Source organism: Grammomys surdaster, unplaced genomic scaffold, assembly GCF_004785775.1.
Source record: "Grammomys surdaster isolate TR1022 unplaced genomic scaffold, NIH_TR_1.0 126118, whole genome shotgun sequence".
Taxonomy (NCBI): Eukaryota; Metazoa; Chordata; class Mammalia; order Rodentia; family Muridae; genus Grammomys; species Grammomys surdaster.
The window spans coordinates 309,861-381,949 of NW_021620926.1; the positions used below are offsets into that span (position 1 = coordinate 309,861).

The 72,089-nt window shown below is 38.7% G+C and overlaps 1 protein-coding gene across 1 annotated transcript; it reads right to left on the reverse strand.

Annotated features, from left to right (window-relative positions):
• Positions 1–12,624: 12,624 nt before the first annotated feature.
• Adamts5 (ADAM metallopeptidase with thrombospondin type 1 motif 5) lies at positions 12,625–53,538 on the reverse strand. Its single transcript, XM_028756345.1, has 8 exons — positions 52,391–53,538; positions 41,505–41,637; positions 31,751–31,918; positions 23,809–24,092; positions 22,384–22,567; positions 21,875–22,050; positions 19,902–20,077; positions 12,625–16,389 (listed from the first exon to the last, which is right to left on the reverse strand). Exons 1-8 carry the CDS (start codon positions 53,495–53,497, stop codon positions 15,822–15,824), a joined length of 2,796 nt encoding a protein of 931 aa, XP_028612178.1. The 5' UTR covers positions 53,498–53,538; the 3' UTR covers positions 12,625–15,821.
• Between the last annotated feature and the right edge of the window lie 18,551 nt (positions 53,539–72,089).

Sequence of the window (72,089 nt, forward strand, 5' to 3'; positions counted from 1 at the left end):
TTGAGGGGTGAGTGTGAATGAGGATAACCCTTTGTGCAGGACATAGGCAGAGAAGGATGTGGCATAAGATAGCTACTTGTTCACAGTCTGAGATGTCACGACTCAGTCCTCATTGTAACTATTTCATTCCTGGGAACAGTGACAGTTGTAGTAGAGTTCCATCAATGGAGACTGAAGAGACAGGAGCAATGAAGAAAGATAAGACATGAGGATATTCATCTGAGATAGGCATTAAGTAGTTATGTTACCTTAATCTTCATTCTTCATGCATGCAGATTGAAGAACTATGGTTCAGTGATGGTGAAAATATACACAAATCTATATACTAAGTAGATGTACATTTTTAAAAAATTGATTGTTTTATTTATTTACATTTTAAATGCTGCCTCCTTCTAGGTCTACCCTCCACAAACAACCACTCCCATCCTCCCTCCCTTCTGCCTCTAAGAGGGTACTCTGCCACCCATGCACCTACTCCTGCTTCACCCCTTTAGCATCCCCCTTCCATGGAGCAACTTGCCTACACATGATCAAGTGCCTTCCCTCCTATTGATTCCAGATAAGGCCATCCTCTGCTATATATGTAGTGGGAGCCAAGGACCCACTCATGTATAGTCTCTGGTTGGTGATTTAGTCCCTGGAAGTTCTGAGAGGTTACGTTAGTTGATATTGTTGCTCTTTCTATGGAGTTGCCATCACTTTCAGCCCCTTCAGCACTTCCCTATCTCTTCCACTGGGATCCTTGGGCTCAGTTCAATGGTTGGTTGTGAATATCTGCATCTGTTTTAGTCAGGTGCTTCCAGAGCTTCTCGGGGGATAGTCACACCAGGCTCCTGTTTGCAAACAATTCTTGACATCAGTTTGATCTCTGTGGATGTGATGGATCCCAGGGTGTGTCATCCTCTGGATGGCTTTCCTCCAGTCATTGCTCCATTTTTGTCCCTGCATTTCCTTCAGACAGGAACAATAGCTCCTTCTCTTAACTGGGGGTCCATGTCTATTTACTGAAGGTGAACTCTTCAGGTTCTATCTCCCCTTTATTGGGTATTTTGACTAATGTCATCTCCATTGGGTCCTTGGAGCCTCTTGCATTCCTGGCATCTGGGACTATCTAGTGATTCTCCTTGTTCCCCACCCCAACTGCTACATTGAGTGAAGAGAGTCTGAGCTTTGAGATGAACATGATGCAGGAGTTGCTTTATGATGGGAGGGTTAGCCTAAGGTACATTTTAGAAAGCACAGCAGAGGAACTCATAAGAGATCCTACATTGCATTCTTACGGTCCTAACAAACTGCCTGCAATGTTCCAGAGCGTAGGATGAGCACCACCATCCAGGTTTTATTAATCTTTTGAGGCAAAGAATAAAAAAATACATCATATTCCTTAGTTATCATACCAGGTATGTGTAGTAATAATAGGAGATAGAGATCGGCCAGGCAGTGCAGTACAGGGACCTTCACAGATTCTCATCCCCAGCTAGAAACTAGACATGTCTTTCAGTCCTGGCCTGTCATGAGGCCAGGAATGCCAGAAAGGGGATCTGAACTTTGCTTTACCAGCTTCTTGTTATCTTTATATTGTATTCACATTATGTGGATGAACACAACTGCCACAAAACCATAAGGGAAGATGTGCATAAAACTGAGAGGAGAACCATGATCACCTTCTGGTTGAACCATCTGAACTGACCAGCTCATCCCAGTCCTTGTGCCTCAGCTAGTTTCTGGCATAAGCTCTGTAAAACCCCTCAGATTAGCATGAGTGGCCTCCTTTTCCAGGGACTCACACAAGCAATATAGGGGCTCTTGCCTCTGAATGTGTCGAAAAGTCACTTCCAAGTCATCCTTCCATTGTCTGTGAATTTTAATCTTCACATTGATAAGAGGAAACCTAGAGGCCACTGACTCAGAAGTTTGCGTGACTATCAGCTGCTGGTACCCTAACTCTTTAGTCAAAGCCCACTTAAAAGTAGAGATCAAACTCCAGCATACCTCACCCTTCCTGTATGAGTAATATTTTCTAGAAACTTCATATAAAACACAGGCAGGACATCATTCTAAGTTTGTCTCTGGTGTAACATTCAAAAGAAAGGTTTTGGGTTGCAAACTAGGTTTCAGTTTCCGAGTACAGAAAAGAGAGCAGGTACCAGCACAAGTGGGAGGCATGCAGGACTCCTCCTCCTAGTGGTGGATACCAAGTTCAGAAAGCTGCTCATCTCTGAAAATGGGCCTCTGCCCTTAACTGTGCAAGTAAAAAGAGATGATTTAATCAGAATCTAGATCTTCCACCCAGTCTATCCACAGGTACCACTTCCTGTCTTGGTATTCAGTGAACAGCATCCAGCATAAGCAACAAATAAAAAGGCAAGAGACCGAGAAGCCAATAGAGATATACATGTTCAGTGTGGAATAGTGATTATCAGAAAAGGAGCTATGGATAGAAGAGGACTGAGCTGAGTCTAGCACTTGCAGAACATGGACATATTTTATTCTTAGATAAATAATAAAAGTGTTTAAGTTCAAAAGGAGGCCTAAAAGAAGGTAGAGTGATTTCCCATACCTACTTACTTACTCATGGCCTCTGATCTTCAACATCCACCTCCCAAGTGAGATGCCTACGAGAATGAATGAACATCTACACATCTCCTGAAAGGAGCAGACTACATTAAGTTCAGTCTTGGTGGAATGTATTCCTTGTATAACCCACAACCCAGCATTCAATTCCCTGCAGATAACCACTGCCCTAACCTAACCATCTGTGCTGCATGTAACTTTTCATTTTCTAGGATATCATATAGCTGTACTCACACAGTAGGTAGCAATTGGGCTATTTCACTTACTAATATTTCTTAATAGTGTACTTATGTTTCATTTGTGTCTTTTCATTGCTTCTATTTGTAGGGATGAATAATATTCTATTGTTCATCTTGACAAAGATTCTTTCCTTAATTGTTAAAATTTATCAAGATAAGCAATACACTAATATTACATTTCTTCAAAAATCAGAATTACTGATAATAAAATATTCATATGAATGAATAAAAGCAGACTGTGTTTAGAAGCTATCTATTTGGTCTGCTAAGTTGATGTCTACTATGTTTGTTCACTATATATAATGCAGTTTCAATTGTATCAATCATTTATACAACAGACTTGTAATTTGTATGTATAGAGTTTGAACTGTATCCGTAGTCCACAAGGATGGTGAGATACAATATGTGCAGAGACATAGGAGAATAAAGCAGGCTTGTGCAAGAAATGTTCAGATATAAGAAAATATGAGAATTTTATACTACAGGTAACCAGCCCACAGCTACTTGGAAACCGGAATCACTCAGTTACTTGAAATGGAGAAATACTGTTTTCCACTCATTATATTCTTTTTGTTGAAAGCTAACACTCTGAGCTTGGATATTTCAAGATAAGAAGCAATAGTCACAGAAATTAAATTGGGAAATACAGAAGGGAGGGAGAAAGACTGAAGAAAAGAAGGAGGGAAAGAAGAAATGAAAGAAATGGAAACAAGAGAGAGCTGGAGAGATGGAAGGAGGGAGGGACAGAGGAAGGGAGGGTGAAAGGGAGGGAGAGAGAGTGCGTGCATGATAAGTAAAGCAAAGAATATATTTGAGACCTTGGACTTTTAGGGAGTGGGGATATCTAGATCTCTGCTCATTTTGATTAGGAGTGTGCTTTCACACTTGTGTATAAATGTGTAGTCATAGCAGCATATGTGAAAAGTAAAGCTTTTCTTATGACAGACTGTTGAAAGGCACCTAGTCTGAAGGTTGACTTGGCACAGGATGAGATTTGGGCACATTAAGAAGATTAGGAGAAAAGGAATCCTTGTGGCAGAGTTTTAAGTGCTGTTAGGTTCAACTGTTGGACATGGGGCTGAGAAAGTTGGTAGATGGTACATGTTATGAGCATACTTTAACTGCTGGATTCAACCCAGCCACTCTTGGGTAAAGGATTGAGCTGGAAACATTCTTAAGTGTGAAATCTTGCTCTGCATCTAAATGAAATGGTGTTCAGAGGTTTGTAACTGACCTAGTAAAATTAGCCAAAGAATTTCAGTAAGTATGCAGAAAAACAAGCTGCCTCCAGTTTTCTCTGAACTGACAAAAGAAATTATTCACTTGTCCTCAGTATCACATAAACAGTGAATCAGAATCAAGGGAATATATTTTTAGGCATGGTCCTTGATTCGATGTACTCACCGTTGTGTATCAGATGTTGAGTTTGGTCTATATTGACTGTGATGATTGAGAATCATTCTCACTGGATGAAAACAGAGTGCATCAAAGTGCAGTCATTTTTCAAACTGCACACTGGCTTGTAGAGATGTAGGATTTCTGGCATCGACTTGAAAGTCATGGTGCTGGATCTTTTAGGAGGTGGAAGGTAATGACTTTAGACAGTAGAAATAAACGAGAACCTCAGGAATCCTTCTGGTTTGGCAGAATGGAGTCCAGTGGCAAGTATACTGAATATATCTAATAACAAACAACTTCATGAAAATATAAGCAGAATTCCATAGTCTCCCCTCCCCTGAGCATACCTGCTCCTAGCTGCAATGCTGTGTAGCACACATGTTCATGCTCTCTGTCCCTGGTATATGCTACTTTGGGCTTTCCAGGACTTCTCTCTCTTGCTTTCCTAACTGTTCTTCCTTCCTCTCCGTGTCTCTCCTCATTGTTAGTCTGAAAAATCTTGTTTATCATACTTCTTTTTTCTGGGGTTGGCAAAAATTTTCAGCTAGCATATTATTGATAACATCTTTTTAAATTTAGAATAGTTTGGTTTATAGAAGGAATGAGAAATCACCTCATCTACGTCTTCTCTAGTTAACCAGAGCGTCATTACATTTCTGCGTAAGTTTAAGAATGAAAATCTGTTTGTCAACAATGTGAGCCTTTCACCTTTTCCATAGCTCCTATTCTTTAGCACATGTTCAGGAAGTTTTAACCAAAAGATTCCTAAGTTACAGGATAATTATCCTTTGAAATTTAGAACCTGAATTGTTGGCAATACTGACTTTTCAGGCTTTCTAGATTTGTCCAGAAAGTAGAGTCCCCTTATTTAAGGCAGTTACTATTTTAAAAACACATGCCATTTACATGAAAGTCAGTTATTGTTTTAAAATGTTCTTGAAGAAACAAAACTTCTATTCTTCTTAAGCCTTCGTTTGACTCCACAGGAAACATTCTACTTAGCTCATTCAGAAACTGTAGAGACCTGGCTTAGGGCATAACACTCATTTTATAAAATGATTGGGCCAGGGAGGTTTCCACAGACTTCCTGTAATCAGTTGTAAAAATCAGACTAATAGTGATTTACAATAATTGCCTGTCTTATGTTTATGCCATAGTCACCTGCATAATCCATCAATTGCCCCAACAATGCCAAGTTCATAACCCACCTAGATTCAGCCTTCAGGAAACACCTACCTGAAGTCAATGTTCCAAGAATGAAGAGTTGGCTTTCAGATTATGCTGCTCCATGCTCTCTAGGAGGAAAGAGAAAGGAGTCCTAGCCATGATGGCTGGCATTCCATTAGAAGGTGAAGAGTACTATTCTGAGAAAGTTTATTAACCTGAGGAGGCTGGAAGGAATGATTGATCAACGCTAAAGTCCTCACTTCAGTTCCATTGACAGTCTGACTGGATCCTTCCTTGCTATGGGATGTTGTTTCATGCATCACAGCAGCCCCAGTTTCTCCTCACTAGACCCCAGTAGCAAATCTTCCACCACAGTAGTATCTCTAAATAGCTCCAAACCTTGGCAAATATTTAGCAGGAGGCCAAATTTCTTTGATTAAGATGAACAATGTAAGATCTATGGTATGAACATGGCCATGTTCCTTAGGACTTATTGGGCTAAAGAAGAGTAACATGTACCTGGGTAGGAATTCTAGATGTAGTTCATATTTGATGCATTAAAGTCTAGTTTGGGGGATAACAAGGATGGAACAGTGAGCCAGGGGGCAGGAAATCAGAGTAGATATCAAAGAGGATGGTGGGATATGATCCTGTGGGACCTCAAAGAACATGAGAAGATACTGTTTCTGAGTTTATGTAGGACAGAAAAATGTTAGAGAATTTTCAGCAAAGAAGTGAAAGGATTTGACTGAAATGTTTTCCCAGGAACGGACTTGCTGTTGACGAAATCAGGAAGCCCCACTAGGAGGTATTTACTGTTGTTTAGATAGAGTGTTTAGATGGGGGTTTGGACCAACTTGCAGTAATGAAGGAATGAGATTGGCTCTGATGTAAACTTGAAGGAAGAGACAGCTATTGCATATTCTGATAGATTTTGAATAGTATACTCACACCTGGGAATTTCTTAGGAACTCTGCCTGTAATGGCTGTTATGTACTTTTTCTTTCCCCCGATTTTTCTTTACACTAAGGTTTGGAATCCCATCTTTTGACTGTCTAAAACAACATAAAATGAAAACATAGGAGCAAGACATTAATCTTGCAAAGCTGGAGGACAGGAAAAAAGAGCATAGAGTTAAGAAACTCTTTAGTAAGTTATTTGTAACATCTAGGAGATGTATTTGGAAGATAAATATGATAACACCTCTCAACATGTCATTTATTTTTTGTTTTTACTTCAAAGTTACACTATAACTTCAGTCTAATTACACTTAAATTACTCTTTTATAGATAAGATTTAATTATTTAAAATTGATACTTTTTTATTTTGTGTTTATGAATATTTTGCCTACACATATGTATGTGCACCACATGGTCATAAGAGGGCACTGGATCTGAGAATGGAATTATGAGTGACTGTGAGCTGCCATGTGGGGGCTGGCAACTAAATCCAGGACCATCTGCAAGAGCAACAAGTGCTTTTAACCACTGAATCATCTTTCCAGTCCAGGTTTAGATTTTTTTTTAAAATCATAGCCCAAGTAGCAAAAAGTGGGTTGTAATTCTAATGTAGGTAAACTCCTAATGAAAGATAAAGTCAGATAAAAAATGCACTGTTGACATGTAAAAAAAAAAAGGTCTATATGATGATCTACATGTTATAATGGTCTTGGGACTGCTTGTATTTCTCCTTCCACAGGAACATCCCCAGATAGGTGATCACTCTGTGATTTCCTTCTATTTATCTATGTGATAAACATCACAAGGAACTAATAAAAGCAAGCCTTATTGTTGTATCCCTTAATCTACTAACAAAAGGCCTATCCTGTTAGCTACATTAGTTTTATATTACTATATATAGAAATCAGAACCTATGGAATCTCTGGATCTACATCATACTTAATAATTAACCTCTCATGTGTGTGAAAAATATTTATTTTAATGGTACAGATATTGCAGTAAAATATTCAGAAAGACGCAACAATTTCTAAGCCTTTAAGATAATTTGGGTGTCCCAAGTATCTGCACTTTCATTTCTAAATATTTCCCTTGTTTGTTATAATAGAAAAACTGCCCTTCAGACCATTTTTATGTTTTTTGACCTTTTCTGGCTCAGCTCACTCTGGGTCACACAGGAGATTGCAAGGTTAAGTACTGAATGTTTTTCGAATGTCTAGCTTGCATGCATTAGTTTTCCAAGTCAAAGTCTTTCTTCTCATTCCTGAAAAAGCAATTCTTTGTGCTACATGTGGCTTATGAGTCCATCCTTATAACCTGAAGGGACTTTCATAGCTGTATCTTTGGAACATTGTCCCTGCTCCCGATCTACCCAGAAAGCCCACACAGTAAGGATATCTTTAGAGACGGTAAGAATATCTTCAGTTTCAAAGAGCTCTCTGTTCATACTAAGGTCACTCCCTCTATGTTAGGAGCTCCTGCCTTTAAAGATGCTGGCAACAGATGATGATTATCTTGGGAATGCTCAGTAGTACATGCTACTTGGGATGTAGTTATCGTGTTGCCATGGTAACGTCAATACTGGAATCTTCTGACTACCTTATCAGGTCACAGAGATAAAGCACATTAGAAAGTTCAGAAAGTATTTGGTACAGGGCCTCAGCCAACAAAATGTTGAAGACATTCCAACCATATTATAATGGTTAAGTTTATGCCACCTTTAAAATTAATAGGTGTGGGGTTTTGTTGTTGTTGTTGTTTGTTTGTTTTTGTTTTTGTGGGGTGGTAACTTCTTCAGAAGAAATTGCTAATGATAAGATTTAAGAATATTAATACTTTTCTTTTTAAAGTATTTTTCTATTAGCAAAATAATAGCATTATGTTCTTCCTTAATGACTTATTGATAACTACAAATGAGAGCATTTCTCAACTGTGTTCAGAGAAGCTTCTCTTTGAAGTAGATGCAGCTAATATAGAGCCGTCTGGATAGTCAAAGTGTAAAAGTAAATGACTGTGGATTGCTCAGATTTAAATGGGGGCATTCTTATCACAGTCCTTTCCTGAATAACTCAGTAATTTTCAGAGAAGAGGGTGCAGAAAAGTTGCAAGAGCCAGAGGTGGTTGGCGACATCAAGAAAAGAGTGTTTCCCAGATACAATGGATCCCATGCACAGATGAACTCACACTCCTCACAGCATGCACAGGACATTCCCAGGCTCAATACTAACAAAATCCCAGCACGAAGCAGGAAAGGTAGTTATAAAATCACTACTCACTGGAGAGCTATTAGCATTTGATAGCTGCTGGGAAAGGAAAAATCTGTTTTCTTTAATGATGGGACACCAAGTAGTTTGACCACACTCTAGGACAAGCCTCCCTCCTAAGACTACCTAGACAACACAAACTGGACTCAATAGGGAAAGAGGGAAAAAAGGAGAGAAGACAAAAATCTCAAAATAGTGTAGAAGGAATGGGAAAGGGCCGAGAGAGTATTAATTGGAAGAATTGAGGGAAATGGGATTCAAATGCATTATATGAAATTTACAAAGAATTAATAAAACTTTGAAGGACATTTTTAGTATCATAATTCTAAAATACTGCTTGATATCAGAGGGAAATTCAGTGTTTGTAATGCTCACTTAGCATTGATGACTGTAATTTTAAAAAGAATCAATGTGCACTAGAAAGCTAATTTATAAACTCTCATCAAATATGTAGAGCTTCTAGTAAATTTCTCTTAAGAAATGTACTTGCTTATAATTTTAACTCCTTACAGTTCTACATGTAGTAAGTTTATGTATAACTATAGCCCAGTTATGATGCTGGCTTATGTTTTAATACTTGGCAGACTTTAGGAATTCCTACACTGACCAGAAGAAGTTACATGCCAAAGGAGTACTGTATTAGCTAAGACCCAATCTTGTCTGTTCTCAATCAAATGATGAATATCAGACATGACAGAGACCAGGCTGTGTGATGCAAGTGTTGTGAGGTATTTAAAATAAGAAGACAATAGTTTTCAACTCCAAGCATACACAGTACATGCTTTGACCTGATTTACAATTTCTATTTATTATGTCCGCTGAAATAGCTTTTAGGTGTAGTTTCATTTCATACAGAAAAAGGTTTTGCTTTACAAAATAGTATTCCTCAATGAAAAATAACTACAGTGTAGGCCCAAAACAGCTCAATTCAAGTGTCTTTCTGAAGAAAGGAATTTGGTATGGTCTATAGACTGAGATATAGCAATGCTCTAAGTAGGCAATTCCAATCTGAAGTTTGTCAAAGCTAAGAAGACATTTTAATCAAAACCTGTCTCATCTTCCCAAGAGTTTTTGGCCATTAAACTGAATCACATGCCATCATTTTCATGAAGTGGAGACATGTGAAGCATCATTATTTAGTGTTATCAGGGAAATATGTTTTAAGACTTCAAACATCTGAGTTTTAGCTACTAAGATTTATTACTTGGCTTACTCATGGATACTAATAGAAGTTCAGTGTTGGTGCCACTGTTTATGTCAGATGGGTTGTATTTCTGCCATTGAGTTAGCTACTTGCAATATCTACTCTGTATGTTTCCAATCAATCAATCAATCAATCAATCGCCACGATATAACCAGGGTTTGCTAGTTCTTGACTATAGCAGGATGAACCAGGAATGTCCATGCCACATGAGAATGTACATTTCAGTACTGCCGTGAAAAGACCATATATTTCTCAATCAGAAGTCTAGCTTACAATTTTGCACATTGGTGAGGACCCCTATTCTAATTACACTCTCTGTATAGGCACAGATACTTTCAACGTAAATATTAGAAAGCAGTTGACATCTAGACACTAAATGTTGACTATGGTATGAAGTATTAAAATGTTTAAAAAGAAAATCCAGACACAGAATTTTCCACGAACTGTTGACAACTTAGAAATTCAGAGACACCAAGACCAAACTCTCACCTGTCTCACTTCAAATTTTGGTGACATCTTAAGTGTCCTCATATATATCTTGGATTAGAATAGCCATTGGATATGCTGACTTCTCAAATTCTGAGGAATAAATTGTGTCTGGACTTGATAAAAAGGGTAGAGATCTCTTTAGCAAATTGTAGAATTGTGTTGAAACTAAAAACTAAGTCAGAAATGCTACATTTGACAGTCATTACTAAAGATATTGTTAGCACCTCTGTTACAATTACTGGTTTTCACTGGATGAGGCAAAGAAAAATGGAGTTGCAAACAGTGTATTCTGAGTATTCTGAGTACAGGTGTTCTTGGAGTTCTGAGTCACTGGGAGTATTGCCTGACAGGGTGATGGGTCAGATGGGACAGTGTTTATGTTTTCTTTTAAACCTATGTGATCTACACATGCTGGTCAATAGAGCCATAAGGTAGGGACTAGTAGCTCTTTTCTCTCTTGGTGACACAAATATAGGCCATACAAAACCAAATTAAAAGCAGGTAAATGCAGATTGTTTTAGGTGCTTCTCCCAGGTAGGTTCACTAGTTTCACCCATGCCAAAGAACAGGGCCAGGGAAGTTGGGTACCTGGGCTAAGGTAAGGGGGTTTTATATATCTTTGGTAAGAGATGGTCACATGTAAGCCAGGAGATGGGATTGTACCATATATGGTCAAAGATGAGCCATTGTGCAGGCACTCTTGGATGGGTTGCCAAAACTGAGAAGGCCAAGGATGATGACTTGTGAGCTAGGAGTTTTCTCCTTGTGGGTTGGGTTGATGGAAGAAGAGAAAACAGGATTCATTTAGCAGTACGTGGCTAGCAGGGGTTCCAACCTAACAGGGACTAGAGAGCAAACATATTGAAAAGTTGCTGATATATTAATAAATCACAATTAAATGGGTGAGCTAATGTTATGTCAAAGTCCTATTCTCTCTGCACATAGATAAATAAATGATATATTATATCCCCCATAACACCTGAACCAGAATTATATTCCATACGAAGAATTTGTTAGATGTATATATCCTTTTTTACTGATTTTTATTCCTGTGTATTAACTTAATAATGAATGGACCTTATTGCAATATGTCCTCATTGTTTGAATAATTGAATTTTTGGCTTGATTATAGATTGATATGGTTTGTAGTGATTTAATTCAATGAATCAAACCTATATTTCACATTAATAAGGGTTTATTAACACATTTTTACCAAACTACTCAGTTAGGTTGACTTACGTGTTTGATTCTGTAGAACTGTAGATTGTTGGTCAATGAGAAAAATAATATATTAACTATACAAGTGCATTTTCTGTGTGTTTCAATGATAAAACTCCTTTAATATGATTTTGCAATGGCTTTGAGTTACCTGTTTTGTTTTCATAGCTATTTCTTTTATTTTGTAGTCCTGAAATAATAAAAAAAATGTAATGCATTTGTAGGACCCCATGTTTCACCATAAGTTTATGAGTGGTACTAACACATTATGGCTGTGCTGTTCTGCAGGGTTCTCAACTCAGAGTAGAATTAAGAATTTTATTCATCATATTTCTAACAATGAGCTGCAGTCATGGTGAACACCCTGGGCTTCTGAATCTGCCTATGGTCCTTGCTGGTTATACTGACTGACCTTGTTAATTTGCTAACAAGGAAGTTATGTTAATGGAGGAACATTGGAGCCAGGGTTTGACCCAGTGAATTATACAGTGGGGCCAAGAGTGCTTGACTTTATTTCTAGAATTAGACTGCATGGTCCCAGTCACAAATGAGCTGTTGTTTCCAGAGTCATGCTAGCCCTATGTCCTATCGCTCTGGTCAATTTGATAGTAGTAATAAAAAGTCACATTCTGTTACGTACATCTACACCCATAGACAACGTTGGGACTTGTATCAGAAATACTCGAATCCCCCTTTGTTTGAGATCATCTGTAGAATCTCTATAGATGGCAGAGGCTGAGACACTGTATTTGTGGGTAGGTGTCTCTAAAGCTGTGAGACTTTGTGTTTAGCATCCTTTAGTCACTTAAAAGTTATGTGTCCGTAACATTCATATAATACATTAACATCTCCTTGTATATATTTATTAGTGATGTGACTGAAACGGGTTCTCTCTTTTCTCCCAAAGTAGGGATCTGCTATGTATCCTAGACTGCTCTTAAGTTCAGGATCCACCTCCCTCAGCCTCCTGTGTGCTGGAATTGCAGGCTATGCCTGTTTCAGCCACTATTCTCCATTGTATCTTAGCTTCTGTGTGGGTGCTTCTAAGGTACATATGTCCTCTAGTTAACAACTTACAACTTACTTGATTAAATATTCAGTTTTAAAACTCACAATGTGAGGAAGCCAATGTTACTGGTATTTAATTGACCTATTAACATAGTGATTAGTAAGAAACACTGCTAGCAATAGAAGTTTAAAATGTGAGAGTGGCAGACTGAAAATACATGCAGAATATACACACATACACCTGTTCCACACAGAAATCCTTCTGTAAAAAAAATACAAATCCACCAGTGCTGTATATTATATAAACTCACAAAGTGCATTTTATACACAAACAAGAAGCATAAATTAAAAAAAAATAGGACAACAGCAACACATTTTAAATATAGAAGACTTTGCACATAATTTTTGTTAAATAAGAATAAATAATTTCATCACAGAAATTCACATGGCAGTTGCAAAAACAATAAATTACTTAGGTTTCAGTGCTGCAACTTCTTATTTTGTTTGTGATCCATCCCTCATTTGTTAGTTTAGAGCTGTTTCCACAGGAAGGCAATAGGTGTTGAGCCCATCAAATACATTGTAACAATGCTCTTATACTTTCAAACAATAAGGAGGGTTTAAGGTGACATTTACTGTTCTAAAAGGACAAGATACTGTTTCATTGTGAGCTTTTTTGCACTTACTGACACTCCCACTGGAATGATTTTTTTATGCAAGTGAGGTTAGAGATTCTGTAACCTGAGCATTGCCTTTTTGTATTTCCCCACCTTTATCCACCATCTTAAATCCAAGGTCTTTAAGGATTCAAGATACACAACGGGAAGATGGCAGACACAGCACAAAATCTAACTGGACTGAATTGGAATTTAAAATAGTTTTCCCCACACACTGTCATTACTCTTTCCCTCTGTGACACTTCGTCTTTCTGAATCTCAGTTTGCTGTGTCTCTTTCCTTAGGAGTTTTATATACATTCCCCTGCCCATGGAGGGTAGTCATTTTAAAATGTAATGAAAATCCCTTTAGACATAGATTAGTGGTTTATCTGTTTATCCCCTTTCGGATGATTTCACTGTGAAGTGCAAAACTTCATTATTATAGGGAAAAGTAAACCAATGAAAATCTTAATAAAATCTATGATGACCACAGAGGGAAGTAGAATGGGAGATAATCACATTTACTCGTCATTTATTTTCTTTTAATATAAACACACACAAAAATGGGAATTTTGTCAAATTAGAACTACTTGGTTTATACTGTTTTCAAAATTGGAGAAAGTCACATTACACTATTTATTCTCTCTGTACAGAGATTTAATCTTTTATTTTATGACCAATTTGACTAGATTAATTCCTGTGCTCTATATTTGGAAACCTGCACCCAACACAGGCTATGAGTATTATATAATCTGAATTTCTTAATGTAAAAGACCAGACTGGGAGAATCTAATGGCTAATCACTGGTTTGGAAGGGCATTGGTCTGTTTCACAAAATAATTTCTTACAACAAAAAAACAAGCAAAGGAACCTAAGTAAGGTTTCATTTTTTTTTCTGGTCTACTGAAGTAAATGTGCTATCGAATCATCAAGTACATAATCATTTATATTAAGATATTCTATAATAAAAATAAACTCTCATACAATTAGTGGAATTCCAGAGAGGATTTCTCAAAACCTTGTATGCAGATCCTTAACAGTAGGCACATTTGGTATGATCAGTATAAAATTTGCATAAAACAATTTACTTTGCAGATTTTTACAAAGAAAAAAGAAATGCCAGTGGAATAAGAAGATCTCATATTATTTGAATTATCGGAGGAGGTTGTGAAGTGTGTAGCTTAAAGGAGATTTTCTGTTTATGATTATTACTTAAGCATGTGCAACCTTCTTGTGCAGGTAAAAGACTTCCTGAAAACCCTTACATTTCATCACCTACATACTCACTCATACATTATAAATAAATGCTTTCTGATTGGGAAAATTCTCTAATACAGCAGGTATATGCTTATATTTGGTAAATTATGAGATAATTGACTATGGTGTGGAAACAGTCTTTTAAGTGCTAAGTAGTTTGGTTTCTTGAATTAGTTGAATTGATCCAATTGCTTGTTCAAGATGAGGCTAAATATGAAATGATTTCAATACTACTGTTAGACTCAATCAATGCAGAACATGCGTCTTCCAATCCTTGGGAAAAGCAAAGAAGCAAACACAAACACTGGCTGAGCAGAGGTAAGCCATTACTGAAGGTGCTGGGTGTGACAGGCAGCTTTCTGCTGTGTGTTCTCTATGATGACTACACATTGTAAGATATGAGCCAGGAGCCACAGAAAAGGAAGCAGTTGTGAAAATATACATTGAAAACACAGTGACATATTTGTTATTTTTTAAATTCCAATACAGGCAAGCTAATTTTTAGACCTTCGGATATTGATCACATATACACAGGAAAACACAGTTTTTACACCCCAAATGATACAATAACTTGGCTGGATGCCTGAAAAAAATACAGACAGTCAAAATTTAGAGTACACAGAACTGAGTATGTGTTTAAGTGATTCCCCCCCACACACAGATCCTTTCCCTTTTTAGAACTTCACAGAAGGTGCTTGCTGTCAAAATGGTTTCTTTTCTTTTAAACTAAGCTCTTATCTCCTGTAGACTGACAATATACAAAGTCTAATTTAACAGCAGCAAGTCCTTAACTTCCAGTAAATCTTCCGCAGCCCTTTCTGGAAACTAGTAGTTGAAATAGCTGCAGACCTACTTTGGTCAAATATTTTGTTATATATATATATATGTGCGTGTGTGTACATACATATATACAAACATATGTATATATGCATGTACACATACATACACATATGTGTATATATTAATAGGACCAACTTTATAAAGTGACATACCAAGGGAGGATGCATTTACAAACAGTAAAAATAAGATGTGTGTCATGGCTGAACATGATCACGATGTCTTTGAAGACATTCTATAAGAGGTAGGTGACAAGACTTCTCTGCCATCTTCAAATGTCCCCGATTCTACATTCATCATTGTGTGTCTCCTTTGTCTAGGCCCAGGGATGTTCCATAACTCCCACGTTTTTTCTCTATTCCAAGGTCACCATCATTACACCAAGTAGAGTAAATCTTTTGGTCACAGAGAGCAGATTCTGCCCATAACTCGACTCGTGGTGACAATGACATGAAGGCATGTCTTTGTGTGCTTTGGGTAGGCCTTGTCTTCACCACAACTGTATCTGCGATGACCCTCCTGCTATTTTTGTGCGTTAGAATAAACCACAGGCTAACATTTCTTCAGCAAACATTGCTTAAACGCAGAAGGCCTCTGAGAGAGAATGCATCCCTTAGCTAATTTCCGGTTTCCATCCTGGCACTGCACGGTCCTGGTGTGCCAGCCTGTGTCACAGGTCCTAGAACAGGCCAGCCATGGGCCTGTCACCCACTGCAGCTGTGGAGTGTGTGGTCCCACTTTGTTGCCGCCATGGCTAATGACAGAGTTCACTTTTTGAGTCGACTTCTTGGGGACAAAAAAGCTGTAACGGACGTCTAACGCTTTAGTTGGGTCTGTTGCAAGGATCTGCACGATCAGAATTTCTTTTGTGGCTGAATAGCCCATCCCGTGTAAAAAGTCATCTCTGTGGCTCCACCCACTGTAGTTCATCACAGTACCATTGATGTCGATGATGGTCTCTGAAGTGGAGATCATGTACTTGCCGTTGATAAGGTACTCGCCAGTTTTCTTCTTTAGGGCTAAGTAAGCAGTGAATCTAGTCTGGTCTTTGGCTTTGAACTGTCGGACTTTTATGTGGGTTGCTCCTTCAGGGATCCTCACAACGTCAGTATAACCCTTGCTGTAGGCAGGGATATCCACATCAGCGGTTGGGAAAAGAAGGGGGCAGTGAGATAGAATTAGTATATGGCTATACGTGGATAAACAAATAGAATTTTTCTAAAAGTTTTTCCTCATCTTAATACAAATCTTTAATGTATTTAAGAGCTTATGTTTAAATTGGCTTTAAACTTTTCCATAGGACAAACTAAAATTGCTGTAGAACATTACATTTTATAAGTTGCTTTTGAGATACTAAAAATTAGAACGATGCTAGCAAACCGTTCATATTTTTAAAAATGGGTTTAGAGATTTATATGATCATTTTATCTTTATTTGTACCACATTTGTACATGTGTAGCACATCTATAAAGGTATTTATGTTTTTCCAGCACAAGCATAAGGCCACTATGCTATATGTGAGTGTAAACGGCCAAGTCTGTCTCAGTTCCTCTCGTGGAAATACTTAGTGTTTTTAAATTCAGATATTGGACTCACTAGCAAATATTTTAGTAAGCCCTAATCCTGTGTTCCGGGTCTGGCAAATCTTTGTCTTTCAAGGTGGGCTACAGGGGCTGTTCTTTATAGTGCTCCAATGTGCAGACTTACTGATGAGGACAGGCTTAGTTGCTTATTGAACTGGCATTAGAGCAAACTGAGTCTCTGCCTCTAGAAGCCTTATTAGATTTTCTGGGGTGAGAAATTAAATGAAAGACAAAACTTGTCACTAGACCATGGGTACTTACTATTATTCTAAGAAAATCTGATTTTAACGTTTCATGATGTTTGAATGTTTCATCTTCACCTGACAATATGATAAATTGGTTGAGGAGATTTATTGGGAAAAACAATAAGCTGATCTTGAAAGTTACATCATCTGTGCAGGAGGAACAAATGTCTCTAATGTCCACAAACCTTGTTGAACTATAGCATCAATGCTAATTAAGTACTGGGACACTATGCCAAGTAGAAGGCTTCATCTTTTGCCAAAATATTTGCTTTTACAATAGGCCATACTAAAGGTTAAAGGTATATTATTTGTTAATATGCCCTCAAATGTTTCTCAGTAATTTGAATAGATGTAGCATTGCATGTGCAGATTGACTATTGTGAGATTAAATTGTGTAATTTCTAACTCTTCCTAGGTTCAAGATTATATGTTAAAAATCTAAGTTTACATCCCTTGACTTGAACAAAGGAAGTCCTGTGTCTGAAGTCTAGTGTCTGCCTCACATATGGCAGAACCTCTGCACCATAGAGAGAGCAGTGTTGCCTGAGGTACTGATGTTTCTGTCTATCTGGATTCATTATGTTTATTGTTTTAATATTACTTAAGATAAGACATTGTTCCTCAATTTTGTGGTAGTTTCTAAAACTGTTACATGACATACAATCCTACAAGGGCTTCAAGGTCGGAAGGACTGTTGGAGATGATGTCACATTTTACACACAAAAAAATAGAAAGTGAGAACACAGTAAAAATCTTTGAATGAGTAAATCACAGAGCTTGGTATTGTCAGTGCTGGGTTTAAAAGCCAGGCCCATGGTCTAAACATAATTGTTATAAAATATGATAAATTCAGAAAGGGATTTCCTGCATGTCAGTTGTTCATCATGAATTTCTTCCTCAATGCATGTGACTTCAAGAGCACACGTAGTTACAAATTCAGAAAACGTAAGCATTGCATTTAGCACTTTGTAAAGAAGCTTTCAACTTCATGTAGAGGAGCATACAGAGTAGGATTGGTGAGGTATTACCTTAAACATTATATTCCTCTTTCTAAACCATATTCTTTCTCTCTGTATCATCTTCCTTCGGTATCACTTTTCTGGTCTCTTTCTAATGTCCTTCCTCTTACTCTCCCCTCATTCTTTTCTGCCTTTCCCTCCTTTTCTGTCTGCGCTCTTTCCACTTCTCTCTTCCTATCTTTTCTTACATTACAAAATGTACCCCACACCCACGACCTCAGGTACAGCCTCCACTCTGTTTTGGCATTCACCCACTATGGTGAATTATGTAAGTCTTAAACATTCAAGTTTTAGCTTCCTCATTTGTAAAACAAAAGTATGAGGTTCTAGTCTGTAAGCTGTCTTGCATATCTTAGATATGGAAAGATATAAAATATAACTGGCTCTTCAGGCTTGGTATGATGGTACATTATGTTCAAATGGTCCTGATGTCAATATTTAGGAAGATTAATAATATGTATCTATCATCAGATTAATTCTTCAGCTTTTAAAATTATAAGAAACAGAATTTTAAGGTTTTCAAATTAGTATAGTACTTAGTCCTTTTAATGAACCTGCTAATGTGGTCAGCAGATTGCTGACAATTTGGAGAAAACAAAGTAGCCATGCATGTCAGCATGCAGGTATACTCCACCTAGACACTCAACATGGGAGAGGTCTGTCAGATGCTTCAGTAATACCAGGTATCCTTCTGACAATAGTGTATTTGATTCCAGAAACTGTGATTTAAGATCTCATGAGTTTAAAGCAAAAGTATGGAAACAGGAGACATTTCTGTGTGTCTGTCCTTATGGAGTGGACAGAAACCAGATCACCTCATTGCCACAGTGGCTCAATTAACTTAAATTTTGCAGGGAGAAATGTTTTCTAAAGGAAAACACACTGTTTGCTAGAAAAATAGTGAAGAGAGCCAAGAGTGGCATCTTACACACCGAATCCCAGCATAGAGGCAATGTGATGACCAGACATTCAAGGGTTCAAGGTTTCCCTGGTCTGCATGCCAAGACCATGTCTTCAAAAAAACCCTCACAAAACAAACAAAAAACAAAACAAAACAAATAGACAAACCAAAAAAATCCAAATGGCAGCAATGGAAGATAGATGAAGAGAGGAAACATCACGTCATGGAGTGGAAGCAGGAGGACTGAGTGTATGACCAAAATACATTGTATAAATGCATGAAATATTCCTAGAATAGATTAAAAATAGCATGAAAGGAGCTGAAGAAGGATGGCTCAGTGGTTAGAAGTACTGTGTATGCTCTTCCAGAGGACTTGGATTCAGTTCCCAGCACCCACATGGTGGCTCACAACTTTCTATACCTTCAGTTCCTAGGAGATCAGATGCCCTCTTCTGGCCTTTTTCAGCTGCAGGCAAACAATTGGTGTATAGATGTACAGACAGACAAACCCCACACACACATAAAATAAAACTTTAAAATATCATGAACTCAAGATAAGGCCAATCATGCGAGGCATTAGGAAATGCAACTTTGCCGATCCCACTTTAAAGAACAGTGCCCACTTTTTCTTTTGGCTCTTTAATCCTAAATTATCCCTCCATGGTTGGTGTTCCAGTTTATCTGCTTCTAGAGACAAAAGTTTTTGTCAGCCGCAGAACCCTATTCCACTCTTCTCCTCCCCTGCTCCTATGTGGAATGCATTGCTAAACCAACATTAAACCTTCTCTTCAAGGAGAAGATGAGTTAACGTGTCTCCAGTATCAGCTTTGCAGGAGTCTAAGACCTTGTTTAATTCACACAAGTGCAGGGTACTGTCATGTTACCTTTTTTTATTGAAGGTTCCGATAATCTTTGTACAACTGGAGTTATCTCCTCCGCATACTCCACACTTGTCATACTGTAGCTTTGAGCCAATGATGCCATCACATCCAGTTCTCACACACCTTCCTCGGACACACACGGAGTTGCTGTATGGCCTACATTCGGTCCCATCAGTAACCTGCATATGAGAACATTATCAGCAATAGGGCTATCTAGGCTCAAGGATTTGGTTCCTTTACGTAAGGAGAAAATTGTAATTTGTGAACTTTTATTGTAATAAATTATACTCTGAGAAATAAGGCAGTGATGGCTCATTGTTTAAGAACATAGACTGCCTTGTAGAAGACCCAACTTCAGTTGCTAGGACTCACAAAAGGTGATTCACTGCAACCTGTAACTCTAACTCGAGGAAGGATCCAATGCTATTGGCCTTCCCTGGTGTCTGCTCTCATGTGCACATAACAACATACATGCACACACATGCATATATAATTAAAAGATAAAATAAATTTTAAAAACTAATCTATCAAAAAGCAATCAACCATTTAGTTTCTAGAAGATTATAGAATATGCATAATACATTTTTATTGGGAAGGTCTGGTTATACACTTTCTCTCTTAAACTTCTTGCTGAATATATCTGTTGATTCAAATTACTATTTTCCATTTTTGTATTCATAACACAGTCCCACTGTATCGTCTTGTATTTTTACACTGGTGAAAAGAATCTTTTAATTTCATGGAAGGCTATTCCTCCTGTAGAGATTTGAACATTAGAAAGCTTAAGAATACAAAGATTCTTTGTTCAGTAACTGTTAGTTTAGCAGTAAATTCAAAAATCTAGACTTATTTAAAACCTGTCATAGTTATTGTGTGTTGAAGTTTCAAGCATCGAAGTAAAGTCACATTCATGCAGAAAACAGATCCTGGCAAGGTGTGTTTCTGAAAAGGTATGGAATAGAATGAATACTTGGTTCTGAATTAAGGAAAAAGGATATGTTGTTGTTTCAAAGCCATTTAAAACATAGCTGTGATGTGCTTGTGTGCATGCATATTCATATATATGTAAAATGCATTTTACATTTGTGTACATATGACTCAGACATGTGGGTTTGTGATTTTGTGTGTTTCTTTGTAAACTGAAATAGACTATCCCTCAAAATGTTAATAGTTATCTTCTTAGTTACAGTTTTAGTTCTTTGTTTTTACTTCTATTTAATACTTTTAGGGAAATGTATTACTTAATATCTAAATAGATATGATATATTAAAAGACACATGAATTGGACACTGGTTCATTTTTCAGTGGTATATGATGTAAAGATATAAGTATACAGATACAGATGAAGGCTGATTTCAGGGGTGTTTTTAAACACATCATATGTTTAAAAATTAGATAAGTAGTGTTTTTAAATTGCTGCATAATACAGAAAATAATGAAAAATCCCTTTAGTATTTTAGAAAATGTTTATCTGTGAAAGATATGGAATAACCATATACATATCTTAGAATGCAAGTGACTGGAAGGATTTTGATTCGTGGTGAGGGTCTAATACTTACTCTAAATCTAGAGTCAGAGACAATGACCTTGAAACCTATCGTTAAGATTGAATACATAAATTCTTAAATAGCTGGATAATAGAAATCTTTCTTCCCTAATAGTCCTCTCACAAAATTTGTCTGGAAAGATGCACATTCTTTTCTAGGTTATTTTGAAGTTGATATGATAATCTATTTTCCCACACAGTGAACTATATTTTTTAAAAACTCATTTTTAAAACATGTGCTGGTTCTGTTAAAATGTTTTTAGACCACTGTGTAAAGTTTGAAATGCAGAAATGTATAGAGATCAAAACAAAACCTTCCCAAATCTGTCCTGACAATAATGACTGCGTACATTCAGCATTTACAGAATTTTTTTTATGAAGTCATTTCTGCCCAGAATGCCCACTGTTCCAGACACAGAGAGGTAGTTACCTTGGGAGAAAAGACCACATAGTAGCCAGTGCCCTTAGCTCTGCAGGTAAGCTTGCACACATCTGCTGGAAGGACACCTGCATATTTGGGGACCCATTCTACAAATGTTTTGACTCCTTTTGCATCAGACTGATAGCCATTTTTGGCTTCACACTGCTCATGGCGAAAAGATTTACCTAGAAAACAAAACGTTTGACATTCACACCTTTTTAAGTTTAACATAAAATCTTAATAATTTCTGTTCATAAGAGCTCCTTATGCACTACCTGTTAAGAAAGTACCTTCATACAAACAGAATTGAAAACAGAAGTGTTGTCTCTCCATCTCTTGGAAACACTGTTGTCTGTGACAAATTAAAAACCACCCCCCCATATTTGTTAGTAACTCACATATGTGTGCCTCTGTCCAGTATGAAATTAATGCTACTTCTCCAGCCTTCCCTGTTTATTTCTATGAAAATAGGGATAATGCATGACATATGTGCTTACTGACACCTGAGGGCAGCATACCATTAGGGGGGCAGGGTGTGACACTGCAGGAACGGTATATGGCTCTCTTTCCTGTGCAGTAGCGGCCACTGTTCCGAGGTGCAGGGTTATTGCAATGGCGATAGGCAAACTGTACTCCTCCCCCGCAGGAGCGAGAACACTGACCCCAGGGTCCCCAGGACCCCCAATTACCATGGCTTGATGTCTGAAACAGAAAGCAGAAGATGTTTTAACTCTCTTTGGAAAAATATCCCACATGTATATTGCAGTCCCTTGAGTATATCATCCCAATGGGTGCTTATGTGCCAATTAAGGGTTTGCAGCCCATTTCCAATGCTAAGCAAGTCATCTTTATTCAGAACTTCATTTTTAGCAGCACAGGATCTAAAGCGTCACCCTATGTAACGAGCACATGTCAAAGATTGCATCCTGTTTTCTCCAGACATTGTATTTCCCTACTTCTGATACTGTAGAACTCTAGCTTATAACCACAGATAACTGTTAACATTCTTTGTACTTAACTCTTGGACCAATAATGAAAAATACATCATGCTGAAACCTTTGTATGATGTTGGGCATTTACATTTTTTCTTTCTATTTAGTCCTTAAGTTCTGAGGTCTGTTTGTTGACATCACACATTCTGTCTATGATAGACTACTTCATTCTTGAATGCATTTGAGCTGGGCTCTGGTAAATTCCCAATTAGATGTGACAGACAATGCAAGGCACCTTCAGTCTGTGTGCTCAGACATTGTGCTTTCCATATGGAAAGACAACCCTAGATATCAAACCCTTGTTTTTTTTTCCTATGGAGACACGGTAGGAGGAAGCCGAGAAACTATATTAGGTGTAATAATATGAGTTATTTTGACTAGGAGATATAAGTTTCTGGTCACCTGTGTCAGGATATCTGACAAGACACAGGCGATATGAACTGTCTTCTGCATTGTTAGCATATTCTTGGGGACGGCCTCTAGGGCACCATAGCTCCTAATATTATATACATTTTCTATTGGGAAAAAGTGACCATGTGGGACCTTACAAGACATGAGCAAGGACCATAACATCTGCTCCACCACTGTTTCCTTACTGTTCAGCAGACATGTTCTGATAACTTTAAGAAGAGGATTTCAAAAGCAAGTCTCCAAAAAAGCACACAGAGGCTCCATGTTGAGTGCTCATCTCAGTTGATTTGTGAAATTTGTCAATCTGGATTTACTTGTGAGATGCTGGAATTTGCCAAGAAACCCCTGCTAGTTGCGCGTTTTCCTTTGTTTGGTTACAGGAAGGGCTGTCATAGATGGGAAATAAAACTTTATAGATTATTGAAGGACACCATCTTTTAACTGGGAAATAAAGCCCTCTGATCACAACGACCATGCATGCTTGGAAAAGCACTTCCTGTGTTGGGTCTCTAGGTTTTAGTTGACAAGAAAACCACTTACCGAGTAATATTTTTTCTTAGTTTTGTCCACACATTTGCCTTGCAGGCAGATTCTTCCCTTCCCACAGGGAGTGCCCTCCACAGCAGGCAGCTTCTTGGTCAGACACACCATTTGGCCTTGGCGCACCACAGCACACCACAGCCGGGCACAGACATCCATGCCAGGGCACACAGAGTATTCAGGCCCAAACGTTAAGTTGCACTGCTGAGAGGCATCATAGGTCTGTCCTGGGAGTTCCTCAGGACCAAGAATCTGCTTCCGTGGTAGGTCTAGCAAACAGTTACCTAAGAGAATAATCAAGAGTTAGCAGCAGCCTTGGTTTAGGTTTCAAACTGCTATTATCAGGGACCTCGAAATGTAAATTTCCAGGAGGAATGAAAACATGATGAACCTACAAGTCTGTAGAGTGGTCCCCTTGGGGATGCAGTGGGCAGGGCTCCTAACTTACTGGATTCTAGAATTCTCTTAGAGCAGGGCACTCTTGGACTGTCTGTAATGGTGGATGTCAGGCTGCCAGTGCTACTGTTCTGTATGACTATTTTGTAATAGTTGTAATACATCACTGAGGGAATGAGGATGGGCCTGGAGGAACTCTTATGGGGAGCTGTATAGTAACTGTCATTTACAGCTTTGAGCAATAGCTCATTGATGACACCCCACTCACCGGTGATAACTCACCTCTTCCTCATGTGACCAGAGCCTGTCTCCTAGTCACTAAGACTTAATGATATCCACGGTCATTATTTGTTCTTGCACTCATTGAATAAATACTTACTGAATGCCTAGAATGCTCCAGTCACATACATGTCGTCAAGAATAAAAAAAAAAAAAATGGAGTGTATCCTGTTCTTCTCTGTAATATCCCACTAAACTGAAAGACAGACTAAGTATTTTTCACAAGTTGGTAACTTTGAAATAAAAGTCTTTCAAGATCTCTAGAATAAAGTAGTGATAAAAAGCAAGACTCTTTGGTAACTTGGACCAGAGACGTTCTAATGTATTATTTACCTTTGTATTTCTATTAAACCAATTGATAGTGGACTTGTTGGGTATTTAGAATGGCAGCCAAAAGCAGCTGGAATCTTACTGTGGGATGCTATAGAGAATTCACAAAAGTTGGAACTTCTCCTTTTCACTCAAAATGTTTACTTAAGAAGCCAGGCACTGTGAGCTGAAATCATTTTCTTTGCTGTATACTCTCTCACAGAAGCCCACTGGCTTCGGTGCTTTTAATTATTTTTTTTTACTTGATTATACAATTATTCCACTTTATAATAGCAATAATAACTAATACTTGTTACACATTCAGAGACCTTTACAATATATTACATATGTTTAATTCACATGAAAATCCCAGGAGGTTGACTTCTTTTTATTCATATTAAAGAAAAGCCAAGAAATATAAATTTTCAGTGTCTTAACTAATGTTACATTGTTATTTGGGCTTTGTGTTCTGGGGCTGCCACCATCCTGGCATACCATATTGCCTCTGTCAGACCTATAGAAAGATGTTTTTGGTTCTCAGGGGCTGACACATGTGCAGATCCTTAAATGACAGATACAGTGCTTAAGGCAAGAACCAGCTGGCCTAAGATCTAATCTAATGAAATACCACATGCTTGTATACTCTTAGCTGAGTTAGTTAACCTCTCCCTAATTCATTTATGGGATCTGCGAGATGCTTATTCTTTTCCCTATGTATTGTAAAGATAGAATTGGCTTTGAAAAATTTAAAGACAGGACAGAAATAGATGAAAGAATGGTAGTTACTTCTATGTTCAACTGAGCTGAACAACCATTTAGGTATACCTTTTGTCAACAAAAATTCTTCCACATTTAAATCCTTACATTGAGAAAATAACTATTCAGCATGTTAGGAGTATACTGCAAACATTTTTACAACTGTATAATCAAGTTGCTACAAAGAGAACACACACACCTATCTGTCCATCTGTGATAGAGGCATTATATGAAAATGAATAAATAGCAAATTTCCATTTAACTGAGCCAGAGCGTTTGAAGAGGTAAAGCTTCTTAAGGCCAGCCAGAAAAAGCATTAAAAATGAGAATCTCGCCAAAGAGAACTTAGGGAGAAAAACACCAAGTTAAAAGAAGAACATTAACATCAAGTCAATAGGAAAGAATGATAGTAAAATCTCACTAAGCATTCTTTATGGGACAGAGGAAGAGCAGGCACTTTGGAACTCTTGGAAAAAAATGTTATCTTCGTTGCTTCATGAACCAGCTGCTGTGGAAACCAGAGCAGCCTTAGCAGATTGATGATGTTAGTAAGTTGTCAACAAATCCCTTTAGCAACAAATTTCAGAGTCAGGGAGAATGCTTTCCAGGTCATCAAAACTGCTGTTACAATGTTTTGTTTTGTTTTGTTTTGTTTTCCTTTGCTTTGCTTTCCTTAAAAAGTATAGACCATAGACTTCCTAACAAGGTATTATCTGGGAAGACTCCCACTGATACCCATCCTACTTTACAGGAGGCAAGGATTGCCAAGGAATGTAAAATGCAGGCAGTTTGGAACCAGTCTCTGATAAGGATACGTCAAGATGAAGTGCATCTTTACAAAACTTAACTCAGTACAATTAAAATAACATTTTCTATAGAAGTCACATGGAAGTGAAATTTTTTGTTGAAACTAAAACATTTTTTCCTTGAGTAATTGACATTAACTTACTGATATTTTTTATAAAGATTTGTCTCTGCACTCATTTCTGCCTATTATGTAGAATGTGCTTTAGTGACTTTGTTTTTATATGTAATGGTTTCCTTTTGGAACAAAATAGTACAGATATCTCCACCACATGGAAACCTTATGCTGGGAAATGACAAAAATCATTGCAATGCCTGGCTTTGAAATTGACAGTACATAGTATTTAAAAATGATGTAATAATGGATTAACCGATCTATGTCTTCCACTTTGAAAAGCGCATATGGTTTGGAGGAAGACTGAAACTAGAAAATGACTACTCCTTCAGCATTTAAATTTCTTTGCCTTTATTGGAATCCAACCAACTGTTGACGTTTTCTTTATCTGATCTATTCCTTCTTTTAGTTATTTCATATTTAAAACATTTCTACTAGCTGGAAATTCTACCTGGTCTTTGTTCTATTCTAGACTGCCACATGGGGCCTTCTTCCCTTCCTCCCTCTGTCCCCCTTTCCCCTTCCTTTCTTCTTCCTTTGTCACATTTGGTGCACATAAGATGGATAACTTACAAGTGAAAGTCGGTAGACACGTATACACATGATATACCTGTTTTTCCATGCATACAAGGTTAAAACTCTGAAATAAGGCCAACAACTAAAACCCCAAAAGAGTCATTTGGAATGGGTGAATGGAAGACTATGGTTGTTTTTCATAAGTCTCTGCAGCCCACCAATAAATGATGGAAGTTACAGCTTGCCTCCAGGAAACAAAACTTAAAAAGCTCAGGTTTCTCAGGCTGTTCTTTTTCTTAATGATAAGTAGGGATTATAGGACTATTTTTTTTAATGATTTTATCTGATTCTATTTTTAGCACCATACATAATTCTTTCTTTCTTTTTTTCTCTTTCAGCACTCAGGAATAAGATTGATCATCGACCCAAATGTCAATAGCTTGGAAAAACCTAATGAATAATCCAGAAGAAGCATCTTTACCTTATAAAACATTTTGCTGTTCCCATTTTGTTTCTAGCTTCATATTTATGGCTTTCTTTGGGGCTCTTGGATGCATGTCTATCATTAATAGTGAGATGTACGCTTTCCCATTCTTTGAGAAGCTGTTTTGGGTCTAGTGATAAAGGAACAAGAACATTGCCAAAGGAATAGAAGATGCTGACAGAAGATGCTGATTAAAGTCCTTCTAGGAGTGTGCAGCCTGAGGGAGCATTATATACTCATCATCATATAAAACAGTAAGGGAGTGAGGTTAAGCTTTAAATCATAGCTCATCATGGCCTTAGAGTATGTGTTATTTGCTCATATTTTCAAAAATCATACTTATAATGGAAAAATCAAGATATGACTATAAAAGACTTCAATTTCTTAATATTACCTTAAAATCTGGCTTTATGTCTGCACCTACCATTGGAAATCATCAAAGAACCCAGATATATAGCTTCTGCTAGTATTTTCAGTCCAAAGTTCTGTGCCTGATGAGTAGCTCTACCCTTGTTTCTTTAAATAAGCAGTAAGATAATTTCGATATGTTTCCCTTATCAGCTCAGGTTGCTGGTGTTCTTGAGTTGTACCTACTTAGTCCTTCTCATCATCTGGTAGAGGACTTCCAGATACAGCAAATAAAGCTATCTTCCTGGGCCTCACTGAAGGTTAAGGAAACCTTTGGTAAAGGAAATTCAATAACCTGCCTCCTTTGCACAATTTCTCTGCCTATGCTTACCCTGATTTCGGAGGCTTGCCTTCCCAGTCAGCTAACTTGTACAAACACTGCAACATTTCTGCAAAGCCCTTGGCCAGGGGTGGGAGAGTCCCAAGAGGCACGAGTATTCCTGTTCTGAATCACAAGTCTCCAGATACAGTTACTTAAGAGTGTGCACTTTGGCTTCCCAGTCATATCCGAACCACTGCACATTTCTTCTTGGACCTAAATCAGGAAACACTCAGTACTAATGAATTCAAACCTGGCAGTAGTGGAGTGCTACAAATGTCCAGCTACTTATGGCTAATAATTTAAAAAATAAATCAAATGCTTTGAGTTTAATTCGACTATAACTTCTCTTTGCTTTAACACTGCTGGAGGTGCAAGTAGGAAGGAGGTGATGTCACACCAAATGTGTTTTCAGCTCATGTGCTCTTTAGGCATCATTGAAACACTAGACACGTTTTGTTACAATACTTACTTGAATTGAACATGGCACGCTTTCCTGCTTTTATCTGAGTGTCTCAATATATCTTTGCTAAGTAAATTTCCTGAAAGCCCCTCTTCTCTATATATAAATCATTGTATCTGGCCAGTGTCTACACAGGTAGATATCACATTGTTGATATTTAGGAAAATGGTACCAAGTTACTATACAATTTTATTTGTTTGTTTGTATGTTTTGTTGTTGTTTCAGTTTTGGTTTGGGTTTTGGTTTTAGGTGGGCAGTTTCCTGATTTTGTTACTTCCTTATTGTCAGATCAACTCAGGTGTTGCAAGTGGTCACATGTTTGGCTTCATATAAAAAAAGTTTATAAAAAAAACTGTTAAACTATGATGTGATGAAATCTGTTAGTTTTGAACGAATGTGTGACTGTGTGCTTGTTTTTATATCATGGTAGGCTTGGGTTTTTTTCTTGATTCTCTATGCCTATAGTTCAAATGTTAGCACCCCAATCATCAAAAAGAAAAAAAAAAGGGACTTGCCAGTTCCTGCTACCATACTGTCACTAAACTGTCTTGTAGATGTTTTTAAATAAAAATTACCAGGCTATTAATTTTTTGAACTCTCATTTAAATAACAAAGCTAGAGTGCCAGGTCTGGATATTTCTGCGTGATCTCTTGACAGGATCCACGGCAAGCTTGGCTCCTGCTGTACACCACCTTTTCCTATGCTGAAGCTACCTTCATCATTTGATGTGATTGGAACCATACTATTTTTCTTTCTCAGTTAAAATGAAAGGCCACCTAACAGAAGTCAACATATTCAAAAGTGCAAGTATCTAGATTTGATTATATAAGAAAATATATATTTTTCTTGTTCAAAGAATTCTGGCAATTCTTTTGCTCATTTAATCAACCTCTGGGAGACTCTGACAATCTTTATTAGTGAAAATGAATATATCTGTTTCTACTATGACTGTGTTCTTAGATGTTCTCAGAAGCACCTTTGAACAGAAACTGATGCAAAAGTTGGGAAGTATGATGAAAACTAAAAGCTAATCAGAGTACAAGCCTTTTAAAATATAGAAATACTGTTAAAAGCTGAAATAATGCTGGAATCATAGTAGTTGTCCTGAAACTAAGATCTTGTTCCACAAACATGAAATAAAGGCACCATTCTCAAATAACAGTCAAAGGAACACAACTCCACACAGCAGTGCAGCTGAGCTAATGCGTACACAGGGTGAAAAGCTGACCTACTTTTGCCATACGAATTTGCTGCCTTAGCAACTTGATCCATTCACTTAGAGATTCAGGGTTGAACTAAGCCTTTTGGAATGTGCAATATATAATTTTAAAATAAAATATTCATGCTATTCCTTAAAAACTAAAACAGTAACGGTACACTCAGGAGTAGGTAGTTAAGATGCTACTAGAGAGAGACACTCTATGTGTTCAGCATTGAGACAAGGATGACTAGGAGATCTTTTACTTCAGGATGTGGCTATAACCAAACTAAAGAGAACTGTCATTTTCACTTAGTTGAAGGGAAAGGCCTATGCATGTTAGTAGTGTTTCTAAGTATTTTAGGTATGGGAGTGTCTTTTCTCCTATATTTTTATTGATAAAATATTTACGTATCTAATTGTTTGCTTATCTATCTGTCTATCTATCTATCTATCTATCTATCTATCTATCTATCCATCCATCTATCCATCCATTTTTGAGGCATAGCTTTGCTCTGCATCCAAGGCTGTTGTGGACTTCACAATCTTGGCTTCAGCCTGCAGAATGCTGGGTGTACAAGTTTTATTACCATGCTGCTGATATTGGGAAAACTTCCAAAGAAGGCTCAACTAGATTGCTTTTAGGATTATAAAATGCAAATTCTAGTATCCACAAGGGCTTTACCAATTTACAGTAATTTAGGGAATCATGAAGTAACGAATACATCTTGGCTACATAGTATAAAAATCCACGTTGTAGCAAACATCCCCGTGTTTTAAATTAATTTAATTTGTTGATTGCTTTGGCACTGTTTAGTTGAAGTCCAAAATGCCTAACACATTAAGAAATTAGGTGTTTATAGACCAAAACTTTTCAAAACTCAGGGTAAAGATGGTTATCACTGATTGCCTTGACTCTACTTTGAGCAATGACTCATTACATTATTTTATGGAAAGTATTATCTACAAAATCCAAAACTTAGCCACCTATTTTAGAAAAAGATCCATTTTAAAAGAGCAGAAAGAAGACAGAACAGCTTCTTTTCTGAGAGATGAGAAAGTAGAAGTATATGCTTTCAAGGATTCTATCCAACTGTGAATGTCCAGCTTGCCGTATTTCTGTGATGTTAAAACAGTAAAGGGCGAGAGGAAATTTGCAACAGCTTGTTTCGAAGACTACTTAGGGAGTAGGATTTATTATTTCTAGAAATTGTGACTTCCTCTGTATTTTCTTATAACTTACAGCACTAATCCTACTCTTATGGAGTTTAATAAAGTATGCTATGCTCTTGAACTGTCTGAAAAGGATAAAGCCAGCAATTTTCCTTTGAAGTTCTTGAAGTCTTTTCCCACCATGGGTTGGGCTATTTTTGTTCTGTAGTTTTTATTCCATTTCCAGGAGAATCTGCTGTCTGGATGAAATTAGATTTTTCTAGTCAATGAATATCTAGAGAGCTGCAAAGGGTATCCAGTAGAATTACATCCTATACCTTAACCAAAACTTTACATAGATAAGCAACAAGTAATTCTGAGAGTCTTATTAGTATCATGCAAACCAAAATGTCTGCCAATGTTCTCACAGGAACTTAGTGGTGTAAGAGGAAATAAAAGCCAGACTCTCAGGGCTCTCATTGCTAAACATTCTGTGTGGTCTCCCACCCTCTTTCCCTTTTGAACTTCTTATGTCAACAGCAAAAATACCATAACTGTAATGCCACCAAGAATGCTGGCATTGTATGCCAAGAGCGAATCAATTTGCTTGCTTCTTTTCTGACACTCTCCCAATAACCATTGTCTCACAGGGTAAGCTGAGCATCATGAGGTCATCATGTGTAAAGCTCCTGAGAATCTGAACTTGTTTTTCTGATCCTATGTTGTCTAGAAAGCTACATACCATGACCATCATCCAGGAACTCTGTGATGGTAGCTGAGGTGCATTTAGACCAGGGCTTGGATGCATCAATGCTGGTAAGGATTGAAGACATTAAACGCTTGTCTTCTGTGGAACCAAAGTTCTCTTCACAGAATTTGGAATCATCATGAGAGAGGCCAAGTAGATGTCCTAGAGGAGAAAAGAGAGAGTGCAAATGACAGAAAGAAGAAGAGGATTTCCAATTACAGAATATTCTCAGTTTCTACTTCCACCTAAAAAGTTCTCTAGCACTTTTTTGCACCTAATCAAAGGTGAACTTAACAGTCTAATGTATCCAGACTGATCCCCTTGCCTATGAAAGCTCTATGCTGCTATGAAATAGCTGCTTTGGGTGAACATTTGGATGAAAATTAGAAAAATAAATGAAGAAATCGATAATGCTAGAGTCCATGTGGTTCACATATGCTCACTGGCATGTAAAACCTTATTTAGAATCATGAATTTGAGAGGCTTCTGTGGGATTATGTCATAGTCTCACCACAAATTATTTTTATTGTTAGGATACAAACCCCAGCAGATCAAAGTGCATTTCTAGCATCTACTGCTAGAACCTTTGTATCTGACTCAATAGTGTGTAAAATGCAAACAGTAGATGCTTTTTGAAAGTCAGTGACTTCTGTTTTCTTTTTCAAGTATATAAGTAGTTCTTGGACATGACCCGAAAAACAAAAACAAATAGAAGTAACATGTAGTGGATTTCTTGCTGCATAAAATATCAGTCCTTTTCATGTTTCTGTTTATTATATTTAGTGAAACATATAACTACTAGTCTCATAAAAACATATTTTGAAAATATGCTCATTTCTACTGTATTGTGGATAAAAAAATCAACATAATTGTTAAGAAGTACTATAGATAAGTGAAGTCCTGGATTCCATGAAGATGAGTAATGAACGGTTCTAAGTCACATGTCCAGAATGTGTGTGCACATAACCCTCCCATACTTGCTGCTAGACCATTTCCACCTCATCTGTTCAGATATCAATTCTCAGAGTGTCAGTATCCTCAGATCCTTATAATCTGAGTAAATTTTGTTATGATATATCAATTTTTCCATACTCTAAGAGTACATTGATTTTCTTCTATAAATCTAAAAGCTTAAAAACTTCAAGTAGCCAGTTATTTCACCAAAGTTTTCAGAGTCATATAACACCACCAATATCTTGTATAAGACAACAGAACAGACTGCTCACTTTTCCCCGAGATTCTCTATACAGAAAATGCAGGAATGTTGACCATGTGATCAGGATTCCAGTCAGTGCAGAGCGGCACAGCCCAACAGAGATGAAATCTTTCACACCACATTCCAGCTACTTTGGGCCAACTTGTTAAATCACTGACACCTCATAACAAAACTATTCACTGCACAGCTGACTGCTCTTGTGCTTGAAATGAAGCGAGTACGATTCGGTGGCCTTCCAATTCTCCATTTGTACTATTTATTTGGTTGTTGACTTCAACAGCATTTATAGAATTGTGTGGGCAAGTAAGATTTCTCTGAAAAGCCTCTCCATTGCAATTCATGACAGGATTGATCAGTAGCATGAATATCCATCACAGTTTGTGAGATGGGTCCCCAATGACATGAGAAGCAAGATTGGCAAGGGCCTCTCTAATTTTTGAGTGGTATGTAAAATTTTTTTAAAGAGTGTCACAGTGCAGAGAAAACATATTTATTAAGATTACTCAAGATTACTTAATCTATCCAGCACTTACTGAGAATTTACCATCCAGTCCCTAGACTTCACCAAGGTAGAAGCTTTAATGGCCAGCACAGTGGAGCATGCCTGGAGGCTTCATACTGTGGTTTTGAATTATGTCATTAGAAGAAAAAGAGGGAAGAGTGTCCAATGAGATCTCTGTAACAGGATATTTAGTCAACTCCATGTTTTAAATGCAACAATATGTGCTTTTTGTACTATACTTTCTGAGATATTCACCCATGTTTAATGGAGCCAGAATCTTTTCCTTCCAAACTGATATAAATAGCACTTTCCAAAGGCATTTTTATTATTGCCTCAAGGGATTTTCACTTCATTGAGAGAGCATAGTTTTAATTTATGGTTTAAAATATAGCTTGTATGGCAAACATCAAATTCACTTTGAGGGTCTGAACAAAGTGTCCTGCTTTTGTTTCTGTCACATGCAGTGGTAACACCTATAAACTTAAAATTTTAAATTATGACAACTAGGCGGCTTATTTTTTTGGCACAATTTGATAAATCATTTAGTATATTATTTCATATCACACTGTGATTTTTAAGATCCCTAAATTTAGCTATAAAACTTAATTGCTACCAAAGACAAATATAATCAAGTTCAATCAGAAAAGGCTGATAATCTGCACATGAGCAAATCTCAGCTCCTGCTCTGTTACAGCTTAAAGGAAATGTGTATTTTGTAAGACTCCTCAAATCATAAGAAACACTGCTCGAAGACTATCTTTTAAAGGCAAATGTTCCATCCTACCTGGAGAAAATCAGTTAGCTGCCTGGATGGGGAAAACAAGTTCTCTCACAGGTGGCAAAAGTCATGGTTCTAGAAGAACATACAAGTACATCACGAACTGTGGACCAGTTGCAGAGTAGATAGAACCATGTGAGTCTCATGTGAGACCCATGTGACTTTCCCTCCAGAGATAGGCAGAGCTTGAAAAGGAAGATCAATGTGAGAAGTGTCAGATGTTCTTCAGGGATGAAGTGACACACACACACACACACACTGAAGGTCACGAACAGCAAACACTTAAAGCCTGTGTCACCAATCAGCTATGTTAAGATGTTTAATGCCAGTTTAAAATTTGTCAGCACTACTGAGAACTGGAATGATAAGTTCCATATAGATGTACAAGGCACATGGCAGATGACGGAGCACGGCATTGCATATACAGAGTCTAGGAAATTTTAAACTTAAATATCACAAATGACAATCCTGGATTTCAAAGAGCTGTGAAGGGGACACAAAACGCATGCAGATCTGGTTGACAAGGATAGATTTTAATTCTTCAGACAACCGCTTCTTCAGAGGAAGTTAGCTTGGAAATCACTAAAAAGATGTTTACAATGACCATCGGATGGCATTTGGATATTCACCCAAGAAGAATCTGCTGAAGGGACATGGTCAGTGTTCACAGGACTGACAGTAGGTGTTCTTGTCACAGTGTTTTCTGGGGAGCTTTTGAAGCAACAAGACAGTGAACTTAGTAGAGGAATGAGGTGTTAGAAGTCAAAGGGCATTCGATCTCCAGTCCCCGTGGAGAGAGGCCATCGTTTCTCCTGCAGCTGTGAAGATTTTCTCCTTGGAGTCAGACTATTGGAATGGAAAAATGGGGTGGATTCAAGGCAATCTGAGGGGAAAAAGTAATTTTGAGAGAGCTCCCTTATTCAAATAGGGTACCCAAACTAATGCACAAGAGCTGGAGACAGACTAAGAGGTGGCCATTCACTCTTAAAGGTCACATTAAAAACCCAAATCTTGCATAAGGGAAGCATTTGCCTTTGTATTTAATCAGTAGAGTACAAAGATGAAAAAGAAAACTGTCAATAGCCTTCTTTATAAGTCTGCAACCGTGTCAAATTGTTAAATGATTTTTCACATTTGATATTCCAAATACAGATTTAATGATGAGCTCACCTTCTTGTCCAGTAAATCTGGAATTAGAAAAATGTGCACCCAGGAAAAGACTATGTTTTTAAAGATGAGTTTTATTTATCCTAGGCTGCTATTACTCTTGATTCATAGCTAAGGGTGACCTTGAACTTCCGATATTCCTGCCACTTGAATGCTGGTTCAGAAATGTGTCTCTCACTCTTGCTTTATTCAGCACTGGTGATGGAACTCAGGACATCATGCATGCAAGAAAAGCTACCCCAGCACTGCCACACCCTCAGCCAAGACACATTTTCTACAGCGGAACCAACCTCTGGGTTAGCTCCTCCTTCTACTCAGGTATTACAGGGCAGCATTAGCCTCAGGAAGGAAATTGAATGTTTTGCTAAACATTGGTCTGCAAATTAAACAGAATTTCGAGTTCTTGTCTCCTGATCCCAAACTATCCAATGGTCAAGGGGACACAGCACCACATTCTACAAAAATGTCCCAAGAAACACTGTAATGTGTTTACTCGGGAAAGTGCAGCCCAGAAGAGGCATCTGTTTCTCAATGAGGTCATGGTTTTCATTTACCTAATTTTCCAGCTGGGATTATGAAGGTGCAAGAAGGTCTGGCCAGGGGTTGAAAAGTGAGTCAACAGTTCAGAGGGGATCAGAATCTAGATCCACCGAAGAGAAGACTCATGACCTCCAATAATTGGGTGGGACACACTCTTCTTAACACTAACCTTTATGTAGAGGTGATAACATGTGGAAATGTTTCTTTCAGAAACATTAAGGAAAAATGTTTAATGTGATATTGAGTATGTAATTTAAAAACAGAAAAAAAAACCTCTTTCTTATTATGATGGCCTATCCTTTTAGATCAATTTCATACCAAGTAGTCTATAAAATCCCACTATATAGTACTACTAAAGTCTTGGGCTCTGGAATCAGATAGGTTGCATTGGAATGTGATCCTTGGGATAATTAAGTTAGTTATGGATCATAGACAAATCTTGAAATGTTTTTGTAGGTTAGCTTACTCTTTTGGGGGTTCCCCATGATAGTATTTACTTCATGGTGCGCCCAAGTGCATGTTTGTGTGTTGTATGTACACACGTATATGCAAGTGTATGTGTGCTTGGGTGCATATAGGCACTTGCCTGTGAAGAATTGGAGGAGAATCTCAGCTGTTGTCCCTTCTGCACAAGCTACAGTCTACAATCTTATTATTTTCATATTTGAACTGTGACTGGCCTGGAATAGTCTAAGTGCACTAGGTTAATTGGCTACTAAGTGCCAGGGATAACTGGTTCATATGCACTGATTGCAAGTGTGGAAAACTATGTCTGGTTTTGGATTTGTATTTTGTTCTAATGTGGATTATGGGGACTGAACTCATGTCTTTTTGTTTGCAAGTAAGCCCTTTACCAACAAATTCTCTCTAGCTGTTAGCATTTGTAATACATTTTAGTATCACTGAATACCTAGAATTAAGAAAGAATGAACAGTTTTCTAATTTGAAAAGGGAAACAAACCACCTATTACAACTTCAATCTTCTTTTTAATGTCATTCCAACTAGCTGGTGTCAACCTGTGTGGCAAAAAAATCAATAGATCTACCCTAGAGAAACATGGATTGGGATTAAATTTAGTTTTAAAGTCATAATAAACACTAAATCTCACAGTGCTATGGGACATGTAACCCATACCTATGACTGCCTTTCATCCCCGGTCCAAGAAAGACATGGGCGGTACTGGTTCAAGTTTGACAGGAAATATGCCTAGTTTGCGTTGATTAAAATGACAGATCTGAAGATAAATAACAAGCTGGATCCCAGTTCCCTTCTCATTTTATATCTTACTTGCCTTGCCAGTAAGAACATCCGAATCCATGGACTTGCCTTTGGTCTACCAAGTTTTCTTTTTTGGCGGGAGGGGCACTTCTGCAGTTTTTCCAAACACAGGCTTGTTTAATCTAATCATCTATGGGGCAGAGTCACATACTGATCTCCACAACCAGACAGGCCTCTAACCACAGCAAAGCACAGGCAGCCCCCTGCTGTGTCTCAACCACTTCCTAAGTCTGACTGAGGAATCGGTCCCACTCTTTAAAGTTGCCTGGCTTTAACGTAGGAAACACATTGCAGTCTTTCTTGGTGGAGAAATTCACTTAGCACATTTTATAATTAAATACTATAACACAAACCTTTTGAGTGCTGGGAAATTATGGATTTCATTAATCTGAATAAAATCCTATTGTTCCCCTTGGTATATTAGAAGCTGGCTCAACATCAATAAAATGGTTGCTTTTAATGAGCATGTGTGCAGCAGGTGAAATATTTATTATTACAAGTCTATAATAAAAGTTTGACAAGTTAAAAAAATATAAACTTAGAATGTAAACTTACATCAACTTGAAAACTTTCTGCTGTTCTCCTTTGGGGTTGTAAAATAGCTGTAAACACATTCCTGCCTCCACCCAAAGCACATGGATGGTTTGAAGCAACACTTTAAAATGTTCTAGCAATTGAGTCAGTGTTCACTGTGCATAGTCTAGAAAGCAGAAGGCAATTTATAACTGCCTATGAGTCTAGTACATATTGATGCACATTGCTCTTGCAGGAGCTTGTAGTAACATCACGTGACCATCTACCTTCAGCATCTCACACTTCAATTGCCATTTGATTTTGAGTTAGAATGGGTTATCAGGATGACAGAAGAATTCGAGTTAATACACGGGACGCACAAGAGGAACTGTTCAAAACTGGTAATCTAATCCATGCCACTCCATAACCCACAATAGAACTTCATAGAACTTCTATCCTCTCTCTCTCTCTCTCCTCCTCACCCTCTCTCTCTTTCTCTCTCCCTCTTCCCCTTACCCTCTCTCTCTCCCTCCCTCCTTCCCTCTCTCTCTTTCTTGCTCCACCCCTCCTTCCCTTCTATTTTTTTTCCCTCTCACTCTCTCTCCCTCATAATCCCCCTCCCTTCTTCTCTCCCTCTTCTTTCTTTTTTGTTCATTCTTTCTTCCTTCCTTTCTCCCTTCCTTCCTTCCTTCCTCCCTCCCTCCCTCCCTCCCTCTCCCTCTCCCTCTCTCTTTCTCTCTTTCTTTCTTTCTTTCTTTCTTTCTTTCTTTCTTTCTTTCTTTCTTTCTCTTTCTTTCTTCCTTTCTTCCTTTCTTCCTTTCTTTCTTTCTTTCTTTCTTTCTTTCTTTCTTTCTTTCTTTCTTTCTTTCTTTCTTTTGTCCTTCCTCTCCCCCCTTCCCCCCTTTCTTTCTTACAGACAGAGTCTCACTATGTAGCACAGGCTAGCTTTGATCTTTCTGTACCAGCCTATCCAGTCCTGGCAGTTTTGGTGTACCATCATCCCTGTCTTTGCTTTAGTTTATCACATGCGCTAATTTTCAACATAAGAGTTTTTTTTCAACTGGACAATAAGGGCATGAGGGAGGATGCTTTGTTTTCTTTGGGCATAATATAAACTTTACGCTGTATTTGAAACCAATATATGTAGCAAAAGGAAGCTTTTGATAGTGCATGAAATATTAACAGAAGCCATCTTTAATCAAACATACTCATTTACATCTTATAAAAATAAAGAAAAATAGGCAATCTATGACCAAATCTTGGATAATTCCTCCCAGATTGTGTTTTGAGTGCAGCAACAACTTGACAGTATTTGTTTGGAATAAATGAAATTGCACATTTTTGAATAAGACTCAACCAGATTCTAAATACTCGAAAGCCAAAGTTTCAGAATATTCTTTTTTTATAACTATATAGATTATACATATAATTTACAAATCTAAAAATGTAGCAAAAATATAATAAAAGAAAAAGAAAGAAATCCAATAAGAATGAGATAGAATTATAATCCAACTCATGGTTGGCTTAGATTGAGCTGACAGTTTATGTAACACGTAAAAAATACAAACTTTGAATAATCCAGTGAGTTAAGGTCGAGACGCTTGAGAGACAAGACTCTCATCATGAGACTGTTCATCCAGAGAAAATCTTAGGTATGATTATATTTGCTAAAAATTTAGAGCTCACATTTTATATCATATAGTCATAATATTTAGGCAAAATTAATATAAAATAAGAAAGCACTCAAAGTGAAGTTAGTAAAAATTTTTTATGAAAAAGGAAACAAATCCATATTCTTTTATCTTTGGCCTTTAAGTATCTCTTTAGGCCATTTGCAATACAGAGAAGAAAATTAAGCACACAATATCTGACTGGAAAATAAATCATAGAAGCTTATAATGAAGTAAAGAGAGATAACTTAATCAAGAAACTCAAGGAGACACCAGGACGTAATCATATGCAGAGGCACCGGTTTGACTCTGGATATAAGAGCTTACTATTCTCCCATGTTGTTCTTCTGTCTAATTATGTCTAATTGCCTTGTCTTACATATCATTGTCTGGCTCTATATTTCTCACTGTCTCATCAGCCTGTGCAATGCAACATGGAGTTCTTGTTGAAAATGGAGGAGGATTAGGAAAGTCATCTTGCTAGACTTAAACACTCTGATCCAAGTGGTGAGACATGAAAGTCAAGCTATGAAGAGTCTGTGTACAGAGCTCAGTTTTTCTCTTGTAGGAAAACCTGCCAATGCTGTCACTGTATGTAAAGATCACCGTAGGAGAAGATATCAGGAGGAAGCAGTAGTCAGAATGTGTATTTACAGCAGATGTTATGTTGTCTACTCTATAGAGACAGCACAGATGATCAAAGTGTCTAGGTGGCCTGGGTAAAATTCCACAGGGAACTGACAGGGACTCAGCACCTTGGCTTAAGTCAAAGATGCTCAAACTGTTCCAGATTGAATTAGCATCAATGATGCTGTTGAATGGTTACTTACACAATGTTTTTTTGTTTGATTCAAAGACAAGTGTCAGTATAATAATGTCCTGATGAATACTTGAAATATAATAGGTGAAATGCAGCTACCTAATTCTATTCATTACTATCATATTTAGATTTACAAAATTGTCCCTTTCACCAGAAGTTATTCTGCTCCTTAAAGAAATTGACACCGTGTGAAAATATACATTACTAGAAATGTGAGGTAGACATTTTAATTTATACTTAATAGTTAAAGTTGTAGCTTTAACAAGTTAAATCTTTTAAATAAAAATATAAAAAAATCTAAATGTAATAATGATTGAATGGTCTTGTGTCAGAAATCAAGATGAAAAGAGGTTATGCATAAATTAAGACAATGAATGAGATATTTAAATAGGAAAATATGTGGGTGTTAATATAAGTGATCTCTACTATGTACACTCCACTCAGTCTGGCTTCAAAAACAACTCCATGTAAAAGATAGTGTTATCCCTATAGTTCTGAAAAGAAGATAGGGTCTCACAATGCTTCCTAATAGAATGATTTCACAAGGGGAAATGATTCCAGTAAGATGTGTTGTGTCCTAAGTACTAAATCCGTTTCCCATTGATCAGTCTTCTAGGTCAGTGATTAGGAGGACCCTTTTCTTTATCCAAGAGACACAGTTTAACTGTTTACCTCTGCCCCCAACTCATAGTTGTATGATTTAGGGGTCTCTGGTTAATTCAATATGTGACATTATAAAGTAAACTCTATGGAGAGTCAGCTTGATTCCATCTGCCTCACTACTGGGAAGGAGGCTGGGCTATTTACCAGGAGCTACTGATTCTCTGTGACAGGAACCTACTATTATCACTCACGATGGGGCAAAACATGTTAAATTCCTGTGCAAACTGATTATCCCCGGATGAGTCAACACTGTCATGAAGAACTTCCAAAGGGGACGCCTCTGCATCCCATAGGCGACTGTGACAAATTCTGTCTAGAAGCCATTTAGGGATGCTTAAAAAGAGAGAAAAAAGAGACAGTAGCAAATTTCCCCTTAACTTTTAAATAATGCCACCAAAAAGGAAACATTTACTTCGATGCTGACTTTGCCTTCCTTTTCCTTCGTCAGTTAACCCTGTGAGTTCAAATATAAACAAATGCAATCCCCAGTGGTACATCTGAACCAGAAGAAATCTGGAATTAATTGCCAAGTATTTTGGGTACTGTTGCAGCTGTTTCAAGTGTTTGATTTGGCAAGGGAAGAGAAAAGGCGTTGCATACCAATTTCATGAGCCACAGTGAAGGCTGCGTGGAGGCCATCATCTTCAATCACAGCACAGCTGCGCTCCGGAGAACATATGGTCCCAACGTCTGCCATTCCCAGGGTGTCACATGAATGATGCCCACATAAATCCTGCCCGGGAGAAAGAAAGAAATCATTAAAATCAATTTACATCCAGAGGGAGCCACCATGGACAACCACTTGCTCACCCCAAATGGCAAGACTGAGATATGTTTATGGTGTCACCTGCTCAGTGCTGGAAGCCTTCCAAAGACAAATTCAAAGCAGGAACTCTTCTGAGCTACTTTGTAACCCAGAAGCACAGAAGGATAAAGACATTCAATGACATTTTCAAAGAAGCCACAATTACAGCCCGTTCATTACAATCTAAGCTCTACAGCCTGAATAAAGCCAACGTGTCTACACAAATGTCAAGGGTTACATGTGCTCAATATAACAAACGCCTAATATTCTGAGCTACATTTGGGCTGAACTTCTTGGAAGAGAGGCCTAACAATTTGTTTTCTGTTAGAGTCAAACTACGATCATACTTTGTGATAGAACATACATTACTAAGACTTTTGCATTTATGCATATATTGTGTATATACATATATTCAGTCATTTATACAAGAAACAGACTACACTTGAATCTATGTGTAAAATTAGATAGAAAAATAAAAATTTTATATGTTTAATATTGCTTAAAAATCATTTTTGAACTTCCCGATTGAATTGTAGTTTCATACACCATGTCTTCAAAAATGTATGTAGGGTCACCCATAGCTTTTTAATCATTTCACATTTACTCATTGAGTTATAGAGGACGACTTGTGGAAGTCAGGTTTCCCCTCCCAGGATATCAGTCCTGGGAATTACACTCAGTTTGTCAAGACAACTGACACTTACTGGACAATTGTCTTTTACCCATTGGACAATTTTTCTCATAGCTTTTAGCGAAGTTCATCTCAAGATGATCACACATGAGAAAATATTTGTGATATAAGTATGTTTTATGGGTAGATATCAGTGTGTTCATTTTATTCTTGAGAAGTTCCAGAGCTCTTATGAGACTCTCAAAAGTAAAAATGATCACTTAAAGAATATAAACAGGACATTAAAGGAACGAAGCTTTAAAAAGGATAATGAAGTTACAATTTTGACTTGTTCAACTTGTGCTAATAACATCCTCTTCAAATGTTAATCTAGGTATCACTAAATATAAAAATTTCTTGTGCTTTCTTATGAATTTATGATTATAAAAGTCCAACAAAGGTGAGCAAGACTTAAAATCTATCCCCAATTTTCTTCTCTTTAGTGCTTTCAGGACCTTCTTGTGATGTTTATATTATGATTTCCAACTGTGAATCAAGGCTCCAGCTGTGAGCCTTGGTGAATCAAGACCTCATGCCAAAAATAACCTTTTCAAGCTTCCCTGGGTATCCTTCCATGTCCCATGAGATCCCAAACTACTACTGCTACAAACAAATTAGCAGCTTTAAAAAATGAATCTTGAGAAGACTTTTGCATAATAATTATTGTTTTTGATAATGATATAGTATAATACATTTTCATCCTCCCTTTCATCAATTTTAGCAATTTTAGGATGAGATCCCAGGTCATAGTTGAATCCTTATACACAGTAGGTTATCCAAGAATTGACTTCCACTCCTTGTGTCACTAATCAGCTTGGAGCCACTGCAAAAGGAAATGGGCTTCCTGTTCCCAGTGGCGTTGAAACCGGAATCTTACTATCTCTGTTTACTGCTAATCAATTGCTCATTAGCGGCCATCAACCCTCCTAGTTTTCTTTGAATTGCATTAAATGCATTTGGCCTTTTGCCATGAAAATTGTGCATGTGACTAAATTATGAAGAGAAGCACTTGTTATTTTTTAACTATACTGATTAAGCCCCTTGACTACATAGCCACATCATTATACTTCCACAGCCATCATTATAAACTGGCATATTTTCCATTTCTCTCACACAATTTCAAACCTTTTTAGTGTGGTTGTGGTTTCATGCTCAAGACATACAATGAACATGTTAACATAGTAAGCCAATGTTCTTCTTCAGGAATAAAAAAATAGATAACAAATTATTAATATATAACATATTGCATTTCTATATTATCTATTGGCCCTTCACCACAGTAAGTTAGTCTTCAAGTTTACAGGAATTTTAAAATTTAGAGAAGGGGTAGGAATAGTGCAGGGATGATCACATATTACTATATTATAGCACACATATACATAAACTAGCATCGGAGGTAGCAGACACTAAAGAAGGTAGCGCAATGTCTACGAAAGTGGTAAAAGAATTAAGAGTGCTACCAAATGGTTTTCTACTTGTTCCATGTCAGTTAGAAGGCAAGTTATATATATATATACATGAGTGTGTGTGAGTGTGTGTGTACGTGAAAGAGAGAGAGAGAGAGAGAGAGACAGAGAGAGACAGAGAGACAGAGAGAGACAGAGAGAGAGACAGAGAGAGACAGAGACAGAGACAGAGAGACAGAGAGACAGAGAGAGACAGAGAGAGGAAGAGAGAGAGACAGAGAGAGACAGAGACAGAGAGAGACACACACACACACACATACACTCAGACAGACAGACAGACAGAGAAACAGTGTGTGTGTGTGTGTGTGTGTGTGTGTGTGTGTGTGTGTGTGTGATTCTACACAAGTAGTAGTTACCTGTGTAGAATCAGTCCCTTGTTATCATTGGGTACTGAGTGATACAGTGGAAGACTAAGAAAAAAAAGTATCTGAAAAATGTGAGGAGAGTTAACTGTGGTCCCATGGTATAGTGTTAGCCAGGGTACAGAACAGAGACAGTGGATTTAATTCCAAGATAGATCTGAGGTAGTTTTCAGAACCAAAAACTTTCCACAAGGTGGCCACTAGCCCTGTTACTGTCACAGGGACTATATGTATATGAGAAAGTTATGACTTATCATGCCATTCAGAAGTATACCTTAGGCATATTTGTGGGAATTGAGAAGGGGCTGGAAGCCAGCAAAGCATACTGCCTAGAACATTGGTGCTTGGAAAGTGCCAGTGATCAGTACCAGATGGGAAAGGAGCCACACACCAAGTGGGTAGTGATACCCAAGCAAAGAATTGGAGAATTCCCAGTCTTCATTGAGAGACTGTTCTCAAATGCAGCAAAAATATGCTGAGATAAGGAACTGGAAAAAACATAAATTCTGATAAGGACAGATACTATTCCAAGGGTATCAGTAGCAGCCCCTCTGAGTAAAGAAGAACACTTCATATGGTATTAGTTCCTAATGAGGACAATTGTAGTGTGCAAGACAAGGGTGAAACACCACAGCATTTGGAATGCCCACTCTTCTTTCCACACAATCCCATAGGAAAGAGATTGATGATGGAGGAATTAATGCTAGGACATAGAGTTTAATCACAAGTATTATACACATGAATGCATACTCACAGCTATACGTACAGATTTGTCTTGTGGATTTTTAAACTCCCTGATTGGCATGTACTGACTGTATGTATTAACGAATTCTGTGTGACAACCTTACACATGTGTAGAAAAGGCAAATATCAACCAAATTTCCCTTATCTATCATCATGTCATAACGTGAATCTGATTCTTGATGCATCTTTTTCCTTTCTTGCTAATTACACAACAATCTCTAATAAAATTGTCTTGTTTATATTTAAACAGAGATTATATTAATTTGGAATGTTAAGCTAGTCATTACAGTGACCTGTATTACACAGCCTCTAAGCAGGCATCTATACAACAAGATGATTCTGAACATAACAGAGTCCAGTGGGATTACGGGTAAAGAACCCAAGTTTATTCATTTCTATAAAAAACAACTGTGTGCCTACAACCAACCAGTTCTCATGCAAATTACTGCCACTGCAGTGCGAGGATCTAATACTGGTTCTTAAGAAACATAATAACTTTTAGTGAATGAGAAAGACATAAGTTTGGAGATGAAGCACACTGTGGGGAGCAGCTTGTTGTGAATACAGAGAGGGGTGGGTGGACCTTCCTTCAAGGAATCACTAAAGGTTTTCCCAGGATTAGAAACACCCAAACTGGTATGATGTTCTTAGAGAAAAGGCATCCTAATGAGGCAGGCCTCAGAAATATGAGCTCTGAATCAGGAAGGACACGACATGGCATTTTCTGTGACTAGAGTGCTAAGAGTTTGGAGTGGACTAACAGGGCATCTGGACCAACAATCTGGACCCACAACTATAAGAACAGAAAGTGACTCTGATAAATTTTAGGTAAAAAGTGGGGACATGGGGGAATAAAAGACAGAACAAATTATGGAGTGAGAGGAACAGATACTTGGACCAGTCCTTCTTGAGGATGGGACCTATGCTACAAAAGCTGGTGAATGTAAGAGGGATTGTTTCTGAGATTTCAATTCTTGTTGTAAGACATGTTTTGAAAACAACAAACATTGAAACAAAGGCTCTTCCTCATTTAAATAAGGACACTGTCCAGATACACCTGTACTGGTATTGACATGAAGCTTTCTGATAGATAGATGTCTTCATATTAACTCTCCAGCTAATGTCAGAAATTAACTCTCAAAGTCTCAAGCTTCGGAACAAGGAAGCTAAATTTTAATGATAGATAAACTTTGCCTTCCAGTATTCCACAGCATGACATGGTTGAATCACGATCCAATTCTTGATGCCAATATTATCTTTTGCATTCCCAATATGTACTCAATTAAATGAACTTCTTTTCTTATAGCTAATAAAAAGCAGCCATGGTGGTCTTCATGTGTGGTATGATGATGAAGCTAAACAATTAGATGCATAGAAAAGAAACAAAATGCACCATGGTAGATGTTCTAGAAAACAAGAAAACAGATGCAAGAGAGATGAGAAAAATTCTGAAATAGTTAGCTTTGCCCCACAACTCACAGGCACATACATGTGTGCACCCCCTACACACATACATACCATATGAGCAACATTTAACTCTTTAGGTTATGATCACTACACTCTTTCTCTTGCTTACATTATCTCTCCCTACCTTGAAATCTCACAGGAGATTTTCAAATGATCTTTTTGCCATCTGAAATTTCCATAACTACATGCTGTGATCAGTTAGTTTCTTAGAGTATGAGTCATACAAGGGATCTTTATTTCTTTATATTGATCACAGTTTGGCATTTAAAACTCAGTACAATGTAGCCCAACCTTCTTCATATCCCAGTGAGCCTTCTCACCTCATCCTGCCAACCATTTCCTGCATAGAACATTTGTATGTGGTTCCCCAAAAAATAAGCTGAAGTAGTCCATCTACGAGAAAAGATTAACTTTACCCATATTTGTCTATTTTTTCAAACCATTCTTGACCCATGCCTTTTAATTCCTAATGCCACTGTACCCACAGGAGACATCTAGCCATTTAGGACACACACACAAGGCTCATTTTTGAACAGACTTCTTATCTGTAAACTTCCCTAATATTCTTTCTATTGGTTCCCACTGTCATTAGTTCCCACCATAAAATGCTGAAGCATGATGCTGTGTCCTGAACTGTATTCTCCTTACATTGCTCAAGCTAATCCCCAGTAGTCCAGTGTGACTGTATTTGGAGACAGGATCTATGAGAAATTATACAACTTTAAAAGAGTGAACTTCAGCTCAGATACAATGAGGCGTTTTAGAATCTCTTTTCTCCTTATGTTTTTTATACATTTCTGTCTGTTTCCTCTACTTCACCTGCCCTATACCCCTCTCTTGGACAGATATGCAGAGTGAGAAAAGAACACATAAACACACAGTAAGAAAACAGACTCCTATTAACCAGGAAAAAAAATCTCCTCAGAAGATACATAAGGTGGATATTTGATCTTAAACTTCCCAGTCTCCAGAACTGAGTGAGAATTTTTTTTTATGTTTTAAATATGCTCCTCCAACACTAATGCATTGTTGTAGCACTGTCAAACCAACGCACACACCAGATGATATATTTTTAAGTAATCTAGTTGTTACTTCTTTCTATATTTAATCAAAAATCATTCAGCCTTCTTACTCTGTCTTCTTATAGTACATACCTACACCACACAGACTGTCCACACTGCCTCTGGCATAGTAGATGGTTTTTGAGTGTGTCTCCTATATGTCCTCCATATGGATCTGGCTAGCATTGTCTTCTACAGAACTGGAGTCTACAACTTTAGCTCTGCCCAGGACAACAACGATATAGCCATTCAATATCTATGTTGTGGATTTTCTGGAATAGATTTTTTTAAAGGAGAGTTTTTAACACCCCCCTCCTCTGGATCTAAATATAATTGTTGAGTGTTTGAATAAATTAATCACAGCATTTTTGGAGGACAATGGGCAGGGCTATGTCCTCAGATTATGTGTTTTTTCTTCAAATATATGTTTCTACCTGCAAAACAAAACAACATGATGGTGGCTGATTCCTCAGTTACTTAAGGATAAAACAATTCTCACTATGGATACTACTTAAGATATGTTCAAAAATAGTTAGTTGAATCCAAATGAGATCAACCCATTCTTTAGGAAACAGTGCAATTATACATTTGCAATGAGACCTGATAAAGCCACCTGGGAAGAATCTGTGGGTTTCTTCTGTACCTGGTCAGACTTTGTTTATCCTTGCTGAGAGCCTTATCAGTTTTCTTAATGTGAGAGTGATCAATTCATGCATTGCTTCCTCCTGCTGGTGATAAGCCTACTGATGGCAACCAAGTATTTCCCCTTAACTGCCTTCTGTCTTACTGGCTTCATCTACCTCTTCACAGCAGGTATGCACATACAAGGTGCCTACTCTGAGTCAATCCATCCATTGTCTTGTATATTGTTATTTTATGGATCAAGGTTTTTCAGAATATTTCTCATACATTTTCTGTACACGATCATCTAGAGTTGTCTAGTCTGTGTCCACTCTTCCCATTTCTGGACTAGCCTCTTTTAAGGTTGATCTGTAGTGATTCTTCAACAATGGTTACTGCAGGGTTGAAGTAGATTTGAATTCAAATATGTGACTGAATTAGTTGGTTCAGTCAGCAAGCCAAGGACAAAGAGTGCAACCCTCTCCCTCTTCTAAGGATTTTTGTCTTCTAGTGTCCATTTCATACCAAACCTAAAAGGGAATTAAAGAGTAGAGGAGAAGTGTCTGTGTCCAGAACTAAAGAGTAGAGATGTGTCTGTGTTCGGGATCACACTTCCAAAGACAGATATGGAAGAAGAGAGAGAGTCTAGGCACAATGGCTCATTAAAGCACACTTTAGTAATCAATGAAAATTAGTGGACCTTTTATTCAATAGCCTTTTAGCTGGCTCACAGTCATCCCTATGTTTTCAGTCTATGCACTAGTAAAGAGTTCATTGTTGTTGGTTGGATGGAGGGGGAAGGATGGGAAAGAATTTCTGATTTTGACATCAACAGAGAAGTTTTTTTTTTTTTCTAAAGAGGAGTAAATGTTTTTGGAAAATAAGCTTAGGACTGTCTTTTAAAATATATTTTATGATAAGGGAGAGAGTCAGAATGAGGAGATAACTCTGGGAAACAATGTATAAGCGCCTAGGGCCTAGATTTCTAATGTCTGATGGCAGACGTAGTATGAATGTCAGCAGCAATGTCATTCACAATAGAAACGGCTTTGTGTCCGAAAACTGATAGGTGCTATTTCTATAATGAAAACAATATTGAGGGCTACTGCATAGCACTGACTGCTAAATATGCTGGCTTGATAGCTGAAATATTAACATTCTTCTGCTGACTCCTAGACACCACAATCAAGGTGTTACTGGCTCGTAAACAGGAGTGGAAAGCACTTCCTCATACATTTGCTTCACGCCTGAAAAACAAGCAATTTAGCAGAAGACATCTGGACACAAAACTTGAACAGAACTCAGAGCCCATCAAAACATGGATTGGATGGTTGAGAGTCTGGCTGCTAAGCAACACACATCTTACATCCACAACAGAGTTGTAAAAATGAACTGCTTGTGCCAACTCTGGGTATTTCTCATTGAAAAGAAATAACTATGAAAGTTATTTCTTTCAAATGGCCAGCCTGAAAATACCTGACATGCATGGACAGAGGAATCCCAGTCTCTCCTCTTCTAGACTTCTTGGTTTCTTTTTTTTGAAACATTAGGTAGAGATTAAACTGCACATGCAGAAAACTTTCAGATGAGCATTGTTCTGTATTGAAATACTTAAACAAGCTACCTAATAGTCCTCTTTTAAATTAGAATAATGTATTCATATTGTAAGTGTTCTTCAAAAATTTAATTTTTTTGAAGTTAGATGAACTTATTAGAGATCAACCACAATCCAAATGGTATTTGCTTTATATAAGTATGCTTCTGCTTCGCAAGGAGCACAAGGAAGATTAAAGTAAAATATTCCCCATGTGTAAACCAGATTGGAAATTCTGTGGCAATTCTTAGTAAAGTTAAGTTAGGGTTGGCAAGGTGGCTGTCTCAGGGGGTAAAGTCACTTACCACTGAGCTTGACAACCTAAGCTTTATTCCTGGGACCCACATAGAGGGAAAGAATCAATTCCCATAGGTTTTCCTTTTTGACCCCTTCTTGCATGCTATGATACATGCCCTCTCCCATTAATAGAATGTAATTAAGATTTTTTTTAAATTAAAACTAAGTAGAAGATTGAACTTACTTCTATCTTCCTTTTGTCTAGCTAAAATGTAATGATGTGTTTTCCAGACTGGGAAACAATTACTCAAATACAAAACCTTACCAGCAACAGCAATAGACATCATTTAGAATCACTGATTGGTTTCCTTTTAGCTGGGAAATAATTGGGGAAAGTATGTAAAAAAGAACAAATGGTGAGAGGTCCTCTAGTTATTTTAGAATTATGCACTACAATTTTGTATTAAACTGAAAGAAAATTATTATGACAACTGGCAGTGTACTACTGCCTTTTGGTGTGGTCTGTCTACAAAAGTATTTTTTTCCTCTTTCTTTAGGGAACCTCCTTCTACAAACTCTCCCAAGCCTCCTTCTTGGCAGGCAGTCATTATATAGCTACACAAGGAAATCCAGACGTGGAAAGTTGCTTATGAAAAAAAAAAAAGGACTTGGAAATCAAGTGAGAACAGGCTAGTTTTACAGACAAACTTCATAGGGCAGCCTTGAAAATGACTGTTGCACCATTTCAAAAACTAGTGCTACTGGGCAGAGGAATTAAAGGAGGGTTTCTAGATCATCTCTTAAGGAGACGAAAGCTTCTTCATGGCACACAAGGCTGTCATACCTATTTCTCCCTGGATTCTTCTTTTGGTATCTTTGCTGGTTTGTGGGTTACAATTATGTCTACCTCACGAACAGCAAATGTTTCTCTCCTCTGACTTTATCAACACCTTTTCCTTTATACCATGGGTAACTTAGTAAAAATAGAAACATTAGGTAGAGAAGCTTTAAGTATCCTGAAACCTGTATAGTGTGTCATTGAATTATCTATCCTTCTTCTTTGGTGACTGTGCACAGTAAAGGAGTTTGTTGTTATGTAAGTTAGACTGGATGGATTTCGCACACCGACAACGATCCTGAAGCATCAGTCCTTCACAGGCATGCAAAAGACACAAGTTAGGCAGAGAAATCGAATTTGGCAATAAGCCAAGCTTAAATCACAACTGGAACACATCACAATGCTAAGAATAAGATGGGGAGCTGAGTCCTCAACCTGGATGGGGGATGTATACCAAGGGAAATTGAGGAAAGGAGTGGGAGACAAGACCACGACAGCCAGGCATGCTGTGTTCTAGGTATGCCTTACATAGCCACGGGAATCAAGCAGAGAGTGAAGCTGTGATCACCTGTGGAACACACACAGAGACGCACACAGTAGAAGGGGGCTAGTTGGGAAGACAATATTCAACAGGGATGGGAGAGGGAGAGATAAGGAGTAGTAATGGGGGCAGCTTTTGGACACTCGGGCTCACAACTACCAGCAGTACTTTTCGTCTGAAATGTCACGCTAACATGGTGGTCTGGTAACTGTGTAAATAGATTTGTTGCTCCCGGAATGTCTGGGCTTATAATGATCCATCTCTTTCCCTTCTCTGTAACCATCATCCTTAACGTGGGGAAGTCCTTGGAAAACATCCTTCCCCACATCCTGAAGCTCTGCCCAGACCTTCAGAAACACATTCATCCAAACCCCAAACCTTCCAACTGGATTTGACCCTTGTTTGGCAGTGGGGCAGGAGGGTGGTGCTTCTGATGTGCTCGGAGAGGGCCTGGGTGTGGGGGAAGGGGTTGTCCTCACCGCTGATTGGGCTTCCGCATCCACTTGGCCCTCCCACATTCCTTCCTTCTCAGAAACTCAGATTCCAAGGTGGATATGTCAGAAGCCCATTTGGAAGCCACATTAGAATAGGAGTCCTTTGGAAAAGGCCAGTGTTGCAGAAGAGTTCGTTTAAGGACATTTACAAGGGAGGCCATCAATCAGATAAAAGCAACTGCCAACTTTCAAGTCCTTCCCATTAAGTCGTCTTCACTGGGAAGTAGAAAACACCCAATTTCAGAAGGCAGTCTTGCTTTTTCCCTTTTGTCATGTAATTGTACACCTTCCCCCAAGCGCGAACTATCTCCTTATCACAATCACAGACCACACTGTCCTGTCTGACTGACATCTAGCCTTAGTGAACATTGATCTCCTAAACAAGTCCCCTTACTTAAAGTAGGGATTACTGCAGAGGCTAATCGGAACTCCTGAGTGAAGGTAGAGGCTGGGTGTCTTGGAAGATGCACTTAAGCAGATCTCTACTTAGTGGCAAGTCGTTTATGAGAGAAGCAGAGCCACCAGCAAACCGCCCTTCGACCTGTCTCCTTAATCCCAGAGCTGGGCACCCACCTGCTGCACCTACCTCTCGGGTGAACAAGATGGCAGCATCGTAGTGCTCCTCATGGTCGTCACCTAGCTGGTTATGTTGGTGCTGCCATTTGCAAAAGTTCTTGAGGGTCGTGGCCGCATTCTTGCTCACCTCCAGACTCTTCTCCTTGTCTGTCAGCACCACCACCTTCACCACCGCCAGGCGGATGTGGTTCTCGATGCTCGCATGACTATACAGCCGGTTGGCGATGGAGGCCAGGGTCAGCAGGTAATGTTGCAGGCCCCGCCCATACATCCTGGCCATGGACGAGTCAGCCACCAAGAGGAGCTCCACCTGGCGGGCCCTAGAGATGGAACGGCGCCTCCGCCTCCACCACGTCTGAGGTCCCGCGTTCCCAGCTGGCGAGAAAGCTGAGTGGTCCAGCAGCTGCGGGGACGGTTCTGAGCGTCGCCTAGAACGACTGTGCACCGAGGGGCTCTCTTGGGGCCCAGAAGGGGACGCGGGAGTCTCGCAACTGGCGCGTGGCGGCAGGGCCTCGAAACTGAAGCCCTCACGGGTGTAGACATGGAAGACGCGTGAAGACCCATCCCCGTAAATTCGTTCGTACTCTGCCCAGGACCCACGCAGGAGCGGCTTCAGAGTGTAGCGTGCATGCTTGACTGCGAAGAAGCCATTGAGACCCCCGCAGAGGTCAAAGACAGCTAGGGAGCGAGGGCTTCCGTCCACAGTGCCTCTATAGAAGCAGTGACCCCGGTGGCTAGAGGATGCGCTCAGCCCTCCTCCTGCAGTAAGAATACCACCAGCAGCACCCACTGTGTCATCCCTCTCCAGGTCCAGCATGAACCTCCGGCCTCCCGCGTAGACAAGGTAGCCCACTTTGCCACCGCCAGAGTAGAGTTGGTCTATAATCTGCACCAGCCCGCCGCTCCTGCGCTGCCCAGCCAAAGGTTGAGGATGACCCTGCTCCTGTGTTTCCTCCCACTGCCGCTGGTCGGGCTGGGCGGCCGCTGCAGCAGCCCCAGGCTGCCTGGTTTTATCCTGGGCAGGTGCCTCGGCGGGGCTGTCAGCGGCCAGGGACAGGCAGGACGCGCACAGCAGCAGCAGCAGTAGCAGCAGCAAGGACGCCCACTCGAGCCGCATAGTGCGCTGCCCGCCGGGAGGGGCTGCGCGACTGAGCGGAGCTGATGTTTGCTATTTGCTATGGAAGTTTCAGGGGCGGGGGTGGGGGGCTCACCCTCCCATCCACCCACCCACAGCCGCACACTCTACACACTTGCGTGCAAGGTTGAGTCAAGTGTCCAGAAAAGGGTAGGGGGAACCCGCAGTAGAGCGCCAGCCTGTCCTGGCCGCGGTGCCAGCGTGCGAACTTTTCTTTGTTGGTTTGGAAAATGTTTGGAATTGAGGTCCAAGAGACGGAGGAGGAAAAAAAAAATTAAAAAATAATAAAAAATTAAATAAAGGGTGGTGGTGATGGGAGCAAAAGCCAGGAGGTGGAGAGCAAACAAATTAAAAAAAAAAAAAAAGGAGAGAGGCCCAATGCAGAAAGGATCTTTGCACAAACAGATGAAAACAAACGAGCAAAGAGAGTAAGGAGGGCAACGGCGCTCCCGGCCCGCAACTGGTGCGCGTCGGCTCCCGCCCCCTCGAAGCCCGGGGCTGGCCGGCTGCGGAGCTTCCAGCTCCGACCCACTTCCTTTCTTATTTTCAGGACTTCCTCGGCTCTGCTGGAACCCGAAGGCAGGGAGAAATGAGACGGGAGGAAAGAAAAGAAAACACCTAAAACGTTTAAAAATCAAAAGCTAGGAGGCGGCCTGCGGAGAGCCAGCGAGGCGGCGTGTCCCGATCCCTTCCGTTGCCGCGTCCTCCCGCCCGGGATCATCCCCAGTCGGCTGCTGCGGGCGCGGAGAGCGGCTCAGGCGCTGTGAAGATGCGAGGAGGTGGGACAATGAATTTATAGCGGCGTGCCATCCTGCAATGGCAATTTCAACAATTCGTCACTGCACGCTGCCTCTTAAAGGGAGAGCTTCCCCCACCACTCCCACCCTTCCCGGTCCGCGCCTAATCTGATGGGGGAGGGCGCAGGCAGAGGAGGAGGGTGATCGAGGAAAGGGAGATCAGGAAGGAGGAAGGGCCCAGAACCTAGCAAGGTGGAAAGAGGGACAAAGGAGGGAGCAAGGGTGAGTGAGGGATTGAGAGAGAAAAAGTATTTGGGCAGAGAACAAGAAAATTCACTTGCCCTCATTTAAAGCCGCAGGAACTCCGGGTCTGTGTGGTATTTCACAACCAATCGGAGTTGGCTAACCTAGGCTTACCTCATCTCCTGAAGGGGTGTTTTTGGTGTATTTTCAAAGTCTCTCCCTACTGCCTCCTTTCCCTTGCTGTTCTTGCGCGGGATATGAAGTTCTTGCCTCCTTTTGCTGGCCGTTGCGCTCTGGCCTTGTAGACCTGGTAATTTCACTGGTCAGGGCAGCCACCCGTGCACCCTCAAGTCCATCTCTACTTTCCCTGGCTCCCTCCAGTCGGTCCCAGTAGCTGATTTCCAGCCTTCTCATCTCCTAGCTTGTTGAAGCCCCAGCACTTGCTGACTTCGGGCTAAGGGTGACTAACTTCTCCCGGCCACCAGCTGAGCAGCCGGGCAGCCACGGGTGCTTCCTGGCGCGTCTCTGGGCATGCAGCACTGCGGTGACCCCAACAGGGCCGGCTGCGGCCTGGGAAGTCCTTGGCTTTGTGTATAAATGGCGGTGCTCCCAGCTTTTTCCAGTGCATAGTTGGTCAGTGCCCACAATCTGTCACTTATCCCAGCCACTGGAACTCTCTGAGCTGTAGGATGTCAGGGTGGGAAAGAGTTAACTCTTGAAGGGAATTCTGCACCCCCACCCCAGACTTTTACATTTGTGCTCACACTTTTTTCCCTTTCTTTCTTAATAGGTAATTAAATGGCAAACACTCCTATGTTTGTTTACTTTCTATGTGGTCTCCTCTCTCCTAAGTCAGCCACTCACTATTGGTCCCCTCATTTTCAAAGCTCCTATTCCCATGGAAGAATACTTGAGGGGAGGTGATTGGTGGTTATTAGTAAGCAGGTGGGATGACCCCTGCTACTCGGTCCCTTTATTTCCTCTAATCAGTTCTAAGAAGGTGAAAGGAAAATGCAGTGACTTTCTCACTGCAGGCTGATGTGTGGCAGGTTCAGTGTTGGTCTCTGCACACACCCCACGTAATTTAGACATTTCCATCCCTTTTAACTTCGCTGCTTCAGAGGAGAGCAGGCACACTAATACAGCTCCCCCAAATGTTGCATTATCCAGGAAGGTACAATGAGGCCCAAGACTGGAGAAGGCAAAAACAACAGTTAAAGTAAAAGAGGGCATGAATTTGAGAGAGAATAAAGTATGTGTGTGGGGGGCGGACATGGGAGGAGTCAGAGAGAGCCTGGATGTATCCTGAAATAGGACGCTGCTGAAGCACTTGCATTTCCGTTCTCAAGATGCTCAGGTAGATTTCCTGTAGTCAACATCACAAGGCAATGGGCAGGCATTAAAGGCAAAGAATGGAGGATCTTCTCCATTTCCCAGTAACCTTCAGCTTTATGATGAGCAAGGCCACTCTGGAGAAGATGACCTGAACCTCCTTGTGTATAGTGATCAGAATGAGAATGGCCTCCGTAAGCTCATATGTGTGGTCTCCAGTTGGTGGGAAAGTTTGGGAAGAATTAGGAGGTGTGGCTTTATTAGAGGCGGTGCATCACTCAGGGGAAGTTTTCTCTGCTTCCAACTTTGGAATCAAGATGTGAGCTCTCAGTTGATCCTGCCATCATGGACTCAAACCCCCTGAAATGATAAGCCCAGTAAAACATTTTTAACTTTAATTATTTTATTTTGAACTGATCATGGTATTTTTGTCACAACAATTGGTAAATAACTAAGATACAGATTTTATTTCTTTTATACCACTTTCAGAAAGAGAAATAAAGTACAGTGTTTGGCATCAAAGTCTCCAAAACAACTTTTATTTGAAGCATGCAACTTAATCATCTGTGTCTTAAAGGATCATTTACAAGACAGGTGTTTCAGGTGACCCTGGGGTAAGGCTATTAACTACAATTGTTTTCATTTGTGGTTAGATTCCTTATGAAGAAGATTATAGAATTTCCCAATGACTTTGTCCTTACTGAAGCCTTTTGTCATCTCTGAAAATGTGTTGCTCTCTTAAAGGGACTCAACCTAAATTTCATGCCTTCGAGTCTGATAAATGAATGACATTAGAATTCAGACCAATTAAGCAAATGTTTGGAAATATGCTAAGAGCAGATTTGTTTTTGAAATATGGGCATAAAATAGTGTTTATTGGAAGTACTTATCACAAGGATAGGGGAAGATAGAGCTTGAGATACAACGAGTAAATTCTTGGTGAAAGAGGTTTTTTTCCCCCTTTCCTTGGCTATGTATTTAATTTCCATGGAAGATACTTGTCCACTCTATAAACATCATTACTATTTGAATCAAAGACACTGTACCAGTGAACCAGTGCAATCTGAAATGTTCTATAACAGAAATTAACCAGTATTAATTTACAACAGTATTTCAGTAGTTAAAATAGCAGTTTTGCAATAAGAAGAAAAAAAATATTGTCTACCATGTTTGGCTCTAGCCATTGATTACTTTTTTGCTTTAACAGCTTTTGTGTGTGTGTGTGTGTGTGTGTGTGCATTCAATTTCCATTCTCGAATCCAGATAGCTCCTGGGAGAGTGCACGCTACCTGCTGGGGCCAAAGCAGTATAGCCCAAACTTACTTACCGCTGCAGGGATAGTGTAAGGTATCTACCATTTAGCTGGGCAGTCACAAGCTGACGATGCTTCCATGAAAAGTGACTACTAGTGACACACTCTCCCCAGACTGAAATCTCCTAACTCTTAATTATGTCCAATCATAAGCCTACGCAGCTTATGAAAATACATGTCAAGGTGTGAAAGGCTTTGTGAGACTCTCTGGGGACTTGTGAAGGTGGATAAGACACGATTGATGTCTGTAAAGAATTCACAGTTCAGAAATGAAGCCAAGAAGATCAATACGTGTTTCGACTCCAACCTGGAAAATGCAAATACAGAAAGGAAGAAGGAGAAGAGCACCTACAGGTGCTCTGTGTCCTGTTTCCAGTATGGCTACACTCCACAGCATTTTGGCCTTGGTAAATAGTATTTTCTTGAATTTCCATTTGCTAAAGTGTCAAATCCTCATCTCTACCCTAAACCATGGTTTTAATGGTGAGAGTGAGGAAATACCTGACAGTAAAATATTGCCCTACAGCCAAACACCTGCTTTTTACCTCCCACAGGGAAGAAATCACAGCCTCTCAACTCTATTTTGCTTTCCCACATCAAGATGTCTACCCCAGGCCTTGCTGCCTTTGGAACCTCCTCCCTTGGTTCAAAGAACATGGACTCTGTCAACGGTAATGTCTTACTGCATGGCACGATTTTATATGAAGTGAAGGGAGCCTCTTCTTCCTGTGTCACTTTGACTTGCAACATTCTAAGAGAGTTTCCAGTTAGACTACAGCCGTAGGGCAGGGATGTATGTGCTATTCTAGCTTGGACACGAGGCCAGGATCTGTAGAGGGTTGTCAGAGAATCTGCTGTTGAATAATCTTCCTTTTCCCATTTTCCACTCTTCTCATTTCTTGTATTCCTCAATGCAGGCATACATCTGATGACTAGCACTGTTCCAGAGTCTCACACACAACAAGCATACTTAATGAACACATGTATGCAGATACACTCATTCCAACTCATGTTCCCTCTAGACTATGCTGCTAGGTGAATACTGACTCAGAGCTCAGATAAGTAGAAGAGCTTAGATCACTTGCTCTTTCTCCCTCACAAAGACAATATTGTTGAGACTTGCATGGTACAGATTTTTTTCTTCTTCTTTAAATATATTTTTATTGTATATTTTCTTAATTTACATTTCAATGATATATCCTTTCCTGGTCCCCCCCCCCAGAAGTCCCCTATCCCATTCCCCTCCTCTTCTAAAAAACAATGACTTCATGAAATTCTTAGGCAAAAAGGTGGAATTAGAAAATATTATCCTGAGTGAGATAACCCAATCACAAAAGAACACACATGGTATACACTCACTGATAAATGGATATTAGCCCAAAAGCTTGGAATACCCAAGATACAATTCACAGACCAAATGAAGCTCAAGAAGAATGAAGACCAAAGTGTGGATGCTTCGGTCCTTCTTAGAAGGGGAATCAAAATACTCGTGAGAGGAAATACAGAGACCAACTGTGGAGCAGAGACTGGAGAAAAAGCCATCTAGAGACTGACTCACCTTGGGATCCATCCCATACACGGGCATCAGTGGGAAGAGATTTTTTTTCTTCTTAGCAAAGAATTTGCTTCATGCCTGACAGAAGTCAAACTCATGTTCTCTGTTATCTGAATAGGACAGCTGACAAAACAATTTATCTGTTGTTTTTGACCACATATGTTTTTGAGTAAGTTTTACTTAATATTATTATAAAAGCACATAGTTTTTAGAAAATCTAGATTTTTATTTCTTTATACATAGGATTTTTTTTTTTTTACTGTGTAAAAGTCTTTGAATGAAAAATACCCCATGAATTACTCAAGATGTACAGGTGTTATTGGTAAAGAAAACTGGCGAGTCGATTTTTTATGCTGACCAGCTGTAAAATGTTGTTTTAGCTTTTGTCACACAACTATGCACTTTTGCTTTTATGAGTTACCCAAATTCTTTTTTTTCCTCTTATTTTCTAGAAATTCTCTCAAAAATCAGGGCTTACGGGAAACACATGGAAAACCAGGACTTTCCCACCCAGAGTAATTTTAGACATTTGAGGTTTGTTTCTTTCTTTTTCTTTCCTCTTCATAAATTCAACTCCAGCTAGGTCTTTCCAATCCCCAATGAGTAGTACTTGTAGATTTCAATGGTCTTGTTGTTTCAATAGCTTTTCCTGATGAGGAAGAAGCTGGAGACAGTCTGAACAAAGCTGATTGTCATCAACTAGTTGTTCACCCAGAGATAACAGAGAAATGCAAAAGGAGTTGCTTAGTCAGTGCATTGGCCACATGAGTTGCGTAGGTGGGTGAATGATTTATACAACCTCTCTTACTTAAGATGATGAGAGGACAACCACATATCTCCCTAGTACACACATTTCCTAGAGGCAACACTGGTCCATGTGGGTATGCTATGTTTTGTTTAATGAATCTCCTTCCACATCTTGACTTTTCAAGTTCTTATCACAGTAAAAGGAAGGAGTGATAATGCACACTTACTTACTAAATAAAACATTTGATCTACGTTCCTGACAAGACAAAAAAAAAGTTCATCTTCAACTGTACTCCTCCTCCCTTCCTAGCTGGCCATACACGGCTTTGTTGGGAACTCCCTAGTTTTATCACTAGCTGCAACATCACAGGATCTCGACAAGGCTGCTACCTCTGACCTTTCAAGAGGTGATCAGCAAAAGTAGTCCCTGTTTGAACTTCTGCTCAGGGACTGAATTGTAGCTAGTGCTTCCCCATGTGGTTCTTCTACAATATCAACTTCTTGCTTTAGTAATTTTATTTCCAGAAATTCTTTGCATCTGTGTACACCCTTGCCAGCCTATGTTAGGAATAAAACCAGGTTCCCTAGCCCTTCCAGTGGCCATCAAACTCTCATAGGGATAAAGATGAGTCATAGAAGAAAGGAAGTTGAGCTGTTACTGCTGAGATTATTGACCAAGATCAAAAACATCATCTAAGGTTACCCATTGAAGTTAAGTCTGGTTCAGATTCAAAACATATTTACAAATACCTTGGCCATATAGATAGGCTTTTCTCATACTAGATTATAACTAAAATAACCCAATTATTTGAACCTACATTCTGCCGTGTGGCTGGTAACCTCTGCTCAAGTACCATGTGTCTGACTCCTCACATCTTCCCAGGTCCACATTCAGAGCTGGCTCTTTCACAGAGTCCTTTCTGCCTTCCAGATGTCCCACCTTGTATTTCCTGCCTATGACATAGGCCATAGGCTTGGTAATTTGCAGGTGGTGCATCCATACAATACACAAAATGTTCTCTCTCAAGACACTTAACAATCTGCGCACAAAGCTCACTGAATCCTTGATGACCCTGCTAGCTTGGGCCCTAGTTGTCCTGATATCAGTTAAATCATACCTGAAAGAGTTCTGACTGAGGAATCTGTAGAACTAATTCCTATTAGTGGGTTGTGAGTTCCTTTATGCCTATTTATGATTAGCTATATAATCTCTAATCATTTTTCTTTCAGTTCAGATATACTTCTACCTGACAAGTATAAAAGTGTATATGCAGAATATACATGTGGCAGCTAGCTACTACCTTAGTAGGGTCTTTCATCATGTAATAGAAATGGTGAAAATTGAGTCAGAGGAATGAAGGCATTAACAGAAGGAAACTGGCTGATGCAAGGTACAGAAAAGCTCTTCTATGTAGCCACAGCTGAACTTGTCAAACATTTTCAGAGAATACATAAATAACTTTTAAAAGTGCCAGAGGATTAAAGAACAAAGGAACCCACTAGCATGTCTGCTAACTTCCAGGGAATCATTTTACAATGTCTTGAGGCTATTACAATTTTCCCCCCTAAACTTTTATTTTTGACTCTTGGTAGACATTTAATGGCTGGGTAAACCCTACATAGAGTAAAATTCCTGTAGGTTAAAAATTAACTTGATGTCTCATAGTTGGCTTATGTTGGGCTTCCCTCTGCTTTCTAACTCTTCTTTCTCCTTCCTTCCCTTTCTCCATCTTTTCCTCTCTCCACCTGTTTGTCTTCTTCCCTTTTTCACTCTTTCTCTTTAGTATACTACTCTGTTGGTCTCCAGTTTTCTCTTTTCATCCTAGTTTTGCTCGGTGATTCTTTCTCTATCTCTCTTTCTGCCCCATCTTCACTGGAATGTGCTCTGAGAAAACAGGCAAAGGAGAGAAAGGAAGGAAAAGGAGAGAGAGACTGAGGGAGAGAGAGACAGAGAGACAGAGACAAGAAACCCAAAAGGAAGAAGCATGAACTTAGATTCTGCTCAATGTCATCTTACTTTCCAAGTGCCTCAAAACACAGAATGAGAATGACTTTGGATAAATCCCTGCAGAAGTGTGAAAGAAGGAATGAAAGGACGGACAATGGTAGCTCAGCACTTGGGAGGCAGAGGTAGGCAGATTTCTGAGTTTGAGGCCAGCCTGGAACAGAGTGAGTTCCAGGACAGTGAGGGCTACACACAGAAACCCTGTCTTGAAAGAAAAAAAAAAAGGAATGAAAGAAGCAAGAGGCTGAATAGCCGAGAGAAATTGGATAGAACCAAACATGACTGCCCAAAGAAAGTCGATGAAATGATTCCTAATGTTATGCTGCTGTACTTATAGACTGGAACCTAACTCAATTGAATCCTATTTAAGCAGACAAGAAAGAGTTAAAAGAAAGCCCATTGAAATAGTTGAGTGGTTTAGTCTTAATGCTTTCATGTGCATTTACATTTTAGCTTTGACTTTATCTCTTACTTGGTCCACAAAGGGAGTCACAAACACTGTGGAGAATAAAAATGTTTAAGGCTAAGTTCTAGGTACTATGGTTTAAAATTTTGATGCTGAAAGAAAGCATTTTCAAAGTGTTTGAAGAATGCACCTCCAAGAGCTATTATCTCTGACCTGTATGAGAACCATAAAGAAGAAATTTAAATTAACTATATTTTTCATTCACATTTTTTAATAACCAGAGTTCTCAACAATATTAAAATGAAATTCCTGTCTATGCAAGACCAACTTTTGCAGTGCACAAGGGTAATCATTCACACCACTGAAGGCATGACTGATCTCACAGCCTTTCAGCAAGTGTTTGCTTAATTAATGTTTAAACATGATATAACATAGCAATCTTTTCTGAGGACTGAATAACAATTACTCATCTTTATCAACCTAATTTATATTATATTTTGCTCAAAATTGAAGAAAAAGAACAAAACATGTAGCTGAAGAGAGTGATCTGTCACTTGTGGTCTGTGCAAGTGCCCTGAGCAGTCCTAGGGCACGAATTCTACAGCCAATCCCAGAACATCCAGAGGAGGCTGGACTCTCAAGAGCTCTAACAAGCCCAGGATTATAGAATGCCAAAGGAGATGGAGACTCCCAGAGCGATGGGTGAGACATGCTGATGCCAGGACAAAGAATGATGCTGACCTGTGAGCTTGCTGAGGGATATGACAATGGTGACTGGGAAGCTGTATTGGACATAGGTTCCCAACCCACCATTGCTTACCTACATCCCTGATGGGATAAGTTGTCTTGCCTCAAGTTTTTAGACCTTGTGGAACAGAGAATCAAAAAAGAGAAGTTATGATGATTCTTGTATTTTTCTTAAATGTGACAAGTTATTTGGACTCAATCATGAACTTGTCTAGAAATCAATCCAATATTGGAAATAACAGTCTGCATTTGGAAGGCTGGTTCTGGACAGTTTCATAGACATATTTGGAAGTTAGCTGCAGTTCTCTATGATGTTATGTTAGCAAGAGATAAAGTTGGGACAGGATCTGGATTTCAAACAAGTATTAGTACATGTGTTAAGGCTCTTTTAATTGTCAAGTTAAAATAATTTTTTTTCTTCTACAGTATTTAATGTAAGTTGCATTGATTGTACATTTTCTAATTGTGTTAGTGTGTTGAAACCTGGCATGTCTGTTATGGAGGTCTATCAACCAGCTTTTGTTTTATTGCCCTGAGTATTATAGAACCTTGGTCTTCTGAAAAAAGTTTGTAAGTATTGGAAGAAGTGAGTTAGGCTTTAAGCAGAAGCAAAAGGGTAGTAGGCTAGATTATTGCAGGTATAACAGCTTCAATTGCATTAATTGCTAGCACTACTGCTTCTGCAGTTAAGTATTTAGCAAAAAATGTTACTAATGTGTTGAGTATATAAGAGAATTTAGATAGACCTTTGGAACAATGGGTTGATGCTCTTTATCCTACTCAAATTACTGGAAGGTGGTTCAGAGTTTAAGGGTAAGGAGCCAACTTTTGTATCATTCCAAATATCATTGGATTTGTGTTATCATTTACAATGATAGTCATTATAATTAGGAAAAACTTTAAAGACATTTGCAGTGTATTTGGCATAATTCTAACACTGCTCTGGATGTTTTAACTTTGCAGAGTGAGCTTATGAATTTAAAGAATGCTGCTCTGCTGTATATTGATGGGGCAGATACTGCTGATACAATTACCAGTGATCTGAGGTCAGTATTTCTATTTTGGTCAAGCTTCAAGAATAGCATGTATAGCTTGATCATGCTAGCCCTTATTGTCCTGGGAATACTTTTATTCCTGCCCAGCATGTTAAAGTTTGTTTTTAACAACATCAACATGATGGCAGCCAAAGTTCATTTAAACTGAAAATGGACCCACAAACAGAGTTATTAATTTAACAGAGTGGCAAGCCAAGGACAGGTAAGGTTCTAAACAGAGCCTTACCAATCTAAGACAGAAGCACATTGCTTTTGATAATGCATATTCCACAATAGGTAAGGAAGGCATTCTTGTCAGAACGACCTAACACAGGATCAGTCTTATTTATGAAATAAAAAAGAGGGAGAGGCAGAGAGCTTTTGGGGTTGCTTGGCAAGAATCTGACATTGGCCAAGGACAAGGAAATGGGATTCAGGCAGGAATCTGACATTAGGCTAGAACAAAGAAGTAATTTCAGGAAAGAATCTAAATCTTAGGCTAGAACAAAGAAGTAGGATTCAGACTTTGAAAGTGAAAATGACTTTGGCCTAGAACAGGGAAGGAGGCTCAGATATTTTGTTCATCCTGATAAGCCCTTAGAAATAGTGATCAAGGGAGTGATCACGGAATTTTGTTTACTGCCTTACTTGTTCTTTGACTATTTGTGTTTATTTTCTTTTTTTTCTTGACTATTTGCATTTGTTGTATTGCTAGTTCCTCAACCTAGAATTCTCCTCAATACTTGCATGTAATTAAAATGGCATAAAAGCAAAAAGGAGGAGGGGAGATGGGATAGAGGATTGGGGGCATGGGAAAAGAGGTGACATCTGAAATCTAAATAAATAAAATATCCAATTAAAAAAAAGAGAGAGAGTGATCTGTCAGTACTTCAGTTTAATAACATGCCTTCTATTCTAGCCTCTCCCTCTGGATGAGAATCAGTATGACCTCTCTCTACTTAAGCAAAGTGTCATGAACTAATCTTCCCTTCTACATAGCTAGCATGGTGTGTGACCCCAGGATCATTAAATTTGACAGAAACTCTGAAAAACGTAAATATTGTAGGTATCTGGCACATCTTGTTCTAGAGTTTTGGATGAATTATATTTTCTCTTTTGAGTTTATAACGTTTTTTCTCTTTTCCATTTTCTCCACACAAACCCTCCCATATAGTATTCCTTGCTCTTTATAATTCATGGCCTCTTTTTCATTAGTTGTTATGTGCAATATATTTCATCCTCTAAATAAGTGACCACAACCTGTTCAAACTTTATAATGTTATTTGGATAAGTATTCTCAGGCTTGAAAATTTGATATCGAATAACCAATAATACTTTTTATTACAAAACAAGCAATTAAAAAGATTAAAGCAAAAACTAAAAGGACAATACTTCACTGCTTTCAAGAGAAGTCCTCCCAAGTAGGGTAACTGCTATTGTTGAGTGTAGAGAGAAGAAAACTTGAGTGAGATCACAGCAATTGTATGTTCAATGAAGTGGCTTAATTTACAAAGGGTATGAAGTAATGGCTCAGTCTGCTTGTGAAGAATTTCATTTGTGCTATATGTCATAAAGAGGGAGATAAAATCTTCAACCAACTCATCCAGGACACAGTTCATAATTCAGCAACATTGGGAAAATGACAAACTGGCAAAATGTATATATGTATGTATGTACATACATATATACATGTATTGGGAAAGCTAGGCTGACTCCATGACAGGCTTCAAATTGGCAGTTCAGGAGATAAGTCCTAAATCTCCGTTTTCAAGAACTGGGCAAGCCCAGGCAAATCAGTTGCTAGAAAAACCTCCAACCTTCAGGCAACTAATCAGAAACTGTCCAGCCATCAAAATCTGCCAGGCCACCTGGCCTCAGGCAAGGACAATGGGATAGTAGCAGTCTCCAAACTTCTTCAGCAACAGTTTCCAGATTTTCCTTACAACAGTTTCTACCTCCCCACTCCCACTCTCACCTCAATCCCAGGCCCCAGGAATGGTTCTAGAGTGACCTTAGAGATAAAGCCAAGATTAAAATAGAGGTAACCTACCTCTCCCATAATTCCCCTAATGTGCATAGATTCAGCCTGTATGCTCACTTTGGGGTATCTCTGTCTTGGTAGTGGGAGACTCTGGCATGCTTGACTTCTGCAGAATAAAACACTCTTTTCATTTATATACTATTTGAGTCTGGGGTATCATTCTTTGGCAAGTCATGGAACTTTCATATATATGTATAAATGATACCTTTTACTGTCCACCAAACTAAACTTATAAAGAGTTAAAGGTGGTAAGTTTTAAGGCAAATATGAATCGATTGAACTAACCACTCCTGAGGAAGTGTTGGTTTGAAGCTTACAGAAATATTCTTATTTTATTTGAAATCATCAAAGGAATTTGTGTTGATGACTTTGCCTAGCTCTGTCCCAGTAACTGACAGAAACCATGTAAGTAGAGGAGGATATTCGTTTTTGCACTTAGTTTGAAATTACCATGATAGGTTTGAGTCTACCATGGCAAAAAAAGGCATGGTATTGAGCCCCTCACTCATAGTGGTAGGAACAGGGAACAGTGTCACACCAACACCATGGCCTCTGAGGAACTAGAGAGGCAAGCAGGAACCCTCCAAAGACCCAATCTACTTCCTTAAGCTAGATTTCCTAGTGATTCTCCTACCTCCTCCATTAGGGTCATTAGAGAACAGACATTCAGAACACAAGCCTGTGAGGCGGGAAGCAGTTCAGATCCACACCTTAGGGGAGTCCTGTAACTTACTACCCCCACATGTACTCTTTTGAAGAGGAGGGATTCTTAGGAGAGCAACAGAATGTTCAGTGATGAACATAGTGACCTGAACTTGTTGAAACTTCCTTCCCAAGTACTCTGCATGAGATGAACAAGAAAACACAGGCATCAAGGAAGCAAAGGGATGAAATGACTCATCTACTTTGGGGACAGAATAACATATTTTGGGATTAGGACTCACTCAGTTTCCTGTTTTGTCATTTCCCAACATTAGAGACTTGAACAAGAACTCCCTAGATGTTTATTGACATTCCATCAAAAACCATCAGTCATGGCCAATTCCTTTTTGTTTTTCTTTTTTTTTTTCCTTTTTTTTTAAATGTTCACAAGTATTTTCTGCCAACATAGTCCTATAAAACATATGATACTTGTGCTTTTATAAACACAGTTGTAAATTAGAAGAGTATACTTTCTCTGTCTTCATGCTTTTGATAAACAATTTTTAAAAAGGCAGAAAGTCACTAACGGTTCTAGGCTCTCTTGCTTTAGAAATTACTGAAGAGTTCCTAAAATTCCTTTTGTGAGTTATATCTTCTGATGTTTGTCATATTAAAAACAACAAAATAAACTAGAACTGGAAGCATAATTATTTATAGATTTATATTACCTGATGTAGGTAACAATCAGGAAAATTACATTCCTGCAAGTTTCTTTATATTGAAAACTACTGGGCTCTCATATTATCTTTGGCATTTAGTTATATTAATGATCTAAAATGTCTTCTCTGGAACACTTCACAGAACTCATATTTTTGATCTGGGGAGGTGGCTCAGGTAAGTTTACTTGCTGCTCAAACATGAGAACTTTGTTCAAATTCCAAGAACCCATGTAAGAAGCTAGCCCTGGCTGTTGCCATCCGTAACTCTATGATTGTGGGAGTTAGTTGGGAGGTAAAAGAGACAGGAGGATTTTTGGAGCTTGCTGGCTACAGCTGATTCTGGGATCAGTGAAAGACTTTGTTTCAATAGAATAAGGTAAAAAAATAATAGAGTAGAGCATGCCTGAGATGACCCCTGCCCAGTGCCAGAATGCACAAGCAGGGCATAGCAATGTGATATGACCCTAGACATCCAGAGGCTCCTGGACCCATTAACGTGAGAAAGTAATTGATGGACAGGTAGAAGAGAAAGAGAAGCAGAGAGATGTGTGTACACTGAAGAAAGGTGGAACTGGAGACTCGAGGTTAGTGAGGAACAGCCTGATGTGAGTAGCTATGAATCCTACCTGAGTTCATGGTAAGGTCCTGGCCCACTCTGCCCCAAGAGCAAAGTTTGAGTCCATGGCCCTGCAGCAGTGGGGGTCAGTTATCATCAAGGACCATGCAGACATCCCTAGTCTGGGCTACTGGCTGGGGCTGTGTTAATGTCTGGGTGCTGTGCAAGGCTGCTCCCTCTCCTTACTTGGGCATTTTGGGACAGCCCAGGGTATGAGAACAGGAGAGCTGTCCTTGCCCAGATCCAGGGCTTTGAGTTGGCCTATTCCAACATCTACCCCATCCATAAACTTCTGGAGCTCATGAAAGGGCCAACTCAGCAAATCCAAAGCTGCAGGATCTCCATGACGCAGAGCAGCAACTGGATATATGAGAGAAGTTCTGGTGAGGATCCAGTATTGATAGTATAGCAGAAGCCAGTGGCCATGAACCAGACCAATGACTGATTCCAATGAACATCTGAAAGTAAATATGTGAGGACAGAGGGGTATACTGTGGGACATACTACAGCTTTTACAAGACTGATTTTTATTTGTTTTGTTTGTTTTTTTCTTTTGGAGGAAAGGTTGCAAGTATAATGGGTTGATATGAAGGGAATTGGGATGCATGATATTACATTTATAAAGAATCAAGAAAAAAATAAGAAAAAAAGAGCAAGTCACCTGACATATTCCTCTTGTATTTTTATTCCTCTCGTACTCTCATGGGTATACACACACACACACACACACACACACACACACACAGACATTGTTCTTGCATATCTCCTGGTATTTACATAAAACTCCTCTCCTGAAAGTTGAAATCTCAGGCTATGTCCCAGTCCTGCTGGAGGGAGACTCATTTTCACAGGCTTTCCTAATTCTTCACATGAGTATTAGTTAATAGAAAGACACTGGTTCCTTTATTTTCATCTCCAACAGATTTCTCACCCAAGAAAGAATATATCAAGGAAAGCAGAAGACCAGCAATATGTGGCATTTCCCAGCTGGGAATGTTTAATACGTTAGCAATCATCATTATGGTTTGAATCAGTCTCCCTCAAATGTCCACGTGTTTAAAGATTGGGCTCCCATCCCATTCCTTTCTCCTTTTCTTAGCCATGAAGTAAACATCTTTGTTGTGCATGCCTCCTCCATGATTTGCAGTTACATTAGAGACCTGAAAGCAATTGGGTCAACCAAGCACGCACTGCAGCTTCCGGTGCAGGAACTCAAATACATCTTATCGCTTTATATGTTGATCATCTCAAGCATTCCTAATCACTTTATTCTAACGAGCTAACAAATAAAAACCTGGCACAGCTAGCTTAAGGCAGGGACTCAACCACTTGCCTGGTCCCTATACATCCCAGTGGCCTTCTCTACAGTAAGAAGAACCGCTGTGAAGCAAAGGAGCTTCGTGTAGGATCTTAGCCCTTTGGCTTTCACTGTCAATTGTATTGTTATTCACTTAACCACTATTTCATTTTACAGAATTATGGGCTTCATTGTGACAGACTCGTGGATATATAAAAGTATTTTGCAAATACTCTCTTTAGTATTACTCTTCTTCCAATCCTTCTTTACACAAATAGTCATCTACCTACTTTCATGTTTTTAAGACACACACACACACACACACACACACACGAAAGAGAAAAGAAGTGTTTGTCTTGCTGAGTCTTACTTATTTTATTTAACATAATGATTTCTTGCTCCTCCTAATCTGTTTCAAATAGTATAATTTTGTCTTTAGGTCTAAAATTTTTACAAGTTTATGTGAGTGTATACCCCCACCCACCCACACAGTTTTCTTCATTCATTCACCTATTGATAGATATGTAAATGATTTTACAAATTAGCTATTGTGAGTTCTGTTTTGATGTACATGTAAACAAGGGTATCCCTAATAAATATTAAATAATTCATGTGGGTATATACACAGAATGTTATAACTATATCATATGTGTTTCCTTTTTGAGGAACCACTATACTGATTTCCATAGTGGTTGAACTAGTCTATATCCCTAGAAACAGTGTATAAGTGACCATGTTTTCTATTAGGGAAATTTTAGTAAGGAAAAAGAAAAGACAGAGGTGGTTGTAGGATTTCATGGATATTGAAGCATAAACACACAAAAAGCAATGAACACGTGTTTAAAATTAGCTGTAAGAGAATATATAACACAAGCTTTAGTAGCTTTAGCGGGGAAGAAAAAAGAGACAAGAATTTTTAAATGTCAATATCTTAGAGTTTTAATAAATATTTTATATTTTATTTTTATAAATATATTATCGTTATTATCTGTGTTTCTTTGTGCTTATGTGTCTTGAATATGAGTGTGTGCTTGTGTGTGATGTGTACATGTTGGCATGTATGCAATAGCGTGTACTACATGTGCAGGTCAGAAAACAAATTTATGAAATTTGGTCTTTCCTTCTATTTTTACCTTGGTTCTTGGATCAAATTCAAGTTCCCAAGCTCAAGAGATAAGCATCCCTATACATTCAATCATCTTATTGACCCAGATTTAACTTTGATATTAAGAAATGTACTCTGAACAGCATGAAAAGAGATGAAGTATATTGGAATGATGTTAGTATTATGGTTTAAAAAACTCAGCGTAAGTTTGTGTGTCTGTACCTGGGACAGAATGTTGTCATCTACAGCTTACATAGGTTGCTAAAGTTTTTCTTGAACTTTATAAAGAAGTTAGGGTTAGGGCAGGAGTGATGGGTCGGCAGTTAGGAGAACTAGCAACTCTTGCAGATGACCCAAGTTTGGTTTACAGCTCCCATATCTGCTGCTTCACAACCTCCTGTAATTTCAGGTCTAACAGATTAGACACCCAATTCTGGTCTTTCTACATATCTGTACTTACATTTATATCCACATAGACACATATTTTAGAAAATAAAGATAATATTCTATTTCCCCTTGTTAATGAGATTCAAGCATCCCTGCTTGGGTTATCCTGATTACTTAGCTTATTTAGGGCTGTGCTTTGTAGCATGGTTATCCTGAACATTATGACTAATGTTTACTTGAAAATGACCACATACCATGTTTATCTTTCTGAGTCTGGGTTACTTTACTCAGGATTACGTTTCTGGCTCCATCCATTTGCCTTCAAATTTGATGATGTCTTTGTTTATAATAGCTGAATAGTATTCCACCACCGTGTAGATGTACGACATTTCCTTTATCCACTCTTTAGTTTAGAGACATCTATTTTTTTTCGAGTTTTTGGCTATTACTAATAAAACTACTGTAAACATAGTTGAGCAAATGTCTATGTACAATGGAGCTTCTTTTGGGTATATGCCAAAGAATAGTATCCGGGTCTTGAGGCATATCTATTCCTAATTTTAGGAGAAACCACCAAATTTACTTCCAAAGGGCTTCTACAAATTGGTTCCCCCACCAGCAATGGAGGAGGTCTACATATCCTCACCAACATGAGCTGTCTTTTGAGTTTTTGATCCTACTCATACCGACAGATGTAAGATGAATCTCAGAGTTGATTTGATTTGCATTTTTCAGATGACTAAGGATGTTGAACATTTCTTTAAATGCTTCTCTGCATTAGAGATTCCTTTGTTTGAGAATTCTCTGTTTAGCTCTATACCCCATTTTTTCCATTGGGTTATTTGGTTTATTGATGTTTAATTTCTTGAATTCTTTATATATTTTGTAGATAACAGTCCTTTGTCAGATGTGGGGTTGGTAAAACTCTTTTCCCATTTGGCAGGTTGCTATTTTGACCTTTTATGGTATCCTTTGCCTTACAGAAGCTTTTCAGTTTTATGACATCTCATTTAATAATTGTTGATCTTAGTGCCTGAAATGTTGATATTCTTCTCAGAAAGTTGTATTCTGTACAAATCTATGCAAGGAAGCTCACCACATTCTCTTCTATTAGATTTAGTGAATCTGGTTCTATGTTGAGGTCTTTGATACACTTTGACTTGAGTTTTGTGCAGGGTGATAGATATGGATCTGTGTATATTCGTCTATATGAAGACATCCAGTTAGACTAGCACCGTTTAGTGAAGATGCTTTTATTTTTATATTGTATAGTTTGTCAAAAATCAAGTGTCCACAGATGTGTTTACTTCTGGCTCTTTGATTAGATTCCATCAATCAACCTGTATATTTTTATGCTAATTTGTATTATTTCTACGTAGTACAAAGTATAATCAGGAATGGTGATACCTCCAGGAGTTCTTTTTATTGTACAGGATTGTTTTAGCTATCCTGGGTTTTTACTTTTCCATATGAAGAAACTGAGTATTTTCGTTCAAGATTTGTAAAGAACTGTATTAGAATTTTTGATGGGAATTTCTTTTGTTAGGATGGCCATTTTTACTATGTTAATCCTATTGATCCATGAGCATGGGAAATCTTTTCATCTTCTAATAACTCCTTACATTTCTTTCTTCAAAGATTCAAAGTTC

Coding starts and splice junctions, on each gene's coding strand:
- Adamts5 (XM_028756345.1), bottom strand. CDS start 53,497: ATGCGGCTCGAGTGGGCGTCCTTGCTGCTGCTACTGCTGCTGCTGCTG. Junction 31,919..41,504: donor CACTGTGGCTCATGAAATTG/GTATGCAACGCC, acceptor TTTCTCCTCTAG/GACATCTACTTGGCCTCTCT. Junction 20,078..21,874: donor ATGTGGTCTTTTCTCCCAAG/GTAACTACCTCT, acceptor TCTCATATGCAG/GTTACTGATGGGACCGAATG.